This window comes from Amblyomma mixtum, chromosome 5 (assembly GCF_055824585.1).
Source record: "Amblyomma mixtum isolate Tamu chromosome 5, ASM5582458v1, whole genome shotgun sequence".
In the NCBI taxonomy this organism is placed as follows: Eukaryota; Metazoa; Arthropoda; class Arachnida; order Ixodida; family Ixodidae; genus Amblyomma; species Amblyomma mixtum.
This window is the reverse complement of record NC_143016.1, coordinates 141,586,846-141,658,934: the sequence shown is the minus strand read 5'-3', so window position 1 is coordinate 141,658,934 and position 72,089 is coordinate 141,586,846. Positions and strand designations below refer to the sequence as shown.

The window sequence follows — 72,089 nt, the reverse complement described above, 5'->3', positions numbered from 1 at the left end:
ACTAGAACAGGCGACCTTTGGAGGCGAGGCCGCCGAACGCCGTATTGCCGAAAAGCTTCCACCGACGCGCCGACTGACCCTTCCCGAATTGACGACCACGATACCGATGACGACGACGACGACGACGACGAAGACGGCGCCGACGACTGGGTCTGGTAAGACCAAGGTCTCCCTTGACATACCCGTGCTGATTGACTCTAAGGAGGTTAGCGCACTAGTCGATACGGGTGCGGATTACTCGATAATGAGCGGTAGGATGGCTAAGGTGCTGAAGAAAGTTATGATGCCGTGGGCAGGGTCACAGATACGTACGGCTGGTGGCCACGTGGTTACGCCGCTCGGAATGTGTACGGCCAGAATTACGGTGCGCGGATGCACGTTCGTGGCAACGTTCCTCATTCTACCTGAATGCTCACGAGACGTCATTCTCGGTCTCGACTTTCTTCGAGAAAATGGTGCGACTATAGACCTTCGAAATCGATTGGTTACATTTTCAACTGAACTCGCCGCCACCAAACCCGCCCCCGAGAATCGCAGAGCCGCACTGCGTATATCCGACGATGCCTTAACGGTGCCTCCACGGGCGAGTATTCTGGCTAGGGTCACTTGCGACGCGCCACATTGCGGACAACGTGTTGTTGAGCCAAATGTCTCTCTTTTGCTCACCATGGGTGTTTGCGTAGCAAGAGGGCTCGCCTTTCTATCTGACGGTCGCACTGAAGTCCTCGTGACCAATTTCAGTAATGAACACCGCCATTTATTTGGTGGCACAGCCATCGCCCACGTCGACCCTGTCCAAGAGGTGGCTGAGTGTTTCGCATGCCTAGAAGACACGCCTGGTGAAGTTGACGAAGAGGCAGTACGCGCCGTTCACATAAACGAGGTCCTCCCGCCCGCAGAAAGGCAGCAATTACAAGAATTGTTGCTGCAGTTTAAGGACTGCTTTACCTCGTCGTCTAAGGTACGTCAGACGCCCATCACTAAGCATCGGATAGTCACGCACGATGGCGTGCGCCCAATACATCAACAGCCTTATCGCGTATCTCCCCGAGAGCGGGAGGCCATCCAAACGCAAGTGAAGGAGATGCTCAATGACGGCATAATCCAGCCATCGAATAGTCCCTGGTCGTCTCCTGTCGTTCTCGTAAAAAAGAAGGATGGCACGCTGCGCTTCTGTGTGGATTACAGAAAACTTAACAGCGTAACAAAAAAAGATGTCTATCCGCTACCTCGTATAGATGATTCCCTCGACAGACTGCGCCAAGCAAAATACTTTTCTTCGGTAGATCTGCGCAGCGGATATTGGCAAATAGAAGTTGATGAGAGAGACCGGGAGAAAACCGCCTTTGTCACCCCGGACGGCCTCTATGAATTTCGTGTGCTCCCCTTCGGACTCTGCTGTGCTCCAGCAACGTTCCAGCGAATGATGGATACCGTGCTCACCGGCCTTAAATGGCAAACATGTCTAGTATACCTGGATGATGTAATCATTTTTTCAACAACGTTTTCAGAACATTTGCAGCGGCTCAGAGTGGTGTTAGAAGCCGTCCGATCAGCTCATCTTTCGCTAAAGCCGCAAAAATGCCATTTTGGATTTACTGAATTGAAGTTTCTCGGGCATGTCGTCAGCTCCGAGGGCGTCCGGCCAGACCCTGACAAAATTTCTGCCGTCGCGGACTTCCCGGTTCCCACTGATAAAAAAGCCGTCCGACGATTCCTAGGCCTTTGTTCGTACTACCGACGTTTCATAAAAAACTTTGCTAAGCTGGCCAGTCCTCTGACGCGCTTGACACGAGATGAGGAGCCATTTTTGTGGGGTGCCGAGCAGCAAACTGCTTTTGACGATCTACGACGTCGGCTACAATCACCACCAGTACTAGCCCATTTTGACGATGATGCCGCCACTGAAATTCACACGGACGCCAGCAACGTCGGTCTTGGAGCGGTTCTCGTCCAGCGTCCGAACGGTGTCGAAAAAGTGATCGCTTATGCTAGCCGTGCACTTTCCCGTGCAGAGTGTAACTACTCTACAACTGAGAAGGAATGTTTGGCCGTAGTATGGGCCATCACAAAGTTCCGCCCCTATCTGTATGGCAGGCAGTTCCAGGTTATTACTGACCACCACTCATTGTGCTGGTTGACAAACTTGAAGGACCCATGTGGCCGCCTAGCACGTTGGGCATTACGCTTACAGGAATTTGACTTCACCATCATCTACAAGTCTGGTCGCAAGCACACCGACGCTGACAGCTTGTCGCGTTCACCCGTGCAACCTTACGAAGGTAACGCAGAAGACGATGCATTCCTTGGTGCAGTCACGTCGTCCGACATCATCGCACAACAACGTGCGGACGACGAGTTGAAGCTGCTCATAGAGCATCTAGAAGGTCACCATCCCTCGATACCCTCCCACCTGGCTCGCAGGCTGCCATCCCTATGTCTTCGAGGCGGAGTGCTGTATAAGAAAAACTCTGCCTCCAGTGGTAAGAGTTACCTTCTGGTTATACCAGCCGCCCTCCGCCACGAGATCCTCCTCGCCTGCCACGACGAGCCGACCTCTGGGCACCTTGGATTCACGCGCACACTTGCCAGGGTGCGGCAGAACTACTATTGGCCCAACCTTGCCTCATGTGTGAAGCGATACATTCGGACCTGCCGTGAGTGCCAGCGTAGGAAGACGCCGCCTCTGAAACCGCCTGGCATGTTGCAGCCTATCATGCCTCCTAGCACACCCTTTGAACAAGTCGGCATGGATCTCCTCGGACCATTTCCCTTGTCGTCGGGAGGAAACAGATGGATAGCTGTTGCAACCGATTACCTGACGCGTTACGCCGAAACGCAGGCTCTCCCTCAAGGCACAGCGTTCGAAGTTGCGCACTTCTTTATGCGTGCAATAGTGCTTCGACACGGCGCTCCGTCCGTCGTCATCACAGACCGAGGGAAGGCATTCACAGCTCAGCTTGTCCACGACATCTTTGAGCTGAGTCACACCAGCCATCGAACAACGACAGCATACCATCCCCAAACAAATGGGCTCACAGAACGCCTGAACAAAACACTGGCCGACATGATTTCCATGTACGTGGATGTGGAGCACAGAAACTGGGACCAAATACTCCCGTACATCACATTCGCGTACAACACTGCGACTCAAGAAACAACCCGCTTTACACCATTCCGTCTAGTCTACGGCAGAGAAGTGCGGATGATGCTGGACGCCATGCTCCCGTGCGTGGATGATGACTTGACACCAGATGCGGGCTCCTTTGTCGAACAAGCCGAGCAAGCTCGCCAGCTTGCTCGTTTGCACATCACAGCTCAACAAGACACGGACTCCAGACGTTACAACCGGCGCCACAGGGAGGTTACCTACAACATCGGTGACCGTGTGTGGGTGTGGACCCCTGTCCGCCAAAAGGGATTGTCCGAAAAACTGCTGCACCGATATTTCGGACCTTATGAGGTGCTCCGTCGTGTTGGAAACGTGGATTATGAGGTTGTTCCACGTGGAACTGTGGCTACCGGTTGTCGGCAACCACGGACTGACATTGTGCATGTAATGCGACTTAAGCCATACTTCTCGCGTGAGAGCGATGGCGCTCCACTTTAAACTGTGTTCGGGTTCTGCGTTTTAATTTATTTCTTTTTGTTCGTTTTTTTTTAACATTGTCTTCCTGCTTTTCCCGTTCATTTTCTGCTTTGTACATACCCTCGCATCGGGACGATGCTCTTTTTTTTCGGGGGACTAATGCCGCGGACCTGGCTCGAGCTACCTGCGCGCTAAGCCATGACGAGGACGAAGTGGTCGCGTTCGCGTGAGGCGCGCTCGAGCTGGCTCTGTGCTGGGCGATTAAAAACTCTCGGCCGTTCTGCGGTCCCCCTCTACGTCTACGACTGTTCTCCGTCTGGCCTGTGACAATATGTCTAGAATAATAGCGCAGTCTTCAGTTACACGGGTTGGTTCAGATATAATTTGGACGAGGAAACGTCTAGGAATTCATTAGCAAGATTTTTACCTGCAGCGGTTAGGATACGCCAGTCAATACTCGAAAACTTGAAATCTCCGAATGGGAGATTGCAGGTTTTAGGGTGTTTAGCTTCAATTCCATTTAATGCCTTATTAAGATTTACAGAAAAGCCTGGGCTTTTAGGAGGCCTGTAGCAAACGCCGATAAAAACTGATTTTGTGAAGCATCGCATAAAACCCATATTTTTACATCTGACGAAAGGTGAATGGCTAAGCATGATAGATCCCTAGCGGTGGCAATTAGTTCCCCTCCACCGCTTTGATCTGGGCGGTATTTGCGAAAAACACAGAAATTAGGCGAGTCGGCAAGGACTTCAATATCAGAAATATCGCTGTTTAGCCCCGTTTTCGCTATGTCGTGCATGTCGCGAGCAGAACGTGTGACGAGATGGGAAACAATGTCGCGCTTTGAAATGAAAGCGCGCATGTTAGTAAAGATTTCTGACAATGAAAGTGCTTCCTGGTGTACGTGCTTAGACCGACCTGCCGATAGGTGCTGAGATGGTTGCTATTTTACCTCTTTTAAGTTTGTGATGATTTGGGACCAATATGTAATGTTTTAAAGCGCAAATAAAAATTATCGGATCCCTATTTTGCAAAGGCTATTCATGTTTTCGGGCGTTACGAAGAGGAAGGGAGGAGCCTTCGCTAATACTGTAGTTGGTGCCTGTGAGCTTAGTACCTAAAGAAAAGAGTCTTTATTTAGCGATCAGTTGAGTGGTGCCCGAAGCGGTGAACACGCTTGATTAGATTGGGTTCGATGGCAAAATCTATTTTAGTGGAGCAATGGGGAATACGTTTCAAAAGGAGTTACTGTAAGGAATATTGTAAAATGTTAGATTGTTACGGCGGAAGCTATTTTCTGCGTCGTCCATACGTGCTTTGAGTTTGTCGATCTTGCAGGTAAAATTAGTGTTTAAAGTTTTCAGGGCGCCTATTTGAAAATGTAGAGTAGATATAGTGGCGTAGTGCGATTCCAGAGTGTCCATGCGGTTGTTTAAGCCCGTCAAGGTAGTTTCGGTAGTTTGCAGTTGGTCTTTAAAGTCCAGTAGATCGGAAATTAATTTAGGTTTCCCGGTAGTTAGTTTCTGGAGGTCGGAAACTAAGTTGTCGTAACGGTCGGGGCCTGAGTTAGATTCAACACCACCCGGCAATAGTAAAAGAAAACGGAGAACACGCGAACAGTAGGCAACACTGCTACAGCAGCACTGAGGGCTCGGCAGCTGAATTAAAAGTAGTTACTGTTTTTTTTTTGCAAATAGGGAAGACTTATTAAAAACCTGCATTGTGAAAAGTAGAGCATTAGTAGTCTGCCGAAACTCACAGAGCTGATGTGAAACCTTGTCAGACGCTTTGGAAAAATCTAGGAATATACAATCGACAATGGAACCCGAGTCAAGGATGGAATTCACATCATGCGTGAACGATAAGAGTTGTGTTTCACAGGAAAATGACTTACGAAATCCATGCTGATAATCTGTAAAAAAGGCATTTGACTGTAGGAATGATGCCAGGTGAGAGTAAATTACATGCTCAATGATTTTCCATGGAATGTTCGTTAGAGGAATGGGTCTATAATTAAGCGGTGAATGTTTATCTCCAAACTTGTGCAAGGGAATCACCTTCCCGACCTTCCAGTCGCCAGGAATGCAGGCTGTGTCAAGAGATTGCTGCAAAAGATGAGAAAAAATTATAGCACTGTATACTTTAGTTCTGATCAGAAACTTTGAATTGATGTTATCAACCCCACATGATGCAGAATTTTTTTGTTTTTTTATCATTTTTTCCACGCCAGCAATATCAAAGATAATAGGGTCCATTGGCAAAAAGTCAGCATCGGGATATGTATGTGGTACAGAACACACATTTTATGAAAAGGCAGAGACAAATACAGAGTTTAGAACATTCGCGCACTCATCTGGCCGGATGAGTGCGTTGGCTGAGTCCTTAAGGGCAATAGCAGTATCGTCTCTTTTGTTAACGATGTTCCAGAATGGCCTAGGGTTACTAATTAAAAGATATGGTAATGTAGTATTGAAAAATGAATCCTTGGCGAGCTTGAGTGCTTTTTTGTATTCGGTAGCTGCGGCGTGATAAGCATTCCAACGGCCTTGAGAACCGGTTAGTTTTGCCTTTCGAAAGATACGTTTTTTCTTGTTACTGAGCCTTTTCAACGTTTGACTGAACCATGGTGATTGCCGGTTAGATGCGATAACTATGCGCGGAACATATTTATCGATGAGCGATGAAACTTTTTCTGCAAAAAAATTCCAGTTGGCGTTCACGGAGCGGTCATGAAAGCTGGGTAAGTAATCGTCTAAAAAAACAGACAGTTCACGGTTAACAGCATCAAAATCAGCGTTTTTGTAGTCTCGGATATATTTCTTGTAGTTGCTCTGGTGAGGCACGGTGTGGGTTAAAGAAAACTGAAGCAGTAAGTGATCACTTAACCCTTGTAGATACGATATGGGCTGGAAAATATCAGGTGCAGTGGTGAGCACTAAATCTAAGATGCTGGAAGTAGCAGGCGTAATTCGAGTCGCCTGCATTACAAGCTGCGACAAGTTGAAATCACTGCACAAATTCAAAAATTTGTCAGCTTCACTAGAAAAAGGATTACAATAGGAACGCACATTAGACCATACAACATTGGGAAAATTAAAGTCTCCTAGTAAAATGAAAGGATTATTCGGGTACCGCAGTGTAACCATATGAATGGCGTCATGAAGGTCGTCAGAAAAGGTGGGTGAACAGGACGGAGGACGATAGCAAACGCCTACTATTAATTTCCTAGAGCACGTGCGAACTTCAACTAGCACAAGTTCTAAGGCGTTTGTGAAGTGAATAGGAAATGACAGAAAAGTATCAGAGATGGCTATAAGTACGCCTCCGCCGCACCTAGCAGCCCTATCGCGCCGGTAAACGTTGTAGCGTTTTTTGCAGTCGAACAATTCACTGCTATCAACCGTCGCAGACAACCAAGTTTCAGTAAGACATATTATGTCGGCGTCACAAGCATTGATAGCAGAGCAAAGATCGTCGCGTTTTGGAAGTATGCTTCGAATATTTGTGAATAAGAACGGAAGTGGGTTAATGACAGGTAACTTTAATTCACTGCCCCTCGCGTAGAGTTAATCAGTGGTCGATGGGGAAGCATTAGACTGTTCCTGGACGCAATCGGAGCATTCAGCCGGGGGCGTGAAGGTGTTAGGAATTTCATCCACACAATCATCAGAAGGATTATAGGTGTAACACGCTTTACCTATGTACAACTTGTTGAAGCGAAGTTTGAAGGTTAAGGGTTGAGATTTGCCACATTCGACCAGTTTTTTCCTAGCAAGATGTGTAGCGGGAGAATAGTCGTCACTGACCGAAATTTTTTCATCTTTCAACTTAGAACTATTGAGGAGCACTTCCTGTTTGACCTTCGAAGATGAGAATTTGGCAATAATTGGTCTGCACTTATTCGACATACACCTGCCGAGCCGGTGGGCTCTCTCGATCAAAATTTTTGAAGGTGGGATTTTCATACAGGATGAAAGGACATTGACCAATTTTTCTTCCGACTGGGCCCAGGATTCTGATTCGGTGTCGGCTAGGCCGTAGAATAGAAGATTGTCTCGCCGTTGCCTGTCTTCCAGCTCAGCCTGCTTACAGTGTAGTACATTGTTTTCACCTATAAGCTGGTCAATCGACTGGCGAAGACGCTCCACCTCCTTCGCGACACTGTCAAAGACACCAGTTTTGTGCTCAACCTCCGTTAGTCTGTCGTCTATCTCGCATAGATTTTCCTTAAATTCCTCCTGGGTTTTTTTAAATTCACGAACTGACTGAATTAAATCCATCTTATTCTTTTCCATTTTTTCAGTTCGAGTGTTGATAGTTCGTAGCATGGCAAACATATCGTCAATTTGCTGGGACGGCAAAACGGGCAAGGGGTCCTGCACCTGGGCTTTCTTGTTAGGCCCAGGGTTGAGCTCCACATCCCCGGACAACATTAGCAGTTGAGTTGTAACATCAAGACAATCACAAAACAAATAAAGCAAAACTCCCGGGCGTGGGAACAGCAACAGGCACACATTATTCGATTTCTTAGCGTACATAGAGGTAACAGGACAAATCTGGACGAGGAAGCGGAGCGGATTAGTAAGCCTCATCGTTGTGCTGCTCTCACGCCCACTAAGGGCGCTGGGATTCCTCCAGCTATTCATTTCGGCAGCTGAAGATGATGTTTCCGTCGATCCGGATTCTTGGTGTTGTTGAGGCCCAACCGTGAAAATGTGTCCTTCGGGTGGCCAAGCGGATCCTCGTGCGTCGTCGAAATGATACGGTAACTTGCTTGCGTCACTGGCAGATGAGGCCAGCGATACGGCGCTGAGGTGAGCCCATGCCATAACATGGACGAGGAAGCGAGGAAGATTGGTGAAGACTTTTGCGCAAGTATAGTAGGCCCCGACAACTACCCCACAACTCCGAATTAGTACGAAGTGCCTAGTTCTATGCATTCGCGAATGGACCTCTTTTTCGTCATGGAAGAACTAGACGCCGCCTTGGGTGGTTGCAGATGGCCATCATCGCCTGTGGCCGACAGGTTAACATATTCTACACTTGAAAACCTTGGCCAAGGTGCTCGACGTGCTTCTTACCACTTTAACTCATCATCGCGTGCGGGTGCATTTCCAGACACGTGGAAATCAAGTCGTCTGGTTCCAGTTCTTAAACCCAGAAAATCGCCGCTTGACCTCGCATTGTACTGTTCAGTACATTGGCTAGTTGCATGGACAAACTCCTGGAAAGAATGGTACTTGTACGAATTGAGTGGTATCTGGAGCGCTCCCAAATTTAACCATGCGCTGTCCGGCTTTCCATGTGGACGTTTGTCTATTGATAGCATGATTTTTCTAGTGTCATAGTTCAACATCAAAAACATCAGAGGCGCTAGACCACGGCGTTGTTTCTGGATGGGGCATATGACAATGTTACTCATCAATCTATTTTAGACGCTCTGCAATCTGCAGAACTTGGTGGTCGCATGTTGTGCTGGACACGCAGTTATTTATCGAACAGATTACTCTTTATGTAGACTGAGGAATGCATTCACACTTTACTACCCGTGGAGTCCCACAGGGTGCAGCACTTGGTCCAAAGCCTTCTATCTTGCGCTTGCCGCCTTTACTGATGTGTTGCCATAGCCAGCGCCACTCTCAGTCTACACGGAATTTGTTTGTATCATGGCAGGAGGTAAGTGACCACAAGGTAGAGCAGGGCTTCAAAAGGCGGCAAGCCTTCTGCCGGCCTACCTCCGCCTGCAAGACCTTTAGATTTCCACTGAAATTTGTTCTCTTGTTGCCTTTACACGAAAGAGCAAGTTTCATCACCTCATGTGTATAATGGCTCAAGAATACCCTAAGAAATAAGCCATAGCTTCCTTCGAGTAATCACCGATCGTAATCGATCGAGAAGCCCACATGAATCGTGCATCACAAGGCGACTGACATCAATCGGTCATGTTCTCTCCTTTCTCAGCAGGAAGTAGTGGGGATCGTAAGTGCAGTCGATGCTCCAGCTGTACGCCGCATTATTCATAGGAATCATTCGGTACAATCTCCCTGCACTTGTAAAATCGAGGAAGACGAACATACGGTGCATTGAGAGCGCATATTTAACACATATCTCGGATTCCCGATCACCATCTTGCCAGTCTTTCTGCTAAGCGGCCACGTACATGCTTTGCGAAAATTACTGATGCACATCGTGACTTTCTACCCACCTAAGTTACACGAGCCTCTAGACCGTCCTTTCGATTATGGAGCCTGCACCAACCTCGTGTTGTAGCAGGCATACCAGGCATCAAAAAGAAGACATCAAACAGACCAGTTTTGAATATTTCTATGAGAAGAACAGAGATAGACTGCACGTATGCAACCACGGCTCCGTCAAACCCTCCGGTTCCTGGGCCCCGTCATCATCCCCGTAAGAACTATAGTTAAGGAAGTCAGAACATCACACCACATATTATTGACTGGTGCTGAACTTGCCGCTAATCATGTCGCCATTGTGCATATGAGTGAAGAAACAGCTCAGCAATGGTGTGGTTTCATTTATTCGAAAGCATCTCTCCATGCGTTAAATTCTGCTCTTCGTCATAGGTCCCATGAACAACTGGTCGGTGCTACACGACACCGCTATCAACAAAGGGCACAATATTGCCGCGAATCTTTGTAGTGTTTGATTCTTTATTCTTCAAAGCTGCCGGCACGCCGCTTTTTCAGATTGTTTCATTTAATTTCATTTTATTACCTTAAAGACCCACGAGGGGTATTCCATAAGTGGTGGGTACACATTTTGGTGAGCAGGTGTTAACACAACGAAACATGACTGGTAACATTTCTGCAAAGTGTTTGTGATATAAGAAACGACCAGATTTATCTCGATTGATCGCGTCCGGTCGGAGGCAATTATACGGTGTTCCAGACTGTTCTAGTAACTGTGCATGCTCGAAAGTTCACTGTCACCTTTAAATTCAGCACGCCCGAGAGTGGCGGGCATTCGGTGCGACGACCACTGAGCACGCTTGTTCCTACGCCGCCGCCGACTAACTCAGTTCTTTGCGGGGCGCAACTCGGCCCCAATAAAGTTTTGTTTAGAAGACAATTTCGCCGTCTTCCTGCTCTCCGGCGTGCGCACACTACTTCGAGAAAAAATTGTCTACCACTGGCTGTCAGGACACAGCGGCATCGCAGCCAACCACCACGGCGACGAGACCGCGCTAACTGCTCACCACAAGGGCGTTTTAGTGTGCATCATCATCTCCAGAGCGGACGCAGCGGGTAGGCATCGAACACTGGCGCGAGTGATTACGCTTACCTAGTGGAATTCCGGCCAGTTTTCGAACCTATACCTATTATCCCTGGATCCTCAGCTGAAGTTACGACTTCCATTCGGCTTACCACGACGTGAGGCAACTTTGCAGTGCAGCCTCTGGATTGGTGTCGCCTTCAGAAACTGTCACTGTACTGTGACCGGCTTGGTTTATAACGCTGCATCTGACATCTGCGGCCGCGATGAGACCATATGTCATATTTTTTGCGTGTAGCCAGCGTGCACTTTGTAAATACATTCTCTACGCCGTTAGCTGGAATACATCGATTCAAGCCCGCTAAAGGAGTTCAACATTTCTGGACACTGGCCTTCGCGATCATCGGCGGTGAGCGCCAGCCAGGGCCTCCTGCGGTTCTTAAGAGTGTCGGACTTGCAGAGCAGGTTGCGACTTTGCCGATACTTTTTGCCTTCTGCTTGGTTTATCTCCCCCTTTTCTCTCTACTCTTTAGATTCGCTCATTTCTTTCCCCAGTAGAAGGTAGCAAACTGGTTCCATATGCTGGTTAACCTCCCGTCCTTTCCTCCTACTCTTTGTCCTATACAGCCAAGATTTTAACTCAAGGAAAAATTTTTCCGGGGCCACTAAGCTGAACTGGATGCATTTTAATTGCCCAAGTATCTGAGACTGTCCGTAGTTCAACCCTTTTAGAGCATAAACCAATTCTGAGGGCGGACAGGTGGACCAGAATTTGTTTCAATGTGACCGGCGAACGCTAATAACTTTGGCAACTTTCAAGTACAGTCACAAGCAAAATAATCCACACGTTGTGCGTTCGGCAGCACGAAAACAGCTCGATAAAAATAATTGTTAACATAAAGAAGACATTGGCAGTTTGTTACGTGCATGGCGAAAAGCTGCGAGCACTTAGATCCTCGCATCCCTTGCGCGCCGCCAAGCCCACTGAAACGCTGGCGATGACCTGTGACATTATATCCCTGCAAAGCAGGTCAGGTGTTTCACAAGCGATGCTTTATTTCGGTGCAGTCCAGAATATACGAGGCACACGCACGGGTTACAAGGAATGATTTAGCTGCTCGAAAAAAGTGCGCAACAAGAAGCCACTGAAGGACAGGTCGGTGTATTTGGAGGGCCATGACTTAGGGCAGGAAACCGAGGATCCAAAAATCCTTCGGGGGCCGCGGCGGTAGCTCAGTGGTTATGGTGCTCGGCTGCTGACCCGAAAGACGCGGGTTCGATCCCGGTCATGGCGGACGAATTTCTATGGCGGCAAAATTCTAGAGGCCTGTGTACTGTGCGATGCGAGTGCACGTTAAAGAACCCCAGACGGTCTATATTTCCGGAGCCCTTCACTACAACGTCTTTCATAGCCTCATTTCGCTTGCATGCCGCCCACCACTTGCGTGTTTGACGTCCCAAATGATCCAGGGGTGGTATTCTGCCGGTGTCGCCTTTTGCGACATGTCGCATATGGGCGGGGCCTAAAAAAGTGCTTACAAATGCTCGAAGAAACGGAAAAAGCCGCCGGCACTTTCATCTGCGGTGCATTCATTCACTCCAAGAAGCGACAATTTACCACTGCTTATTCACTAGCAGCAGTAGTTTCGTATCTTTTATAGCAAGAATATTTGCCATCACATGATGTCTAATGTTCAAAAAAAATTCGCAAATTTAATATAAACTCGCTTTAATTCATTGAAGTCTATAAAACACTGCGAAAAAGCTCCAAATCTATTTTTCTTTCGTTCCGGACGGTTGTGCGATGTTTCGGCTGCGGTTCGGGCAGTTGCAAACGGTAGCAGTGTAGCTGGAGGTCCCATTAGGCTTGCGAGCTCCAGAATCGAGAGCGTATCTAAAAAACTAGGCTGAATTGCAGCTTAAACTTTATAGTCGAAGCAAGGTAAGTCATAGCGAAAAGTAACAACACCAGTAGTTGCCGGTAAACATGCCGACCGGAATCGCAAGGACAGCTGAATTGGCTGAAGCGGGCGGCTCTCGCTTGAAAGGACGTCGCCATGTTTTCACGCCAAGGGCGCAAAAGCCGCAACTGCCGATTGCGTTCGTACGCTAACGGTAGCCCGTCGCCCGCGCGAATTGCTTCAGCGCATTCCGTTGTTCGACTGAGCGTAGTAAATTGGGGCGACGTCACGATGACGTAGCAGGAAGGCGGGTCCGTGTCGTCACGCCGCCGTCACCGCGGCTCGAGCCAATCAGCGAAGAGCGAATGCGACATGTCGCAAAAGGCGACACCGGGAGAATACCACCCCAGGTGTTAAACACGCCGTAGTGAAGGGCTTCTGATAATTTCAACCATCTTGAGTTCTTTAGCGTGGACTTACGTCGCACAGCACGCGTGACACCGGTACGTTTTTTTTTTTGTTTTTTTTTCTACTGAACGAGGCAGCCGAGTCAAAAGGCTGAAAAGCCTGACGAGGCCTAAGCACCCTCACAGTTTGACAGAGAAGAGTGAAATACTAGAAGCAAAATAAACATCACGGGTTAGTTAATACATACATGCGTAGAAATGTACACATGCAAGAGCTGCCAGAACACAAACTATACAGCTAGAGTCAAATGACCAACATAACCACAATTATATATACAAGGAAGATCAATTGCATGCATGCAATAATAAAGTACAGACATGGGTGTATCGGGCCCTACTGTCACTCACGAACAAAGACATCCGAAGGCATTTTTTGAGGGAACAAAATTCAACGTTGTTGGCAATTAGGTATTTTTAATGTTTCCTTTAAATGTAGCATTGCTGACAGAAAAGTCAACGTCCTGTTTAAGCCTATTGAGGAGAGAGCGAATCTGGAAAATTAGTGTTTGTTTGCCATAGTTTGTTCCAACTTTAGGAATAAACTTTCTGTGTATTCGAAGGTCGTATCCTACTGTGTCGTTATGAGGAATTTTTACATGTAATTTCTGCTGATGGATATACTGTTACAAACGAAAGTGATAAATCCGATTGCCTTTAGGCATACTGTGCTTCTGGAATAGCGGTGCAGTATGCAGATATTGTGGGTTTCCGTAGTATCCTTGAGTTGCTCTTAGCGCCCTTTTTTGTACGACAATGAGCCGGTTTAGGCTTTTATGCATTGTTGTACCCCAAATAAGAATGCAGTATGTGAGTCGCGAAAAAAACAGTGCATAGTATAATAGACGCTTGACAGAGACAGGTACTAAACTAGCGATTTCATACAGGCATCCGGCTACTTTACTGAGATCCTTACCTAGAGTGGCAATATGAGTGTTCTAAGAAAGAGTTTCATTAAAACAAACACCAAGAAATTTTCGGTCAGCCGCATGTTATAGTTGTGTATTTTCTTATCTGACATTTACAACATACTGTTCAAGAGCATTAATTGGTTGGAATATAATGTAATACGTTTTAGAAAGATTTAAAGTGAGTTTCTTAAACTGTAGCTAAATATGCAACTATCGAAGATGAGAATGTACCAATTGTTCTAAAGTGTGCAGCGAATGGTCTGTGAAGAATAAATTGATGTCATCTGCCTACATTGCGAGGTCAGATGATTCTGGTATCAGAGAGATATCATTAAAACATTTAATAAACAAGAGAGGTTCTAATATCGATCCCTGAAGAACACCCTGAATGAGAACTAATTTGTCAGAACAGGTACTATTCACCGAGACATACTGTACTCTATTAGTTAAATAGCTCATCAGCAGATTAGAAGGTATTCCGCTCACACGATAAGCAGATAGCTTTCGCAGAAGAATGTTACGTTGAACGCAGTCAAATGCTTTGCAAAAGTCCAAAAACAGTCCCAATGTGTATCTACGCTAGTCAATATTTTTAATGATTCTGTCTCTGTCGGTTAATAATGCTTTTTCTGTAGATTTGCCTTTCATGATTCGATACTGAGACATAGTTACGGCATTATATTTAAGAAAAAAAAAATAAATGCTTTTAGCCTACAATATATGACACTTTCAAATACTTTAGATAGTACCGGCAAAATAGAGATTGGGCGGTAATTGGAAATTCCATTTCTATCTCCTCCTTTATACTGTTGGTTGGTTGGTTTATGGGCTTTAACGTCCCAAAGCGGCTGAGGCTATGAGAGACGCCGTAGTGAAGGGCTCCGGAAATTTCGGCCGCCTGGGGTTCTTTAACCTGCACAGACATCACACAGTACTCGGGCCTCTAGAATTTCGCCTCCACAGAAATTCAACCGCCGCGGCCGGGATCGAACCCCCGTCTTTCGGGTCATCAGTCGAGCACCATAACCACTGAGCCACCGCGGCGGCTCCTTTATACTGTGCGTACACGTGCTATCTTCAGATCATTTAGGGATACACAAGTTTCTAACATTATATTGATGATATATGCAAAAATTTCACACACTGTGTTTGACACATATTTTAATAAAATGGCTTTACATCGTCATATCCTGGGGATTCATTGTTCTTTATGCCGTTAGTCAAGCTTTCAACTTCGTGTGCGGCTACAGGTGCTAAAACAATAGAGTAGGGAAGCGGCTACCGAGATCACAGTGAAGAGCATTTGACCCCGATACATTGTTGCATGGATTTCTAACATTAATAAAAAAAACTATTCGTGGCATTTACCATTTCAAGGCCAGAAAGTCTACCATCGGCAGTTAAGATTTCGTTGACTTCAGCAACATTTTTCCTTTCCATAATGTGGTTGATCTCTTGCCCAATTTTTGTACCATTGCTGCATATCTGGGAAAATCTCTTCGCATAATACTCCGCATAATACTCAGGCATTTAGGCTTTTTCTCAGCTTTCTGAATTCTTCAAAAAGCAGTGGGTCACGCGTTTGCATAAAGTCGTGATAAATCTTATTTTTCTTTTGGATGTTTTTATGCAGTTTTATTCTTCCAGGGTTTTCTGTACTTTTTCCAGTTAAAGGTTCAAACACGAATGGGGAAAGCTTCATTGTAGCTTTGCAAGAACTTACTGACGAAGGTGGTGTGCGCCACATTAGCTTTCTCGAAGTCATAAATTTCATTCCAGTTAGTAGTTTCAATCAAAGTCCTAAATCTCTTCAGAGGTAGTTTATTAATGTTACGGAATTCATATTTTAATTTATTACGTACGCTTTTCCTACGCACAGTAGGGATGAAAGAGACAACAAGTAAATGGTCACTGATGTCTGCGGGGAGTACAGCAGGCACAAGGGCACTGGATGTCTCGTTTGTAACGCAGATATTCAATAGTGTAGATGCTGTAGGTGTTATCCTAGCGGGAACAGTTATATGAATGAAAGGAGCTTGTGAAGAAATTAAACTGCAGAATTCATGACAGTGTACATCATCTAAGTTTATATTTACGTCACCCATTAGAAGGAACGGTTTTTTGGTGGAACTGACATGTAAAAAGAAACAGTCAAGAAAATCAAAGAAATGCAACTTATTGCCTGCAGGCGGCCTGTATATACTTGCAACGGTGAGATGTGGCCGGGCGACGGTGAGACTTTCCACACTCGGGGAAACGCTAGTCATCAATAACATAACGGGAATAAAAATCGTGCTATCTCGTCTGAGAAGGCGATTGTACTTTTAATCAACCAAATGAAAATTGTCTTCTTGCGATCTAACCCAAGTTTGAGTCATAATAACGGCATCCAAATTTACGTTCAAAGCAGAGAAAAAGTGTTGAAGTTCCTTGCTCTTATTGCTTACACTGCGTACATTTAAATGAATAGTAGAAAATCTTTTCTCCGCTGCTGTGAAACTGGTGTTGAAACCTGCGTTATCGCAGTAAGTGCTGTGGGGTAGATAAGCCATGACGAAAGCTAGCAGATTCTAAAGGAGTCAAGTAACCTATGGAAGCATCTTCTTACTCTGTCATCTTCTGCAGGTCGAACTCATCTTTTAACCAGATGACGTCCAAAACTTCGCTCTTACGAGCAAGAACTTTTCCCCCACAAGTCCAGACAACTTTCAAAGATGCTTCTTGCGCGCGATTGCGGCTCCAATAACTGTTTGTTGGGTGGCGTTAGATGCTCATTCACATAGACCACCCCCTTGCCATCATAGCCAAGCGTCTCATTCGTAATCTTTTCCTTCTTTGCTTTAGCGAGTAAAGTAGGTCGCTTGTTTCGGCGAACGAAACGAACGACAGTGTTGGTCACATTGGAGTTCCGCGTGGGCCCCCTGTCACACATGTCAATATCATCGTCAGAGATTCGCTCATCAATGGTTCCTCCAGTATTTCCTTACAGCATCCAGAGGGCCTGCCGTACCCATTGCACCGTTTATTTCAAGGTTGTTGAATCTGATGTACAGCTCAAGCACTTCAAGAAGTTTAATTTCATTTCTCGGGGCTTCATTACACTTCATTATCTCGCCCAGCTCCTTCCTACGTGACTTAACCTCGTTACTAATTACCTTGGCCTCATCACACGTGTATCTGCAATATTTGACACAATCTTTTATCGAGCGCAGTTACACTCTCAGTTCACGTTTGAAGTCATCCAGTGCCTTCATCTCATCTTTCGTCATGACTTGAGGTAGTACAAAGCAAAACACACAAATCAAAATGTGGGAAAGGCTTAATCTTTAAAGGCTTAAAGATCGCCATAACCACTGATTGACCACGGCGGCCTGAGCGCGAAGGATGTGGCCGAAATGAGTGGCAACACATTTGACCGCTGCTTCGGTCCATTCTCGACAACGTCTTTCGCACTTTTGCAGCAACAATATATCATTAATTCACCCGTTTTGCTGCCATGATGAGCTAGATTTGGGGCAGAAAAAAAAACAAGCACGTGTTCTTCCTGCGAAATTTACAATGTAATTTGAACGTCGGATGTTTCGAAAGCCCGGCCCTAATATTTAAAATCTGTGTTTGTGAAAAAGACTTTTTGATGTACTATCGGGGACAGAAGTGCCCATGACGCGGCCCCGCCATTCGGAGCGCTAAAAACTGCATCGTTGCGCCATCTAGCGGCAGTTCACCTGGTTCGAGATCAAGGAAGAGCGCATGTGCGTGCTAGCTTGCGCGTAAGCATGTACCGACGGTGCCTTCAGCGAGTTGCTCTTCGCCCAGGAGTCATCCGCCTGATGCCGCTATATGGGCATCGCTGTGATATTCTGCTACATGGGTTGTTGCTGCGATAGAATGACAAGGCCCTTGTCATGTCGTTCGCCAATTGAACGCAATATTCTTTTGAACAAGTGTGCATTAAATGGCAGGCTTTTATTATTCTTACTGTTTCCAACAGCGGCTCCCTTCTCCGATCTGGGACGTTAAAGCTTCAAGGCGAGTGTCGGTTCTATATGGCATGAGTAAAAACGCATGCGGATTCTAAATGATTGTCGCTAACTGGGCGCTATCTGGCGGAAGACTCTTGGACGAGGAGCAGCTCACATGAACGCACCATCCGTACATGCTTACGCGCAAGCTAGGACGCGCATGCACTCCTCCTTGATCTCGAACCAGGTGAACTGCCTCTAGATGGCGCAACAATGCAGTTTTTCGTGCTCCGGCTGGCGGAGCCACGTCCTGGGCACTTCTGTCCCCGATAGTACATCCTCCCAGTTTCTTAACATGAACGCTTCAGCGTGAACTGCCCGTGGCAGCGGTGCAGAATCTAAGCCGGCCGGAAATCGGGAGAGGGAACAACCATGCGCGCCGATAATGCGGCTTCATCTAACAGTGACTGTTTAGCTGCTCTGTTTTATGCGAAACACGTTCTATAGCCGAGTTCCGAAACCGTTTCTTTCCAGTTGAATATGCTGCGTGTATGTGGCTCTGGACTGCTCCAACGCACACCGTTCCAAGCACTACTCTAGGCCCCGGTTGCATTTGTCGGTAGTGTTGGTTTGGTTTTGTGGGGTTTAACGTCCCAAAGCGACTAAGGCTATGAGAGACGCCGTAGTGAAGGGCTCCGGAAATTTCGACCACCTGGGGTTCTTTAACGTGCACTGACATCGCACAGCACACGGGCCTCTAGAATTTCTCCTCCAAAGAAATTCTAGCCGCCGCGGCCGGGATCGAACCCGCGTCTTTTGGGCCAGCAGCCGAGCATCATAGCCACTGAGCCACCGCGGCGGCTTGTCGGTAGTGTCTCGAGACCATTTGCTTCAATGAAATGAACGCGGAAACATTGATGGTCCTCTTGAATGAGTATTTCGTAAGTAATGATTTCAAAAGTTTCTTGGGATAACTAGGCTGCTCCCAAAGTTATGCTCCGTTCAGAATCACCTACGCTATATGCAGCGCATAAAAATTTGTTCGCACCTTCCTGGGGCGCCGATGCACAACATGGGATGATGGACAGTGGTTGCTTCGCGCTAATCGGAACAGCCTAGCAGACGAAGCTTACACAAGCAGCATGAATTTTGGGCATTCCCTTGCCTCGCACGCTTTTTTTCTCGCTAAAATTAAAAATTGAAAGGTTGTACAAAAAGAGTTTAAATTGGACAGATATACCAGTGTTGGTAAATACGAGAAAAGAGATATAAGAGGTTAGCCAATATAGTCGCGTATAATTTGGTAGCTAACTTATTACATACTGCCCTGAACCAATTGGCGAGGTTTACTTCTCCGTTAATGATAGGCATGTCATTTTTTCTCATTTCGGAAGCGATGATCCTCGGCGCTTTGGTTGAACAATATTTAACCATCGCTCGAACCTTTAGAAAGGGGGATGTCTTTGACTCTTGCTCAGTGACACCCACAGATACACGGCGCATCCTGCTGAACGTGAGAGAGAGAGAGAGACTCTTTAATAAATATAATAAATGCAGAGAATTTAGCCGGCATTTAAAAATCGCTGGCATGCTACTCCGCGTCTCGTGAGTTATCGTGTGTTCGTACCAATTGTCTCGCGAGTTATGCGCGCGTGGTATCTGTCGGGGAATACGCAGCAAAGGCATTATTTTTACTTTTCCTGTTTTTGTAACCACTCATCTCAATATATCGGTACCTACATGTCATACGAATTCAGATTGTTCGCCATAGTGATGCATGAGGTTGTTTTTGGAGATTTGTTCAGTGCAGCAATGGCGATAAGTAAAAAGAGAAAGCTTAACTACACAATAAATCAGGCAGCTGAAGGCACTTCAACATTTATGATAACGTTCTGTGCCCTCGGCCACGTGGTGTGATTAGTTTCTACGTCCAACTTCGCCATATATTAATACTGCGTAGACTTCTCTTCGTTGTCAGCACGGTGGGGCTAAACACGTCGTGAGAGGTAACGTACTGACTTCTTCTTAACACAGTCCAGGGGTTTTTTGCGAAATTAAAATGGAATCTTGGTGTACAACTTGTGGTTCCAGCATTATGCTCGTTCTATTAAATATAGCTAATGCCATTGCTCTCGTTCTCTTCTGCAATACGCTTTCAGCTCTAGCATTTGCTGGATTTTTAAATGCTACTCGACACCTTCACATCACAGCCACCACCTTTTTATTGTTATGGTATCGGCTCATATATCTGCCACTGCATATTCCAGTGCTCACGTCGGAAGTCTTGGAAGCGTGCATGCACGCTAGTTCTATTCAGAAGAACATACTGGATTGGCAGTAAATGTCCAAAACTATTCCGAGACGCTATACCAACACGCGCCATCACATTACATATATTTCAGCTGGAAATATTATTTGCTAGCGCTTGACCAATATAGATGGCAACCTGTGTGCATGATAAATATTTTCACCGCTTTTCTAACGTAGCGCAATAAAGGCTGCAGTGATGTGTGTACTGTTATCTATTAACACAATTTATAAAGTATTGCGTTTGCTACACGTTTGGTTACAGTGACTGTGAAAGAAAGAAAGACTGCTCAATATGCTGGCTCATAGGCAGGCTTTTGTTTTGTTTTTACTTGCCCTTCACATTATTCTGCCAGGGTGAGTAGAATTTTTCTTTTTTAAAATTTTTGCCAGAGTTTTAAGAGCTCTATTAGTTACAGACAACTCCTTTCAGGCTGGGCTATATGCGAAGGCCAGGACTGCATTGCAACTCAAGGTTATTATTTTCTTTAGGTAATTTCTGTTTCCCTGCAAAACTTCCTAATTACTACATTTAAAGGAAACCGGTTTTCACGAAAGGAAATGATCAAGTAATTGTCTCACAAATATCGGTGCACACCTGATCCGCGCCGTAAGGCATCGGATAAAGCACGGAATGAAAGGAAGGAAGAAGAAAAGGTCACTAGATTTAAGTTATGCTTGTATGTGGGAATGCTTGGGCATGTAATTTTCCAGCTTTCTACCCGGTTAAAAACCTGTACTGAGCTCCTTCGACGAGAATAGCGCAGTCCTATTTTCCGTTAAAACGGCGCAAATCTAAAGACGTGCGGCGGAAGTAGCACTATTGTTATGATGTAATGAACGCCGTTTCCTGTCGTTTTGTTTTCTCGTTTTCTCGCGTTATCGCCCCGTTTATCTGCAGTCTCCCATCTTTTTTTGTCGCGCTACACAGGTTTTAACAGTAAAATGAGTAAGTCGCCCAACACAAAGCATAACTGAACCTTTATCGCGTGTGAAGAGTTAAGCTATCGCTTCAAAAAACTTCTCTCCAGTTCGGAGGCATACCTTACCGTTATTAGGAATATCACGGTGGCATAGGATGCCAACTCAGCTCTGAAAGTGAACATTTATGTAGTTGATCACAGCCTTCAAAGAGTACTTCCCGCTTTGTGATCCCACCACAAATTTGGGAGCTGATTTAACAGGTGCACCTCATGCTGACACCGTACCAGATTCGTTTTGTTTTAGTGAGCGACTACTTCTTCTAGTTCCTGTTGCACAGGATAGAACAGTTGGCTCCGCTGCTCTGCGGATTTGCTAATGTCGAAGCCTGGTAGTTCAGGTGGCATGATTCTGTACTATTACGCCAAAGGAGTGAGCGTAGTTTTTACTTATTCTCGCTGGCAGTTTTGTAGATGACGACGCAGTGGATACGCTGAAGACGTCTTTCGTCTTTCTCTTATCTCATAGAAGACCCCTCGCCTCTTCCTCATAACTTTCCAAATCGATTGCTCCGAGTTAATCGCAATGATGTGGTAGGTTAGCAGAAAAAAATATATACGAGGAAAGACAAGCTACGAGGGGTTTGGAACATAAGAATGTAAGTGGTAATAAATACAGTACAAATGTTAAAGCCTCGACCATCTCCCCCAACTTTTCCTCTCCCTTTTCAGTGCTAAAGCCGGTACGTACTGTCCCACAAAGCCAAGTGATGATTAAAAGAGGAAACAGTACTTTGTGGGAGAGTATGCGCTTTTCATCTATTCTAGACTGCTTTCTGCATGCATACTGCGTCCGACGTAGTACACGAGCTTGTATGTTTACATTTTGCAATGGCGCATAAATTTATTTTTAATTATTTAAGATAAGGAATAAGTAGAGCACTCAAAATTACACTTGTTGGGTATTTAGCGAAAGTTCGCCACTAGCAACAGTTGTCTAAAAATTCATTTTCCATTTTCAACAACGTGATTTTTGGTCGTGCCAAACTCGAACGCAATGCAAATTTGGCCCTGAGACCAGAAGTATTCTGCACGTTTTGGCTACAGATGTCGGCACCGCATTCGCTGTTCCTACATCTGTGATTGCCCTGACCTGCTATAAAGCTTTAGAGCTCAAGATTATTGAGGTCGAAGCGCAATCTTTCAAAATTTTTTAGAGCTTTGTGGTGGCTGCAGTTTACATAACTGCGAATAACACCCTATGGAGATCTACGTTGTCCGCGCCCTCTTCACCGACCTAACCGTGGTGTTAATACCTTCAACGGTGTTGTGGGCCGGACTACGCGCAACAATGTCGTCACCTGAATGCAGTAGAACGCGCAATCAGTCGAAGTCGTCCTTCTCAGCAGCTGAAGCATTGGAAAAGCTTTTGCCAAATGTGTGCGCATAAAATCCCCATTTTACTTGGTCTCTAAGCAGAAGATGCGATATTTGCCGTATTTTTTGGGGGGCCATGTATTACCAGAGGAATAGTGCTGCCAGTGTATGGTGTGAGTGTGGGGTGAAAAGTTGTATTTGGAACATGGAGTTTCTAAATATTACCTAGCAGGAAAACTAGCGCGCTGCACTTCATATACCTGGGAGAGGCGCAGGAACGCCTGGAAGATGAATTTTCAAATTTCCCTCGGCTAATGTTCGGTATGGCGCCCAGATTCAATCATAACAGTACCCGTCTCTTGAGGCAAACCGCGAATAAATGCGGTGAAAGTTTGCATACGTGAATGTCTTGCATTAAATTTTTTCAGATGCAAAACTTAGTAATAAACCAGTCGATTTGCGCGCAGACGACATTTTTGCGAATAAAGTGCACATTATGAGGCTGGAGTTTTGTTTTTTGACCAACACTAGCCAAGCGAAACAGAAACCTTGACTTTCCGGCATTCCCGCGGTGGGGGAAGTGCTCTTTAAGAAATTGTCATAGACGGTGGCGCCAGCTTTCCCTCTAGGTAATCTGGAGAAACTCTATGATCCAAATGGAGTGCATCACTGGTGAAGTTGGACAAAAAATCACTTCAAGAAAATGAGGTAACCACGCATCAAATTCAGGTGAAGTATTTACTTTGATAAAGAAAGGCGTAGTAAACTCAGGGATGGATTTAGTGTAAGGCCTTGATACCGCTATCGCGCCTGCTTAAATTATTTATGGCCTTCTTACCCCAGTAAACTGATTTTTACACTTGGAATTCACCTGCACTCATTATCTCATTATAAGAGATACTTAAATTTTTGTAAACGCTATATTATTTAGTGCAAGGAACACATCTTGTTGGCACTTGCTCCAGAGCTCGCAATAATTTACAATATATTCTTCATTGCAAGTGCTCTTTGTTCAAACCGATGTGCAAGAGAATAGGCATGCTGCGAAAGTACACATTCTTGCGCTTTCGATTTGCACAATATGAAATGAGGTATGAATGCAAGTAACCATTCTTTCGAAGGCGACAAAATAGTTTAAAATGCTCGGCATTTGCGCAAAATATCAAAATGAACTCAACTCATTTTTATCAGAAAATCAAAGCAGGCTTACATCTCTGCATTATGCTCAGCTTTGCGCTTTAGTCAGGTGTACAAAAATCTCATTGACTAGGCCCATGCATATAGTATTAATATTGCACAAGTTACTCATTCTATGGTTCGCTACTACTTGAATATCCACTATAAATGGGAACAGCACTTATGTTTAGAAGTTGTTTGCTTTCTGCCTCAGAAATTTATGTCGAGAAGAAAAATTGTGCAACTGTAGGCAATTTAGTGAGCAACGAGGGTACAGTACTAAGATCTCCTGGTTAAAATATATGACTACAGAAAAATGGACGCATCCTCCTCTAATGGTTTTTGGAACGCCCCAACTTTCGACCTTAAAAGGGGCGTCGAACGGTCCGTCGCCTATCCGTGGTGCGCCAAAACAAAATGACCTGTCAGAGGCAGGCGTCCGGGAAAAAAAGCGAAGGCACCAATGTCAGTTGATCTTTCATCGTAAGACTCCAACAACGGCTTCAGGCCTCCGTCCAAGAGCTATCGCTTTAGAAAGTTTCCGGCAGCTGTGCTGCAATTGTTCTTACTTAAACGAAGCTATCTGGTACGCACATGCACCGGAAGATTTACTCTATGGAGTTTTACGTCCCAAAGCGGCTCAGGCCTTGAGGGATGCCGTAGTGGAGGGCTTCTCATGATTTCGCCACCTACGGTTCTTTAAGCAGAGATGGCGTAGAGATAGAGCGCCTGCCTCACGTGCTAGAGGACCGGGGTTCGAATCCCGGTACGCGCAATTCTCCACCAGGTTTAAAAAAAAACTCCGCGTGTCGGTTCATTTGCATAACCAGGCCTGGGGAGCGGCCCGATCTTGGCGACGAGGACCAACGACCACTCCCTCACCAGAACAGGATTTCGCCACCCTGTTGTGCTACTTGGCCGCAACCTTCTGCGAACAAGCCATTTAACCCTCAGCCCTCTGTATCAGCAGCTAAGAATCACCAGCAGCGGAAGGTGCTAAGAATCTCTGGCTCTAGACATGCCGCCATTGGGAACTGAACCTCTCAACGTGTAATGCTAGAACTTTATCCAATGAGGCTAGCTGGGCAGCTGAACAACTTAAAGCCATAAGGGGAATCAGCCACGCCCTCTACGCGGGTGACATAACCATATGGGCAACAAAAAGAAATTTGGGGCAGATGGACGAGGCCCTCCAAGAGGCTGCCACTATGGTTCAAAAGTATGCAGAAGAATGCGGACTGCGCTGTTCCCCGGAGAAGTCGGAGCTCCTCGTCCTGCGTGGGAAAGGGATACTGCAGCGCTGGAAATATCGGTGCTCAATACACCTATCCCCGATGTGGAAAGAATACGGATATTCGGGCTGCTCATTAACAACAAGGGTGTGAACGCAGCAGCGATCACCAAGCTGCGAACGGTGTGCGAGCAATTCATCCGTATGATATCTCGGATCACAAGCAAGAAAAACGGCACGCAGGAACAGGACACCATTAGACTAATACAGGTCTTTATCATCTGCAGGATAGTGTACGTGGCCCCGTATCTTCGTATGAGGAAAACCGATCTAAACCATCGCGACGTTATCATTCGAACGGCTTATAAGAAGGCGCTCGGCCTACCCATGAAAGCATCTATGGAGCGCCTGCTAAAACTAAGGGGTACACAATACGGCGGATGAACTGATTAGCGCCCATCTTACAAGCCAGATGATGCTACTGGCCACAACCACGACACGCCGCAGGGTCTTAGAAGATTTAAACATTAGCTTTCCGCAGGAAGTGGTTGGGAAACAAGATATACCTAAAGAGTGGAAGAGCAGGTTCCTTACGCTTCCGCTTCCCAAAAACATGCACCCGGAGCATCATCATGCTATACGAATGGCGAGGAGCAAGATGATGAACGAGTGCAATTTAAGAGAAGAAGGAACCTTCTTCGTGGACGCTGCGGGTCCTGTAGAAGGGATATCAACAAGCTCAGTGGTACACCAAATGCAGGTCGTGGATGGGCTTTCAGTTCGTAACGGGGATACACAGGCTATGGACAATGTAGTGATAGCCCTAGCCGCAACGCGCTCCGCATCGAAATACATAGCTACAGATTCCCAGGCGGCTTATAGAAACTATATGCATGGCAGAATCACGCCGCCAGCCTGGAAGATTCTCAGTCAATGTAGGACTTCAACTGAACGGAAGGAATTAATATGGGTACCAGGTCACCAGGGAGTTGAAGGAAACGAGCGCGCACACGCTTCGGCCTGAGCTTTTCTTCCCCTGAATCCTTCTATGTCTCCCTTTAGTGATTCAGGCTCCCCTTTTCCGTTAAAAAACATATTCAGAGATATTACAGCATTTGCGCCTTGAAAGGCAGACACTCCCGAGGCCCGCTGAGGGTCTTAGTAAATCATAAGAATTTCACCTTCGAAGGCTACAAACTATGTCGTTTAATAGTCCAGTTACGCTTCACGCCATTCAGCCCAAGTCCTTTTCGGCACAGTGCAACTTTTGTGGCCAGGAGGCAAACTGATACCATATGGTATGGCTTGGGCAAGAAAATAGCAGTATTGACATAATAAATCAGCCAACGTGGGGGGGGGGGGGGGGGTGGGGGGGCTGGGAGGCAGCCCTGTCCAGCTCGCAGCTCGAAGAACAACGAGCCCTCGTTGCCAGACCACGGGCAGCGGCTTTTAGCAACGGCGTCCCGGACTAGGGACCCGATCAGAGTTCCCTTAATCTAAGTCATTGCGGATTTAAATAAACGTTTCATCGGACAGTTTTCGAACCCGCGTCTATTGTAGCGTGAGCTACACTGGCCGAGGTTGAGGAGTTTCGCGTGGCTCCTGGAGAGCCATGCTGCGCGTGCGCGAGGAGCAATGTGACGTCACTGCGCACAGCTGGCGTGCCTGAGCGCACGCACTCGTATTCCTTTTCTTATAATGATCGGAGTGTAAAACGTTGAGAACGCCAACGCCAATGAACACAATTAACGCCGACGGCCTATGGCTTCAGCGCCGCGTTTCTGGCGCAACCTTGTCAATGCCTGCAGCCCACATCTCTCTCTCTCTCATCACACCACGTACCTAAAAGCACGATTCAGGCGTCCACTTACCCAGGGGGCCATTATGCGCACTTCCTTTCCTTAAAACATTGTCAGCGCCAACGCCAATGAACACAACGAACGCCGACAGCCTATGGCTTCAGCGCCCCGTTTCTGGCACAACGTTGTCAATGCCGACACATGCAGCGCAAACTTGTCACTATCGTCACTTAGCTTAAAGCACGGCTGAGCTGTCTCCTGTTCCAAGAGGACAGTTTTGCGTCTTCCCTCTGGTTCAGGTGTCCTCTGAGATGTGGACACCTCGCCGTCACCTCACGCTACTTGTATCCTGGGATAGCAGAGCTAAGCCACTGCCAGTTTTATTGCGAAAGCAATACTGCTTGCACTTTTCTGCCATCGATGGAGGTCCATCCTTCGCTCCGGCGCAGCTGCGGCGCGCTACCACGTGACCGCGTGACGTCACAAGAGGAGACCTGGGGGCCCAACTCGCCTCTTCGATGGAGGCTCATTAATTTAATTGAAGTAATTAATCAATTATTTTAAGTAAGTAATTAATAAATCAAATAAGTTAATTTAAATTAATTGATTAATTTAAGCAATTGTTTAGTAAATAAATTAATTAATTTCATTAACTTAACTTAATGCCGAAGAAGAACCTATGAGTAGTGCGGAGCGATATAATCACAAGAGAAAAATACGCCGTGCGGAAGAAACGCCGGTAGAGGAAGAAGAGGGGCTTGCTAAAAGAAGATTGCACTATACAGCCAAGAAGAAAGAGCAGAGCATTGTGGTGATTCGAGACGGTGACATCGTGGCTCAGCGACGTGAAGAACAAGAGATAAGAGTTGGCGAGTTAGAGTCTGCTACGTGTGAATTCGAGAAACGAAACTACCAGCAAAACCAAGCGCAGCCACGTGGTATTGCTTTCGCAATCAGCCAGGCTTAACCAAGCTAAGCCTTCAGCCAATTTTTGTTTATCCCTGGATCCCGACCTGAAGCTACGGCTTCCTTCCGGCCTACCCCGACGTGCGGCAATGTTGCTGACTCACCTGTGGCTTAATGTCGCATTGGCAAGCCACTTCTCTACAGTGATTGGCATGGCTGATTACGCTCCATTTGACATCTGTGGCCGCGGTGACACCATATCTCATATCCTTTGTGGATGTCCAGCGTCCACTTCCAAAAGGCATTCTCTACGCCGTGCGCTGAAACACATCGACTCGCGCCCGGTAACAGAGTGCAAGATTCTTGGACACTGGCCGCGGGGATCATCGGCGGCGAGGGCCTTCCAGGCCTTCCTGCGGTTCTTAAGAGTGTCGTGCCTTCATGACAGGTTATGTATTTGCCGATACCCCTTGCCTTCTGCTTTTTCTTATCTCCCCCTTTTTTCTCTACTCTTTATAACCCTTGATCACTTTTCCTTAGTGAAGGGCAGCAAACTCGTTTCACCTACCTGCTAACATCCCGGCCTTTCCTCCTCCTCTTTCTCCTAAGCAGCCAAACTTTTTTCAATTAAATATCCTTCCTGGTCCACTCAGGTGGACTGGATAGATTTTAACTACCAAAGTATCTCAGAACATCGGTGTTTGAACCTTTTTAGAGCATAAACCAGTTCTTAGAGTAGAGAGGTTGACCAGAATTTGTTTCAATGTCACCGGCAAACGCTATGTTTGGCAATATACAATCGCAGTCACAAGCAATGCATCCATCTTGTTCTCGACAGCACGAAAACAGCTCGATGAAAGGAATTTTTTTTTGGCATAAAGACATTGCCAATTGGTTACGTACGTGGAAAAAAGATGCAAGCAGTTAGAACCTCACATTGCGTGCGTACCGCCAAGCCCACTGAAACGCTCGCGATGTCGGTGGGGCAATATATCCCTGCGAAGCGCGTCAGATCTTTCAAAAGCGGTGCTTGATTTCAGAACAGTCGAAGATATACGAGGCACACACACTGGTTACGATGGGTCAGATCACTGTGTTCGGCTTAGGGCAGGAAAGGGAGGATCCGATAATCCGTCGCACATGTCCAGAGATTGATGAAATATCAGGCTGAATTGCTGCATGTTGAAAAGATGCGAGCAGTTAGTTTCTGCTGTTGCTTGAGCGCCGCCCACCGCTTGCGTATTTAACGTCCCAAGTCACCTCAGGTTATAAGGACGCCCTGGTGAAGGGCTGCTGATAATTTCTAGCATCTTGAGTTCTTTAACGTGGACTGACATCGCCCAGTACGCAAGGCAGCAGTATTTCGTTTCCCTCGAAGTGCGACCGCCGCGGCTACGATCGAACACGCGTCTTTTAGGTCATCAGGCGAGCGCTATAACCTTTGAGTTTCCGCGGCTGCCGGAGAGCGAAAGATGTGGCAAAAATGGGTGGCAACAGGATTTCGCGCTGCTTCTATGTTTTTTCAACAACGTCTTTCCAAAATCTGTTTTTGAAATAGTCTTTTCGATGTACAGGGTCGTCCACTCTAAGTACGAACACGGCGCAGCGTGGCCACGCTCCGCGCGGCGCGAGCAAATCCGGCGCGGTCGCGCATCGAAGCTCTGCGGCGCAGGCGGACACGGGCCTGGAGGCGATGTTTCGTGTCGTCTGCTACAGCGCGGGTGCGCTCAGCAGGGTGTCGAACCGGTATTTTTTCGGGTTCGGTTCGGGTTCGGGTTCACGCCTTTCGGGTTCAGTTCTGGGTTCGGCTCCAGAGGGCCATTCCGTTCCGGTTCGAACCGGTTCGGACCGTCTCGAACCGGTTCAAACGGGTTCACACGGGTTCAGTACAAAAAAAAAATTAGAACGCAGATGGGTTTCAGTGATATGCGTTTTCTTTTTTCTTGCACATCGCTATACAAAATAAAAAATGCAAAGATTTGTTTACGAGAACATAAAAGTGGGCTCGTTGGTAACGGTTGCTTAAGCATCGCAGGAAACAGGACAAACGGAAGTCTGGAGAGCCGCCGCGGTGGCTGAGTGGCTATGGTGCTCGGCTGCTGGCCCGAAAGACGCGGGTTCGATCCCGGCCGCGGCGGCTGAATTTCTTTGGAGGAGAAATTCGAGGCCCGTGTACTGTGCGATGTCAGTGCACGTTAAAGAACCCCAGGTGGTCGAAATTTCCGGAGCCCTCCACTACGGCGTCTCTCATAGCCTTAGTCGCTTTGGGACGTTAAACCCCATAAACCAAACCACCAAGTCTGGAGACGACACAGACGCCGACTAACAACTGGTTATTACATTCTCGGAAAAGTATATGAAGGCGCAGGACACAGTGAACAATCCAGAAAACAGAAGAGCAAAAATTAAAACTAAAAGCATACTGGGCATGCACATCGTAGTCCAGTCATGATATCTTTTTCAATGAAATTCGGAGACTATATTCAAATAGTAGATGGCACTCCCCTATCTCCTTGACCCTATACAATTGCCACGAAAGCCTGGCTCCTTATCTACGAAATTGATGTATGGTGAAGCAACACGCTCATCTGCATCAGTATAGTCAGAGTAGAAGCTTGGGCGAGTTGATGATGGTTCACATGCCACATAGCGCTAAAAAGACACAGACACAAGAGAGACACAGGACGGGCGCTAGCGCCCGTGCTGTGTGTCTCTCTGTGTGTCCGTGACTTTTTAGCGCTATGTGGCAAGTGAATCATCTGCATCCTTCCTGATCACAAAGGCCTCCACCATCTCCCTAAAAATACGATCAGAGTGATTAAACAGGAGACTTGTCTTTCTAGGTGGAGAAGCAGATGAGCGTGTTGCTACACCATCTATCAGTTTGGTAGTTAAGGAGTCAGGCTTTCTTGGCATTGCGTGAGGCCCAGGAGATAGGGGAGTGCCGTCTACTATCGAAGATACTCTTCGAATTTCGTTGAAAAAGACGTCACGACTCGACTGTGATGTGCATGCGCAGTATGGTTTTTAAGTTTTAACCTTTGTTTTGATTTTTTTTTTTGGGGGGGGGGGTTGTTTCCTGCGCCCTGCGCCTTTATATCCTTTTTCCAGAATAAAATAACCTGTTGTTAGTCAGCGCTCGTGTCATCTCCTTTCTTCCTTTTGTCGTGTTTACAGCGTTACTTGAGCATGAAAAAATTGTTTAATGCGAGATGTTCTCACTTTACCCATTTTATTTATTGTCCGCAGGAAAAAGACGAATTTACGGTAAGAGCCGCAAAATAAAATGAACTCGAAATAAATGAAAATCGGCTGTGTATATACGCTATTATCCACCTTATGAGGTGCAGGACGAAAAGCCGATACATTTTGCATTTACAAGACCCTCCTGCTTGAGCTGTTTGGGCGACCCCGTAGCGCGAGTAATAGGTCTCGTACGCAGTGTACTTACGGCCCCGTAAGTACGCAGTGTACTTACGGGGCCCCAAAATTGCCGCCGCACGCGCCCGCTACGTTCCCGCGCACTATTGAGAAATGAAACTGTCATGTATCGGCACGTATACATACAGACAGATACCTTTCCGTCACACCGAAACCGACTTGCCAGTCCCCATCTCCTTTACTACATGGTAAGAAAATGTTCGATAATCCCTGCATCGCCCATCCCCCACCCAACGAGAGCCTCGCGGGAGCACTGGCTCTCCCTAACATAAATAACTTACCAACCATATTTTATTTAAATCACCTATTCGACATCGCCTTTGTGACTCACGTTATATATCCTGAGCCCCTATAGCTCAGTATCTTCAAAACCTCAGCTAATCGTGGCTTCTCACTATCGTAAAGTAAGAAATTTGTTCGTGATAGACTGTTTGGGACTCTTCCTGGGGCGCTATCAAAGGCTACCTTTGCGTCCACAGAATTTTTTGCGTCCTTGATAGAGTGATACAGAGGGGTTAATCTGGCGTGCACCATTTGTCCACCAACTTGCTTCAGGCATTTATTTCCAAAGCTACAAACAACCCCTTTCTAGCAGCTATGCTTATTTGGTTAGTAAGTGCTTGCCTGTCTTTTCTGGACATGCTCGCGAGTGCAGATTCATTCTGTTTTCTCACTCTTGGCTTTTACTTACCTGTACGGCCTCTCCACAAGGAAATTTTGCGATCGGTCATTACTTCCTCTACCCATACACCTTCAGCCTTACCTTAACTTTCTTGATACTAGTGTATTAAAGCGAAGTCAGCGGATGTACAGTGGAGCCCACTTTAATGGCCGCATATATAATGAACGCTCGCTTATTTCGAGCGGGTGTGGTGCTACCGTGAAAATATGCATAAGGGCAACGGAAATTCGTCGCAGATACAGCGAACAACTCTGGCCACACCACTCGGTTATAGCGAACGAGGTGGCGTGGTGAACTACCCCGAGGTTGTAGAGGTCGTCCTTCCGCTAAGCACGCAGATGAAATAGCGCCTCTCAACCTTCATTACACCGCCCCGGAAAGAACATGTCAACCCAGAAATTGAATTAAAAGGCGGCACTGCTGTGCGCAGCGCTAACCGGAAAGTCCGGCGTCCGGTAACACTGTAAATGCTAATGTAAACATGGTAACGATATGCTATAATTCTCTATTGAAATAGTAAGTAACCGCCGGCCAAACCCGCGTCGATGGCCAATTAACGAGGGCAATCATTGCCTACGCGTTCGCCGGCTCGGCAAAGCATCCTGAGTAGAAGAAGCGTGGTGCGCGTGAGACAGGGGCATCGTCAAAAGCGAAGCTACAGACCAACCTCGCGGATCAACTAAAATCAGCCATTAGATAATTTTGAAATCCTTGCTGGTCATGCCAGCCACGCGGTATGCATAGCCTGCCCAGTCGTCTCAATCCTTGGCGCCGCTGCAATGTGCAGGCATTGTCATATAGCTGACAGGGCAACGGATGCATTCTGCGCCACAAGCGCTGCACTACTTCGTTGCTGCATCAGCCCAGTAACGACAGAAGAAGCTCGAAAACACGCGTGACCAGATGATTGAAGATTTCTGGCAACGCTTCGTTGATCCATAGCCGACCGGATGTTTCCTCGGATAACTACATTCCTGCGGACCACAAAATCGCAGAAGCGCCTGCTCTGACGGCGACGTTGAACACCAAGTGCGAGCTCTTCCTACTGCCAGGAATCTGATTTACGTGGCAGACCTGCCACCAGTTGCCATGCACAATTCATCCATGATTACTTATACCCCGTCCCTACATTTGATAGTTGGCAGCAAGGTCTCGACGAGGATTAAATGACCGCCCTAGATAGCCTGTAAAGAGCAGCGGCAGGCTCTGCTTTGCATAAGTAGGCAGGCATAACGCAGCTTTGTAAGAAATAATTGCCACTTTTAGCGGCCTTAGTATTTTTGGCTGTTGTAAGAAGAATCCACTTGCGACAAACATCAGATATAACGAATGGAACCTGCGGGACCGTCAGGTTCGCTATAAGTGGGCTCGGCTTAGTTTTAATCGGCCACAAAAACCTTTTTCACCCTTCAGGCATGGACCTTACAAGTTTGGACGTACAACCTTCGCGCCAAAGGGGCGTTCATGCCGTAGTCAGTGCATTTCAACCTGCGCGAGCAACGAGAAACAATTTCAGCAATAAAATGATATTTTTTGTCATGATGCTGTATTCGTTTAGAACATACTTAAGCAGTCTCTTAAAAAAACGATTGACATCATACATTTCATTATAACGTTTATGTCTGCGATGAATAACTTTTGAATTCCGTGCGAACTCTTCGTGTTCATAGGACGCAGAACCGCCGCGTTCCACGAGGTCACTGTTCAGACACAGTGCACTTCAACGCAGGAGGAATATGCTGCGCAAGTTCAACCTCCTGAATTTTTCCCCTTTCATGGCGTGTGCACCGTCTGGAATTTTCACGTGCGGGCGGACGCAGGGAGTTATGGTGACGTGAGGCCTTATGACGAGATCCTGAATTTGACGCTGCCAAGTAAGGCATGAGGAGGGTCAGAGAGGTTCCAAATATTCCATGCAACAACCATAAAAAGAAGCCTACAAGATAGCCGAATAGCCTAAAGCATCTGTAAACAGAGTTTTCTGTTGCGCCGCCATTATTACGAATCCCACTCGGAATCAGAGGTAAGACTATGCATACAGTTTTAGTTGTTCTTTTTACTGCGTTAGCAGTATAGCCTGCTTTCCCAAAAATAACCCCGCTGCGTGCGTGCAGCCTCCATTCTTGATGCACACTTCGGTGGACGACACATCAGGGCATTCACTGGTAAAAATGCACCTTCAAAAACTTTCACCCATCTCACCAACCCCCAATACCCACCTGTTACCGATATAGCCGAGGTAGATTGTTGTGAAGGCTCAACGTATTCAATCGCCCAAGCGTTCTAAGAAAAACAAAAACACTAACAATCATAAGCCTGTCACGTCAGACACTAAGAACGGGAAATATGACTGCGAAAAGTAGATATAAGTCTCCAGACAGAGAATTCTAGATCGAGCAGTGCGAGAACTGCGAATGGAGCCGCGCACTGGCGACTGGAAGAAATTTTTTCTTAGAAGCAGAACAATTTCAGCGAATCGGCATAACGAAATCACTTCATCGTAGTTACATTGCATCGCAGTAGCATCTTTTTGGGCGTAATCATATCGCATGCCAGCGAGCACATGTATTTCCACATTGCCCTTTTGAGTAATCGGTATTGAATTTTTTTCCTTTTTAGAACATCTCCACCGTTGCCAAAAACCCTCCTTTCGTGCTTTTTCCGTCGCGCGCAAACGAGAATATCCGGATTCTAAAAAAAAAGAATCTGCACCAATTTATACATCCTTCTTTTGGTAATACTAGTAGTAATATCTCAGGTTTAACGTGTCGAGTAGACATTGGGGCTATATGAAAGACGGTGTAGTGGAGGGCTCCAGATTAACGGAGACCAGCTGGGGATTTTCGACGCGCGAGAGAGCACGCTGTTTTTGAATTTTTGGAATCAGCAGCCGAGCTCCACAGCCACTGAGCAATTTTTTTTCTTTATTGCCCTACAGGCTCATCGTGAGGGGTTTTATTTAGAACTTGGTGTTTAAGGCAATGAGCGCCTACAAAAGTAAATGTTGCACTACCCACTGCGGTTGCTCAGTGGTTAGGGCGCTCGGTTTCTTATTCGATGTACCCTGGTTCGAGCTCGTTCCCGGCGGCCACGTTTTGATGGAGGCGAAACGCAAAAGGCACCGTATGCTGCGCAATGTCAGTGCAAGTTAAAGGGCAATTGCGCCACCTTACGAGATTTCGCGATACTCAAGGATTCAAATCTATACAGGCTGTAGGTAAAGTATACTAAGTTTTTTGCACTACCATTTAAAATAGTGACGTAATCGACGATTAAATTTTGCACTTCTCCTCAAAGCAACTAAGGAGTGCGGGGAAGTTCAGTGTGATGTCATGGAAGGTATGATTTTAAATAACTGCTGCCGTCAACCACGCCCTGCCCCGCCTCGTTGGACGCTTCCAAACAACGTTCGGCGGGCTTTGACTTCGGTTCCGTTGGTTTGTTTTTTTTTCCTTCAAAGCAGGCGTTTACGCGTTGAAAATGTACGGATACGTTCGATGACGTCATCATGCGTCCCCCCACTTAGCGTTGTGCGCTGCGGAGAAGTTTGAAGGCCGTCGCAATTTTAATTGGTGATTACGTCACTGTTTCAAATGCTAGGCCAAAAGGACTTCGCATACTTTACCTGGAAGTCTCCTTTCAAATGACTCCATAGATATTAGAATACATGGTTCACCGTGTGGTATTCGCCTACTGCCGCTAAATAATTTAGAAAATAATTTTTTTCCCTTGCTGTGTCGATTTCATGAACCGAATGATGGCTTTGACGTGAGTTAGATATTAGGTCACGTGAGGCAAGGGAAAACTAATACAAACGCTGATACGTTGTTTTGACTCACTGTAGCACTTATATCAGCCGACTTCAAGACCTATAATTACAACGAACTACGTATCAGCAGTTATATTGCCGTTTATAACACCTCACGCGACTTAATTTCCACTACACGTCAAAGCCATTGTTATGTTGGTGAAACCGAAACAGGATCAAGAAGAAATTCAAGCACAAATTATTTATTAGGTGTTGGTGAATACCACGCGGTGCTCCATGTACACCAACGTCGAACGCATCGTTTGAAAGAAGAAAGCACGCAAGAAAAAGTTTCGTGTCTATAGTACTTTACTGAGTTAGAGCAGTCCTAACACTTTGATTAAACATTTACGCAAATATGTAAAACGGAGGAGTAATAACTCAAGCTTTCACATAAACATGACGTACAAGTGTTTAGAATTGGCGGCAGTACATTAGGGAAGCGACAATTAGGCTTCTTCCCAGGCACCAGACCTCCTGTAAGTTTGCTGTCGCATATACTGGGTACCATTTTGGCACTTCCCAGCGCAGACAGCTACGGGTGGGTAAGTCTATGCGATACATCATATCATTTTGTGGGAAAACAAGAGGTATGCCGGGATGCAAAAAAAGTGGGGCTGAACCGGGACCCGAACCGGTTCGGAACGGTTCCTTTGAATCGTTCCGGTTCGGGTTCAGTTCCAAGATGGCGAAAAAAATATGGGTTCGGTTCGGTTCCGGTTCCAGGCGGAAATTCGGGTTCAGTTCCGGTTTCGGGTTCGGGTTCAGTTCCGGGTCGACACCCTGGCGCTCAGTGTTTGTTCTGCGGTGAAACGCACCTCACTTTGGGCATGATTACAGCGCTCGTGTGCACCGAGACAGCAATGCGTGAAAGCGCAATAACTACAGCGTGTTGTCAGGCAAAAACGACAGGCTCTGTCCGAAACGTCGATTTGCAATAAATGTTTCCCTGAATTAAGCGTTTCTCAATTTCGCATATATATTCGGCAATAACCTGGAGTCCTCTATGTTGCTTTCGGACGTTAAACCCCATAAACCAAATCAATTCAAACCCGACATGACAAGTTTGCAGCAATACATGCATATCACCGAGCTCGTGGCACTGAGACGAGAGGCCGCTGAGTTGTACGCGCAACCAGCGACAACGTGCTGTAGTTAGTGCGGTTTCCCGCAGTGCTGTCTCGGTACACACCAGCGCCGTAATCATGGAGGAAGTTAGGTGCGCTTCACCGCAGGACAAGAGCACCCGCGCTGTAGCAGACGACACGAAGCACCGCCTCCAGGCCCGTGTGCTCCTGCGCCGCAGTGCTGCAGAGCTGCACCGCAGAGCGCAGAGCGCCGGATGCGCTCGCTCCGCGCGGAACGCGGCCACGCTCTGCCGTGTTCGTACTTAGAGCGGACGACCCTGCACATGCTGCCAATTTTTATGCGAAGCATATTACTCGCACAACCGAGCTCTTCCTTGCTGCGCCGCGCCCGGCCGCGTAGCTACCACTTGACCTTCATCGGCGCACCACGTGATATGACGTCACAGCAGCTGTGAAAGCTGGGGCCTCGTGCGCTCGCTTGCGGACGCGGAGCCTCCGCCGGCGGCCTAATTCCCGCTCCTACCGCTGGGAGATACTGGCGTCACGCAAAAGGCGACGCACTCGTTGAGTCAGTTGAGCAGCGAGATGTCGGCCAGGGAGAGGGCGGCTCGCCAGACCCCAAAACTATGCTTCGCATCCTAGGCTGATTTAACATGAACACACGAGCGCCGACTGCCCGTTGTAGTGGTGCCGAATCGAAGCAGGCCGGATATCGGGGGACGGAACGTGCATGCGTGGCGATAATGAGGCTGCATTAATAGCGTCTGTTAAGCTGCTATGTTTTATGTGAAGAGAGAGAGAGCAACTTTATTGTAAGAGGAATTCGGGGCACACGCCATGGTCCCCGCACGACCCCACTGCACTCAAGCGTTTATACTCCTAAGGTCCATAACACTGGTAGCCAGGCCGGTGGCGATGGCCTGCACGGCCGGGTCCTCGGAGCGCAGCAGGGTCTCCCAGTCCTCCCAGGTCTTGAGGTTCTCTAGGTGCCGCTGGGGAGGGTCCGCCACGCAGAGGGAAAGGATGTGGAGGGAAGAGGCGAATGGCTGTGGGCATAGGGCGCATGCCAGAGCGGGGAAGGAGGGATGATAGTCAGCTAGGCTAAGGGGTGAGAGGAGAGTGTGTGTCTGTAGTTTGCGCCAGAGTGTTGCTTGTTTGTTATCTATGGAGGGGTGGGGCGGGGGGTAGAGCTGGCGTGAGGCTCTGTATCAGCTCGCTGAATGAGTGCATGCGCTCCTTCGTGAATCCCCGATCCGCGCCCACCTGAGCCCGGTTTAAAGAACCTCGGGCTAAAAGGTTCGCGGCCCCGTTTCCGGGATTCCTGGAGTGCGCAGGCACCCATATCAGCTCCACTTGCAACCCCTGCGAAGCAAGTTCTATGGCATAGTTCCGAGGGCGTTTCTTCCGAGTTCTGTCTGCTGCGTGTATGTCGATTTGAGCTGCTGCAAAGGGCGCAGCGTTTCAAGCACTACTCTCGGCCCCTGTTGCATTTGCCGGTACCGTCTCAAGACCATTTGCTTCGACTAAATAAACGCGGAAATATTGAGGGTCCTCTTAAATCAGTTTTTAGTAAGTAAGGATTGCAAAGGTTTCTTGGGCCTGCTAGGCTGCTCCCAAACGTATGCTCCTTTCGCAATCACCCACGCTATATGGACCGCATGAAATACTGCTCGCAGCTTCTTGGGGCTCCGATGCACAACAGCCGATGAGGGGCAGTGGTTGCTTCTCACTAATCAGAACAGCATAGCAGGCGAAGCTAGCACAAGCAGCACGAATTTTGGGCATGCCTTTGCCTCGCCCGTTTTTCCTTCACCTTAAAAAGAATTTTAAAAATTGAAAGGTTGTACAAAAATAATTTAAAGGTGGCAGATATCCCAGTTTTGGCGAACACCAGAAAACAGATATAAGCTGTCAGCCAGTATAGTGTATAATTAGGTAGTTAACTTATTACATCCGCAACTTAGCCAATTGGCGAGGTTTACTTCTCCCTTAATGATAGGAATGTCATTTCTTTCTCATTTTGGATGCGATTATCCGCGGCGCTTTGGGTCAAAAATACTTCACCATCACTCGAACCTTTAGAAAAGAGGAGGCCTTTGGCGCTTGCTCAATGAGGCCAACAGATACACGGCGCTTCCTACTGAACATGCGGCTTGACCTACTCCATCCAGCTTGGGCTACAGTGCCCGCAACTGGCCACTGTTTGAACCCACACCGGAAAAAGAAGGTAGCTTCACATATGCGCTTTTGAGTGACGCGTACTTAGACTGCTCAGCACGTGCTAAATATCTGCTTTATATTTCTGAAAACATATGCGTCTCCTACTAACGGGCAGCTACCAATCTCATATTTTACCAAACTCCCAACTGCAAAAGTCGAAAGACTCTCTTACGCAATGGAACAAGCAGATTCTGTAGCAACAAGATAAAAACCTGCAAAGAAGGTGCGCACAATGTGCCGCGGCATTTCATACCGCACGTCTGCACATCCAGGGAACATCGTACTATATACCATTATAAAACTCAGGTTCTAGCTAGCATGCATATCACTGATGCGATTCAATATAAAGAAAGTTGCCCGCAATACACAACTGAGCAGGACGTCTTTCTTATAATCGCTACGTTGCTGATTCGATCCCTGTCTGAAATAGTAGCGCTTATCATTTCCTCCTTTCTTCATAATGTGATGAAGACGGCCAGATTTGGTACTCGTACACTTTGCAATCTCCTCAAAAGGCGGGAACTATGGAAGCATATTCTAATTACAACCCTCTTTACAGAAGGCGTAATGTCTTTTAGTCTAGTTTCGGAGGATTGCAAAGGTAAACCAGAAAGGCGAAACAGCATCACTGACACCGACCTAGTTAGCGCCGCTTGCCAGCATTGAGCGCCCTACAGCGGAATGAATTAGCTAAAGACCAATGGCCAAAGACGCGGCGGCTAAAACGACGTGAGATGCCGGCTCTTGTTCTCCTACTCACGATGGTAATGCGAATGTAATACCAAAAAGTATTTGTGCAAACACGCTGCTCACAGAAGCAAGCGTGGAGTTTTCACAAATATCACGCCTAGATTGCCACCGACTTCGCTCTGCAGCGTCGTCTTGCAAGCACTAACGTTCATTATCAGTCACGGCAAAGAACCTTAGCTTCTTAGCTATGCTACAGAATATCAACACGCATTTCGTGCACGAGCTACATATAAAATGCCGGCTCGAATGAAGTATTTTCGCTTTATTATATTTTAGCAACATTTTAGCCTTGCGCGTGGTCATAACACAGCCTGCTGCTGAAAGAGGGACGCCATAGGGAAGTGCTAGGGAAATTTCGACCACCCGCGTTTCTTTAACGTGCAATGACAACGCACATTACATGGGCGTCTAGAATATCACCTCCATCGAAATTCAACCGCCGCGGCCAGGTTTAAAACCGCATCTTACTGGTATTGGGATCGAGGTGAGCGTGGTCGGGCCGGAGAAGGGACGAGGAAGGCGGGAGACGGGGTTAAAATAGAAAAACAAGGAAAGGAGAACTTTATACACGAATATTTACATTATTTACAAAAGGGGTAACTTAGAGGGTCTCTCAGTGTAAGGGAGAACTTCTTCAGGAGTCAACAGGAGTGCCCTGGAGTCCTCAAAACAACAGCCGTTAAATAACGCACGGATTCCCCAGATCCTTGTCTGGGGAAATAGTTCGAAGAATGACGCGTCCAATCAGACGGACCGTTGTGGATGCTGTTGATACCGCCCACGGCAGGGCGGCGCTGGGCCGTGGGGCTCTCCCGCAGCTCGGTTGATGGGAGAGGGTAGAGGCTCAGTGTCTTTCACTCAGCACACCACCACTCTGTTCGTTGACCCGAGGGTCGACTCGGCCACGGAACGCCGCCATCGTCGCCGCATCTTCGGCCTTCGGCGGTCTTTGACCTTCGCCGCTGGAAGTTCGCTGCCTTAATCCACTTAGGCAGGAGGGGAGGCATCACAGGCGCTACAGCACCCCTATTTGACCTTCGCCGCTGCCACGTCGCCACCACGTCGCCGCTGCTTCTGCCGCTGCTGCCGTCTTTGCCAGCCCCCGCCGCATCTTCGGCCTTCGCCGGTCAGGGTCCGCTGCCTTAATCCACTTAGACAAGAGGGGGGCATCCCAAACCCAACACTTGTCGGCAGCCGAGCTCCATAACCACTGACCCCCCGCGGCCTGTCACGCGCTCTTCTGAACGCAACTCGTAGCAGGAGTCTCCCCGCTCGCACTGCGGTTCTGCAATGTTAAGACGTGTCAGATAGGCGTCGGTTCGTACCAACTGTCTCGTTCTCGTGAGTTGCGCGAGCGCCGTACCCGTCGAGAAATACGTAGCGCAGCCAGCGTTACAGGCTACATTTTATTTTTGCTTTTCATGTTTCAGTAATCGCTCATTGCAATATATCGGTGCCCACATGCCATAAAAAGTCACATTGTTCGCCATGGTGATGCATGGGGTTGTTTTCGCAAATGTGTTCAATGCATGATGTAAAAATAGCGCACAGGGAACACAAGGGACGGAAAGTAAACGACGCAGACAAGCGCTACTTTCGTTTTTCGTCGTTTACTTTCCGTCCCTTGTGTTCCCTGTGCGCTATTTTTACATCATGAACGTTATCCAACTTGCCCAACTTTCCGCTTTGCTTAATGTTCCATGCAGCAACGGCGATAAGCAAAAACAAGCTTAACTACACAATAAATCAGACAGCTGAAGGCACTTCAGCATTTATGCTAGCGTGCTGTGCCCTCGGGCACGTGGTGTTATTAGTTTCTCCATCCCACTTCGCCATATATTAATACTGTGTAGATGACTCTTTGGTGTCAGCACGGTGGAGCTAAAAACGTTGTGAGAGGTAAGTATTGACTTTTTCTTAACACAGCCCAAGAGTTTCTTTCAGGTCGCAGGTGATAATAACATGTAATCTTCAATTCCTGTACAAACTGTGGTTCCAGCATTATACTCGTTTTATGAATTATAGCTGATGCCATTTTTCTCGGATCTCTTTTGCCATACGCTTTCAGCTATGGCATTTGCTGGATTTTTAAACGTGACTTGACAGCTTCAAATCATAGCCGCCATCTTTTCAGTTTTATGACCTCGGTTTATATGTCTGCCGTTGCATATTCGAGCGCTTATGTCGGCAGTCTTGGAAGCGTCCGTGCACGCTCGTCCTAGTCAGAAGACCATGCCGGATCAACATCATCTCTCCAAAATATTGTCACGTTGGTAATAAGCGGCCGAGGGCCAACAGCTACGTAGCCCAGGACGTGCGCTTCCAGAACACATCCACAAACACACTTCCTCCTCTCCTTGAAAGGCGCTTTCGTCTGCACGAGCGCTGGCGTCATTAGCGCCCCCCCCCCCCCCCCCCCCCCCCGTTCTCCGAAGGCATCGACCCGATGCCGCCACGAACGCAGGGGTGGTCTCGAGAAGAGTTAGTGCGCCCTTTCGTAGAAGGGCTTCAGGCAAACGACGTGGAACACTTCCGGGCGGGGGTGGCCTCGAGATTGTTGAATCTTATGAGGAAGTACTTCATTATTCAGGGCTCCAAAGCGCCGCACAATTCGGTAAGGACCTAAATAGCGGCGCAAGAGCTTTTCACTTAGGCTGCGTCGTCGGATTGGGGACCAAACGCAGGCAAGATTACTCGGGAGGTATTCCACAAGCCGCCTCCGTAGGTTGTAGCGTTGCGCGTCCTGGCCCTGTTGGTCCTGAATGCGAAGCCGTTCGAGTTGGCGGGCAGCTTCGGCGCGTTGTAAGAAGGATGCAACGTCATCAATCGGGTGATCGTCGTCATGGGGCAGCATGGCATCGAGTGTTGTCGTCACCTGACGGCCATAAACGAGGCTAAACGGCGCCATGCTGGTGGTTTCTTGTACGGCTGTATATACGCGATAGAGCAGGACGTCGTCCCAGGTCTTATGTTCCACGTCCACGTAAATGGAAAACATATCTGCAAGCGTCGTGTTTAGACGTTCCGTCAGTCCATTAGTTTGGGGATGATAAGAAGTCGTCCTACGGTGACTGGTGCGACTGAAAAATAGAATACGGTGCAGGAGCTCAGAGCAGAAGGGAGCCCCTCTGTCCGTAATCACAGTTTGTGGAGCACCATGACGTAGGATGATTTGGTGCACAAAGAACTGGGCTACCTCGAGGGCAGCGCTACTCGGAGGGGATGGTGTCTCTGCATAACGCGTTTGGTAATCAGTGGCTACGCTTATCCACCTTTTCCCGGAGCCTGATGTAGGGAAGGGTACCAGCAAGCCCATGCCGACTTGTTGAAGCGCTTGCGAAGGCGGCTGAATGGGCTTGAGGAATCCGGCTGGCTTCACGGGCGGAACCTTACGGCGCTGGCAATCCCGGCAAGCGCTGACATAATGTGCAAAGTCATGATCCACGCGAGGCCAGTAGTACTTCTCTTGAATTCTGGCTCGTGTTCTAGCAACAGGAAGGTGACCGGAAGCTGGTTCATCATGGCAGGCGTGAAGAATTTCATTGCGTAGGGTTGCGGGGACGTCCAGCAATTATAGTCTAGTGTTGGCAGCGAAGTTCTTTTTAAAGGGAACACCGTTACGTATGCAGAGAGCCGACAAAGTGCGCCTGAAGGCTTTAGGAACTTAGCTGCTTGCACCTTCAAGATAACGAATGACGTCGCGAAGGTCGGGGTCGGCGCGTTGATGCTCGGCGAAATCGTTTGTATGTATTTCACTCAGGAATTCTTCATCGTCATCAGCAGCGTCATCCGGAGGTGGTTGCACAGTAGCACGAGATAAGCAGTCTGCGTCTGCGTGTGTGTGACCGGATTTTTAAATGACGGTGATATCGAACTCTTGAAGTCGAAGGCTTCATCCAGCTAGGCGGCCGGAAGGATCCTTGAGATTGTTCAACCAGCATAGTGCGTGATGATCGGTCACTACTTTGAAGGAGCGGCCATAAAGGTATGTTCTGAACTTGGAAACTGCCCACACGATGGCGAGACATTCTTTTTCAGAGGCAGAGTACTTGGCTTCTGCCTTGGAGAGTGCGCGGCTGGCGTAGGCGATGACACGTTGTTGGCCCCGCTGAACTTGAACGAGGACAGCGCCGAAACCAACGTTGCTCGCATTGGCGTGGACCCTTGTGTCAGCAAGCTCATCAAAGTGCGCCAGCACGGGGGGGGGGGGGGGGGGGGGGGTGACTGCAGGCGGCGTTGAAGCTCTTGAAACGCCTTCTGCTGCGGTGGTTCCCACTTGAACGGTACATGCGCTTTTGTCAGATCAGTAAGAGGTGAAAAAACTTTAGAGAAATTCTCCACGTAGCGGCGGTAATACGCGCATAGCTCGAGGAAGCGACGAACCTCGTTTTGGTCAAGCGGCGGTGGACATTGGGCAATTGTGGATGTTTTTTCGGGATCCGGAAAGACCCCTTCTTGGTTCACCACATAGCCTAACCACTTACTATTAATATGCAAAATGACATTTTTCGGCTTTTCGAGTAAGGCCTGATGACGTTATGGCCTGCAAAACCTCCTCGAAGCGAAGAAGGTGCTTCTCGAAAGACGGGGCAAAAACGATGACGTCGTCCAGGTAGACCAGACAAATTTGCCACTTCAAATCCGCAAGTACGGTGTCCATGGGCCTTTGGAAAGTCTCAGGTGTCGAACAAAGGCCAAATGGCATGGCTTGAAACTCGTACAACCCGTCTGGAGTGATGAATGCCGTCTTTTCGCTGGCTTTTTCGTCTACCTCAATTTGTCTATATGCAGACAATATCCAGTGGATGTGCCGTTTTTTAGTGCCGCGGCGAATTGTCCTCTCAGTACAGAATAATCGGCACCAGTATCCACCAGCGCGGTTACATCGGCGCCCTCAACCGAAATCTCTAAGTCGGCAGTTGGTGGTGTTTGTGGATGTCGAGGCATTCGGTCTGGGCTGCGGTGCGTCGAAGGAGGTCGGCATCGAGAAAAGGCGTCGTGGCCACGGAGGATTGCGTCAGGACATCGGCTAGTTTTGAGGTACGTGGGCTCATGAATCGTCGGTACGGCTACCGAATTCGGCGTTGGTTGAGGACTGCCTTGTGGACATGGAGGATCTCTTACACTTTGCCGTTGAGCAGCCGAACCTCCAGAGGCTGCTGCATCTAGTTTCCCCTATGGGGACTCTGAGACTGGCCTCGTCCTGGGGAGCTGTAGCGACGCGGTGATGGAGATCGAGAGAAATGGCGCTGTACGGAGACCGCTGGCGAGATGTAATCCGCTATCTCCTGCGGTTGTTCTCCATACATCGGACGAGGACAATCGACGGGGAATACTCAAAGGCCCATATCCTTGTATGGGCAGCGGCGCCAGACATGTCGAACTTCACAGCAATGGTAGCACAGCGGCTGATTGTCTGGCGCTCTCCAGACATCCGTTGTGCGGCATCCTAGCCGCTGAAGAGAATTCGGGTGGGGAGGGGGAGTTCGTGTAGCGGCGGAGGCAGTGTGTCGTAACGTGGGTTCGGGTGGGATGGAATAAAACGGCGTGTGACGGTGGCGTAGCTGAGATTCGGTGGCTGAGGCTCTACAGGGCCGGAAACGGGTAGTGGTGTACAAGTACCCAGAGCTTGCTGCACCTCCTTACCGACAACGTCAGCAAATGTGCTAACTTGAAGCTGTTCATTAACCGGAAAGAGCTTCGCCAGCTCTTCCCTCACGATCCATCGAATAATCTCACGTAGAGTGTCCGACGAATTCACCGTGGCGCCCTCCACAGTGGGCGTGAGCGTCGATGCTGTTGAACGGTCGTACTTACGGGCCCTCATGTCAAGAGACTTTTTGATGGTGCTCGCCTCCTTTACGAAGTCAGCTACAGTCACTGGAGGACTTCGAACCAGGCCAGCGAACAGCTGCTGCTTGACCCTTTTGCTTGGGTCCGCACGTCGGAAGAGTCTCTTCATTTCCTCACCATACACCATCACACACTCGTTGGGGAATTCATTTTGGGCCCTTAAAAGCAGGTTAGCCTTCTCCTTGCGCAACGTGCCGCCCTTGAAGACTTGGAGGAACTCTGTTTTGAACGTATCCCACGTTCGAAGTCCAAATTCATTGTTTAGAAATCAGGTCCTCGCGTAGTCTTCAAGGGCGAAATAAACATGCCGCATCTTGCAGTCAGCACCCAAACCATTGTAGATTCCACTCGGTCATACAGGTCCAGCCAATCTTCGGGGTCCTCGTGTGGGTGACCGTGGAAACGGGGTGGCTCTCGCTGGTGATGGAGCAGGACCGGCGGGACTGTAGATGGAGGATTCATTGTTGTAGCACTTGCCCTCCGTGAACAATGGGAAACAGGAAGCACTCCAAATTCGGGAGGTAAGCCCTGCAACCGGCGACTGCCCTGGTGGACTGGCGTGTCTACCTTCGGTATCTGTCGGGGGCTTGAAATGCGGCTTGAAGGGGGCGCATGGTGCATTAACGACGTACCCAGCACTTGCATCAGATGTCACGTTGGTAATGAGCGGCCGAGGGTTGTTACGCTTCGCCTTCGTCCTGAAGAAAAATCGGCGCAGTTGCAGCGCAATGCCGACTAGTCACGAAAGGCACCCTGGGTCAACGCCTGGATTACCCACGGAAGCAGCGTCCGTCGCAGGAAGAAGTTTTCAGCGAGCGTCTCCCCTACACCGCGTGGAAATTGCACGTAGCCGGGACCCTGCACGTGCGAACGAATTCAATGCGCGGGAACGCCGCTCGTGGGCATTCCAGCGTCTGCGCAACATTGATGGCATGTTTCTCCTTCTCCTAACACATGATGGGGGCGTGTCTCCTAAGGATAGGGAGGTGTGATGGGTGCCACAGTGAACTTTCCAGGACACTCCTTCCTCGGCAGGCCGCCCCCCATCTAGGGACCCTAGGGAAAGGAAATGCTTGAAAAACTCGGCGAGTAGCGTCTCACCATCGGGCGTCTCACCATCGATCGTCTCACCATCGAGCCTCTCGTCATCAAGCTCCTTGTCGAGACTCTTTGTTTGTACATCATGTAATTTAATTGTATAAAGTTTTTCTCCTTGTCTTTCTCGCATCCTCGTCTCCGACCTCCCTCATTCCCTCTCCGGCCCGATCATGCTACCTGATCCACAACAGGGTCAACTGCGGCGTGGCCCAGGACCTGCGCTTCCAGAACACTTCCTCACACACACGTTCTCCTCATCTTTATAGGAGCTTTCGTCTGCACGAGCGAAAATATTAGAGGACATTGGACCAGCACGCGCCATCACATTACATAAATTGCAGCTAGAAATATTATCGATTCACGCCCGACTAATATAGATGGAAAGCAGCGTGCATGATAATTATTTTTACTGCCTTTCTAATGTAGCACGATAAAGGCTGTAGTGATTCGTGTACTGTTATCGATTTAGTCAATTTATGAGATATTCGTTTTGCTCCACGATTTGTTACAGTCACTGGGAAAGAAAGACGGCTCATAATTCAATATGCTGACCAATAGGCAGGCTTTTGTTTTGCTTGTACTTGCCCTTCACATTATTCTTGCAGGGTGAGTAGCCTTTTTCTTTTTTAAAAAATTTGGCACAGTTTTTAAGCTCTATTAGTTGCAGACTACTCCTTTGAGGCTGGGTTATATGCAAAGACGAGTACTTTTTTGCACATCAAGTTTATTATTTTCTTTCAGTAATATCTGTTTCCCTGGTTAACTTTCTCAAATACTACATCGACTGAAAATTGGTTTTCAAGGAAGGAAATGACGCAGTAATTGTCTCACATATATCGGTGGACACCCGAACTGCGCCGTAAGAGATGGGATAAAGCAGGGTATGGAAGAAGGGAAGAAAAAAACTTACTATACTTAATTACGTTTTTATGTGGGAATGCTTGGGCATGTAATTTTCCAGCTTTATACACTGTTAGAATCCTGTACTGAGCTTCTTCTACGAGATCAACGCGGTTCTATTTTCCGTTAAAACGGCGCAAATCTCAAACCGGAGCGCATGACATGCGCCCGGAGTAGCACTCCCGTTGTGACCTGATAACTCATGTTTCCTGTCGTTTTGTCTTTTGTACATGAGTTCCAACAGCAAAATGAGTAAGTCGTCTTGCAGAAAGTGTAACTGATCTTTTGTCGCCTGTGAACAATGAAGCAATCGCTTCAAAAAACTTTTCTCCAGTTAGGAGGCACACATTACACTTATTAGCAATACGAGGGTGGCATAGGGTACCAACTCAGCTCAAAAAAGCGTGTGTTGTGTTGTGGTTAATGGCACATATGCAGCTAAGGCCATCATGAGCCAAGCACAAGCTCAGAAAAGCAACATTTATGTAGTTCATCACTGCCTTGAATAAATACTTCCCGCTTTTTAATCACACCACAAAGTTGGGAGTTGCTTTAAGAGCTGCACCTCATGCTGAATTACTGTACTAGCCATTGTTGTGTTTTAGTGAACGACTACTTCTTGTACTTCTTGTACGTCGATACACCACCTAGGAGCCAAAGTATGGAGCAGTTGGCTCCACTGCAGTGCGGATGTGCTAATTTCCAAGCTGAGTAGTTCAGGGGGCATGATTATTTATTATTACGCCAAAGGAATGAGTAGTTTTTACTTTTTCTAACTGGAAGTTTCACAGATCACGGTGCACTGGATACGCTGAAGACGCCTTCCGTCTTTCTCTTATGCCAAAGGAGGCCCCTCGCCTCTTTCTCTTAAGCTTTCACATTAAAACCTCGCTTCTTCACTCGGAGGAATTGATTTGCAGTGTTACCCGCAATGATGTGGCTGGTTAGCAGAAAGAAAATATGCCAGGAAAGCAAAGCTACCAGGGGTTTAGACCATATGCCCGTAAGTGGTAATAAATACACTATAAATGTAAAGCCTCCACGTTCTCCCCAACTGTTCCTCTGCCTTTTCAGAGTTACAGCCAGTACATACTGTCCTAAGGAGCCAAGTCATGAGGAAAAGAAGAAATACCGCTGTGTTGGACAAGTATGCGTTTTTATTCTATTCTGCACTGCTCTCTTCATGCATACTGCGTCCTACATAGTACACGTGCTCGTACGTTTACATTTTGCAATGGCACACGAATTTATTTTTTGATTATTCAAGACAAGGAATCCGTAGACGTCTCAAAATTACACCTATCGGATATTTAGCGAAAGTTCTCCACGAGCAAGAGCAGTATAAATATTCATTTTTCAATTTGTAAAAACGTGATTTCTGGTCCTGAAAAATTCGAATGCAGTGCAAATTTTCCCCTGCGGCCTGAAGTATTCTTCTGGCTACAGATGTCAGCCCCGCATTCGCTGTACCCTGCATCTCTGATCGCGCCGAGCTGCTAGAAAGTATTAGAGCCCAGGAATATTGAGGTCGAAGCGCAATCTTTCAACACCGTAGAGAACTTTGTGGTTACTGCAGTTTACATAACTACGGATAACATCCTCTGGAGATCTACGCTGCCCGCGTGCTCTTTATCGGCCTAACCATTGTGTTTACACCTTCAACGTTGTTGAGCGCCCAACTACGCGAAACAATATCGTCACTTGAATGCACTGGAACGCGCAATCAGCCGAAGTCGTGATTCTACGTAGCAGTAGCATTGCAAAAGCTTTTGTCAAATGTATGTGCATAAAACCCCCATTTTATTTTGTCTCTAAGCAGGAGATGCGACCCTTGCAGTATTTTTTGGCCATGTATTAGCAGAGGAATGATGCTGCCAGAGCATGGTGTGAGTGTGGGCAGGAAAGTGTTATTTGGAACATGGAGTTTCTTAATATTACCTAGCAGGAAAACTCGCGCGCTGCACTTCATATACCTGGCAGAGGCACAGGAACACCTGCAAGATGAGTTTTCGGATTTTTCTCGTCCAGTGTTCGGTATGATACGCAGATTCAATCATAACAGTACCCGTATTCTCGAGGCAAACCGCTAATAAATGCTAGTGTATGGCTTGCATTCAATTTTTTTGAGGTGGAAATTTCAGCAATAAAATCAGTCGATCTGCGCACCGACGACAGTCTTGCGAAGAAAGTGCACATTATGAGGCAGAATTTACGTTTTCAGGCCAACACTAGCCAAGCGAAACAGAAACCTTACCTTCCCGGCATTCCTGCGGCGGAGGAAGTGCTATTTAATAAATTCGCATAGATGGTGGCGCGACCTTTACCTCTAGGTAATCTGGAGAAACTCTATGATCCAAATGGAGTGCATCACTGTTAAGTTGGACAAAAAACCTCTTCTAAGAAATGATCTAACCACGCAGAAAATTTAGGTGAAATATTTACTTCGAGAAAAAAGACGCAGTAAAACCAAGGAAGAATATAGAATAAGGCTTTGATACCCCTATTGGGGTTACTTAAATTCTTGATAACCATCTTGAAATTCAACTTGAAATTCACCTGCACACATAATAAGACATACATACTGAATTTTTTCTAGCCAGTATAATGTTTAGTGCAAGGAACAGACTTTACTGGCCCTTACGCCAGGGCTCACAGTAATGTAAAATATATTCTTCAGTGAAAGTGCTCTCTCTTCAAAACGATGCTCAAGAGAATAGGCACGCCGCGGAAGTGGACATTGCAGCGCTGCCGACTGGCAAACTATAAAGTAAGGTATGAATGCTAGCAGCCACACTATCGAAGGCTAGGAAGTGGTTTCGAATGCTCTGTGTTTCTGTAAAATATAATAATGAAATCTCCTTATTTAACCCTGAACTTAATTTTATTAGAACATTAAAGTAGTTTTACTAGTCGAGTTAAAGCCGAACTTTCCGCTTTAGACAGGTATACAAAAATCTCATTGCCTCGAGCCACACATACTTTATTAGTATTACACAAGTTACTCATCCTATGCGTCGCTACTACTTGAATTTCCACTAGAAATGCGAGCATGACTTATGGTTAGAATTCCTTCGTTTGCTGCATCAGAAATTTTTTGTCCAGAAAATGAAAACGTAGAACTGTAGGCAATGAAATGATCTATGAAAATGCAGTACCAGGAATTCCTGGTTGTAATATATGACTAAAGGAAAACGGGCGCCTCCTCCTTTAATGGTTCTAAGGACACCCCGCTTTTGGCTTTTAGTGCCACCCTAAAAGGGGCGCGGAACGGTCTCTGTTCCCTATCCCTGGTGCGCCAGAACGAACTAACCTGTCAGAATCAGGCGCGCGGGAAAAGAAGCGGAGCCACGAATGTCATTTGATCTCTGACCGTGAGATTCCACCAAAGGCTTCGGGTATCTGTCCAGGAGCTGTCGCTTTAAAGAAAGTTCCCGGCCACAGAGTTGCAAATGGTCGTCACTTAAATGAAGCTGTCTGGTAGGCACATGCACCGGAAGATTGTGTGCAGTATTACGTTCCAAAGCGACTCAGGCCATGAGGGACGCCGTAGTGGAGGGCTTCGGGTAACTTAGGCCGCCGAAGGTTTTTAACCAGCGACGGCGTAGAGGTAGAGCATCCGCCTCACGTGCTAGAGGACAGGGGTTCGAATCCTGGTGCCGCGCAATTCTTCACCAAGTTTAATAAAAACACTCCGCATGTCGATGTACTTGCATAACCAGGCCTGGGGTGCGGCCTGATCTCGGTGACGAGTACCAAGAACGCACTCTTTCACCAGAACAGGATTTCGCCACCCTGATGTGCTACTTGGCCGCAACCTTCTATGAACAAACCAATTGACACTCGACCCTGAGTATCAGCAGCTGAGAATCACCAGCAGCGGAGGGTGCTAAGAATCTCTGGCATTGGACAGGCCGCAATTGGAAATTGAACCAGCCAACGTGTAATGCTAGGACCTTATCCAGTGAGGCTAGCTTAGCAGTGCTGTTCAAGGAATTAGCGGGTATTAAACGGAATGTCATAGGGCTTAGTGTGGCTAGGAGGACAGATGAGGCGTATACTGTTCTTAAGGGCGGGCACATACTGTGCTGTCGTGGATTAGCAGACAGACGAGAGCTAGGTGCGTGATTTTTCATCAATCAGGATATAGCTGGCAACCTAGAGGAGTTTTATAGTATTAACGATAGTGTGGCACCTATCGTAATTAGGCTTAATAACAGTTACAAGCGGACGGCTGTTCAGACCTATGCGCCTACATCCAGCCATGATGACCACACTGTTGAAAGCTTATATGAAGTCGTGGAATCAGCAATGAACAAAGCAAAAGCACAGTACGCTGTACGAATGGGCGACTTCAATGCGAAGTTAGGCAGTAAGCAGGCTGGAGACCCGGCGGTAGGTAACTATGGCATAGATTCTATGAATAGCAGGGAAGAATTATTAGTAGAGTTCACAGATAGAAATAATTGACGGATCATGAATGACTTCTTCTGCAAACGAGAATACAGAAAGTGGACGTGGAACAGCGCCAATGGTGAGACAAAAATGAAATAAGCTTTGCACTATGCGCACACCCTGGCATCGTAGACCTGGATGCTGCAGGTCCTCGGAAAGGTCTGATATAGTGACACGGAGTGGTCAGGTCTCGTGTTACCTTACATTTGAAGAGGGAATGAAGGAAATTAGTGAAGTGGAAGTCCTTTAAGGAGTTGGCAGCAAGAGAGGAATTGAGGATTTTCCTGCAGAACAGATAATCCGATTACACTAAGACGTCCGTAATGTTGAAGAATGAGCGATAATCTCCCAGCTAGCGTTATAGCGTGCGCCGTAGGAGTAGGCGATAGATTGGTTCTACAGGGTGCGTGCAAGCTACCTATGAAGATGAAAGATCTAATTAACAAACGCCAAAGCATGAGGGCGTCTACATCTACACAACAAATCAAACTATCAAAAAGCTATCAAAGTTAATAAAAGGCCGCAAAGTAGCCGACATAAGGAAGGTTAATGCATAGATAATCGAGCATGGTCTAAACAACTAAGGGAGCGTAAAAGCGATGAAGAGGAGACTAGGCATAAGCAAAAAGCAGCTCTATCCGTTAAGAGACAAAGAGGGCAAAGCCATTATCAACAAGAAGAATAAGATAGGTGAAATAACCGAATAGTTCTACTCTAATCTATACGGTAACCAATGCAATCATAACTTTAATGACAGATACAGTAGCGCAGAGCATTGGGACATCCCGCCAGTAACAAAAAAGGAAGTAAAGAAAGCCTTAGGAGCAGTGCAAATTGGGAAAGAAGCAGGTGAGGAGTAGGTAACAGCAGATTTCTTGAATGACGGAGGGTAGATTGTGCTAGAAAACGCAGTCACCCTGTAGACGCAATGCCTTGTGACCTTGAGAATACTTAAAGCTTGAAAGAACGCTACCATTTTTTTTAAATTTATAAGAAAGAGGACGTCAAGGATATGAAAAATTACAGACCGATCAGCTTGCTGTCTACTGCCTGCAAGGTATTTGCTAAGGTAATTGCTTATCGAATCACGACAACCTTAGACTTCAATCAACCAAGTGATCAGGTAGGCTTTCGCAAAGGATACTAGAAAATACATCATATTCGCACTGTCACCTAGTTGATAGAGAAATGGACAGAGTACAGCAAACATCTGTATATAGCCTTTATTGATTACGTGAAAGCTTTCACTGAATGAAAACCTCAGCAGTCATGCAGGCATTGCAGAATCAGGATGTAGAAGAATCTTATGTGAAAATAATGGAAGATATGTGTAACTACACAAATACTATAGCGCTCAATGAAGTTAGCAATAAAATTCTAATAAGGAGGGAACCGCTAAGCAACCGTCAATAAGGAACCGCCTGTTTACAGGAGTTATTCCTAGGCCTGAATTGGGAGCAGTTGGGGATAAGAGTTCATGGAGAATCACTAAGAAATCTGCGATTCGCTGATGACATCGCCTTCTCAAGTCACTCAAGGCGTGAAATGCAAAGCATGATCAATGAGTTAGGCAGGCAGAGCGGAATGGTAGGTTTAGAAATGAATATGCAAAAAACCAAAGCCATGTCGAACAGTCTAGCAAGAAAACACCAGTTCTAAATGGTAGCGAGGTGCTGGAATAAGTAAGGCAATATCTCTACATATGGCAGGTGATGACAGCAGATCGGGATAATCAGAGAAAAATAACTACAGATATTAGAATGGGGTGTAGTGCATATGGCAGGTTATCTCAGATCATGAATGGCACTTTACTCAAATCCCTCAAGAGAAAAGTATAAAACAGCTGCATCTTACCCGTACTCACCTATTGGGCAGAACAGTGGAGGCTAATGAAGAGGTTTCTGGTTAAGTTAAGGACAACGCAGCGAGATACGGAAACAAAAATGAGAGGAGTAACGTAAAGAGATCGGAAGCGGCCGGAGTGGGTGAGGGAACAAACGTGGGTTAATGGCATCCTAGTCGAAATCAGGAGGTAGAAATGGGCTTGGGCGGGGCAAGTAATGCGATGGCAAAATAATCGCTGTTTCTTAGGGCTAACAGAGTGGATTCTAAGAGAAGGCAACCGTAACGGGCGCGAGAGAAGGTTAGGCGGCGCATGAGATTAGGCTGTTTGTAGGAATACGGTGGACGCAACTGGCAAAGGAATGAGTTCATTGGAGACATACGGGAGAGTATTTTGCCCTCCATTGGGAGTAGTCAGACTGAAGATGATGATGAGAAGAAAGAGGAGGTTCTTTATCCTATTGTGCAGTACGGGAACGCGTATCCCACTTGCTTCAAGTGCAGGAAAACGCAAAACAAACTACCTAGTACCATATTTTTGCTTATAGAATACTACTGAACAATCAAGCAAGCCATAGAGCGCGTTTTCATATTTCGCTATTAGGCCTCCTTAGTGTTCTCCGTGTTTTTATATGCGGTGGTGCACACTTGTACGACACCGTCCTTGTTGGGGAAAAATTGAAACATTGTTGAGGCTTAGCGCTCATTTCATGAGTCAACTGCTTCGAAAAACTTCTGTAAGTAATTTTAATTAAGACAATTTGTACAATACACCGAGAAGGCTGAAGTAAGGTTACGTATCACATTAGGAATGATTGTACACATCATTGTTTCGACAAAACCATTAGTCGAACGGCTTGAAAATGATGTATTTCAATTCCTAGGGCAATTCTGAGTGCCACTGTATCATATTTTCATGCATGGGAGACATAAACGCAGGTTGTGCCTTGTCAAATGTTAACGCGAACTGGCATCGCACTGTACAGCCTTTAGCATTTTCCTTCTTTTGGAATGCGGACGCCATCATCATTGGTCATCGTTGGTATAAAGAGTTTTTCTATTGCGGCTCTGATTTAGATTTTTAGTCTCAGTTGTCTCTAGGAAGCATCCGACTCACCAACGTATCACTCCGCTATGCGTTGTGCAACCCTTACCCAGAGCTCTGTTTCATTCGTGTACTGATATTTATTAGTGAAAATTAGTTTACGTGATAAAGTTTCAACATTACGTGCAGATACTCTCCTCGCCTTCTTTTACTTTATACTTCGTAAGGCCGCATGTTACCATAATCGCTGCGCGGAAACACACAAATTTGCCCCGCAGTGCGCTAAGCTTTCAGGTTATCAGAAAAGTGGTGCAAATGAGCCCCGCATATCTGCTACCAAAGTTGGAGAGAACTGTGTTGACGTTCCACTCGAATATTAACTTCTATGTCTTCTTACTATGAATAGTGGTCCTTGCATGTACAATAATTCATTTCTTTGCGCAAGTGCTTTCACCAAGAGCGAGTTTGCTTCTGGCACTAGAGGATTCCATGCAGGGGTGATTTAGGAGGTTGGAACGAAAAAAAATTTATCGACGTTACTATAAAATATAGTGCCAACCGCAAAAACTTTCCGCCTGTACAAGTGAACGCATGAATTGCTCCGTACGTACCTGGCTTTAAAAAGTGCGAGGCCCAAATGGCGGTATTTTATTTATTACTCTAAAAACATTCTAATGTGCCGGAGGGAAGAAGGTTTCTTAGGTGCGCATCGTAAGTGTGCGTGAAATTATATTTACTGAACAAAACAAAAATCAGCCCCTAGTGCGCTAAACTAAACTGCTAGCTAGATAAAATATTACTTTGTTCCTTCAATTTATAGAAAATATCTTTTGTCTGTGAAAGAAGTTGAGATGAGCAGGCGTGGACAAGTTAGTCCAGAACTTAGTGTGTCTGACAGGGGGAGCATAATGACTGCATGCTTCGCAATGGTCACATAGCTTCTCAGTTACTCTCCCTTGGGCGGAGACTGTAAAATTGCGTCCTGTTCAATGGCGCTGAAGAGCACACTAGTGAAATACATATAGACTTTTTATATGTATGTGCTTATAATTGAGAAAGATCCGTTGTAGTTTTGTGTTTTGCTGCTGATCCAAAGTACGCAGTGCTAATTAGCCCTTGTTTGCCGCATCATAATGACCTTGAAATACATAACTCACAGCAGTGCTTAGGCTTCGCGATGCTGTAAAGGACCAAATGTGGGAGAAATGATCCTTAGTCTTCTTCGATGTCGTGTCTGTATAGTACACGGTTGCTGTCGGGCTGAAAAATACGTACCATCAATGTTTTCAAACGGAAAGCGAGTGAATTACCACTTCATAAAGTACCTTTCTACCCCACCACGGTTGCTCAGTGTTTAAGGCGCTCGGCTGCTGACCCGAAAAACGCGGGTTCCATCCCGGCCGCAGCGGCCTAATTTCGATGACGGCAAAATTCTAGAGGCCCGTCTGCTGTGCGATGTCAGTGCACGTTAAAGAACCCCAGGTGGTCGAAATTTCCGGAGCCCTTCACTACGCCGTCCCTCATAGCCTGAGCTGCTTCGGGACGTTAAACCCCAATAAGCCAAAACAAACCAGGTACCTTTTTATTTATGTTCTTAGTTTTCTTGTACAACAAACTAAAGGGTCCCAGATAACTTCACTTGATTCTCATTTCATAGCCAATCTTCGTGTCACGACGAACGGCTTAGAGCACATGATAACTTGAAATTATGTTTTTTGGATACTTATCTGAAGGACTGCAATTCACGTAAGTGCATTGATTTGCGGCTCCTTTCATCGTTGTTTCTCAGTTTACCCGTTTTGGTGTACCCACCTCGGTATTATATCATGCGAGCTGAGGGCTCAGTTCTCATGCCTGGTAAGTTTTTTTTCTCATGCAAAAACTTCATTGCAGTCGCGTACTCCGGGTTTAAAAGACTACTCCTAAAGCATATTTACCCTGATAACAATCCTCTTTCAGCTTTGCGGCCTTCGCCCCTGCGATGAACCGTGTTACTGCGACAGTGGTGCTCATTACTGCTATGGATACTGCCGCCTCCGTGCTCCAGTGAGTAAAAAATGACCAAGATTAAAGCTAGTGGCATCGTCGAGTGCCTTCTGCTATGGCTGAAAGAGATGTGTGTGCAAGTCAGGCTGCGTTAACAACAAAGCTCTTCACTTCACTTTCCTGCAATGAATAAACGTTACAAGACGCGTTATCAGAGACTGCTTCGTGACATAGCCACCTTAAAAAAAATAAAACACACATGCCTCATGCAGGCCGAGACCATGCCATTGTCACCAAACAGTGTAGAGGACAGGCCCTAAACGCACTTTGTGCTGTATACAAAACTGTAGTCTTGCACTTAGACGGAGTTGTCGGGCTGCATATCGCGCAAAAATCACAGCCGGCGTGTGCTTTCACGTTGACTAATTGCATTGGACAAAAGGAGCTAAGAGCGCCCGTCTGCAGGTTCATAATGAGATAGCGGGCTCGCTGCAACTGGCTTTGTTTAATGCATCAGAGGCTGTGAGCGCATTTATTTCCAGTGCCCGTTGTCTATGAATAATTTACGTCATACAGATCTGATATGCAGCTAAATTGACATCAACGGCACACGTGCTTCCGCGAGCAAAACTTTTAACCAGCTGAAGTATTTTGAAGTTTCTGCATGCATTCCCTGCTGACAGCTACAGGCGGCACGCAGCAGACTGCGTTTGGGGGAAACATACCGTGATTCATTTCCGCTTCAAGCCGACAGGAAAGAATTCACAGACATATAGATCACCAACGACCGCAGCTGGGGCTATCGCAAGTATCGTCTCGGATCATACGGCGTAGTTAGTCTACAAACAAGAGATAACCGACCGCGAACAGCACCGTTTCATGAGCAATGCTCGTGCAGTTTTTCGCTCAGACCGGATGCATTAGAAAATATAGCTGCGCGCATGCCTTCGAAGATGCCTCGCATCTTAGTTCACACTTCCCGACAGCCCACAGCGCATCGAAGAAACGCACTGGCCTCGCCGTAGCCCCTCTATACGTGCGTGACCGCGATCAGCAGTTTGTTCTGCAGTCTGCGTCCGCCCTTGATATCTTCACGCATTTGCTTTCGCACACACGGAGCCTATTTACCGCATGCGTGCGTTGCAACAAGACGCAGCCAAGCGCGATGCAAGCAAGAGCATTTGCGTTTTTGTATTGAGTGGAAATGTGAAGGCGAGAGAAAACTCGCAACTTTAACAAAAAAAAAAAAATTTTTATCACCAGTGAAAAAGCGCAAGAGGAGTCGAAAATTTCAGAATTGAAGTTTGAAGTTTTATGAGTTCTTGCCTACAGTTTTGCCCTATTTTTGTTTGCAAAACAACCACGCACATATAGATGGACGATTGGAGAGCAATCGTCATCGCCTGTGTCCGATAACGTTTCAGTTCCATATGTGCGCAAAAGTTTTCGAATGTACTACACGGGTTCGCTATATTAAAACCCCAACATTTTTTTTTTCAAACCTCTCATGGATTTGCCAGGCTGAACGTTACAACACAAATTTATCTTCTGAACTCAAGGCTTATGTAGATTGGTTTGTTTATAAGGTTTAACGTTCCAAAGTGAATAAGGCTATGAGAGACGCCGTAGTGAAGGGCTCCGGAAATTTCGACCACCTTGGGTTCTTTAACGTGCACTGACATCGCACAGTACATGGGCCTCTAAAACTTCGCCTCCATCGAAATTTCCACCGCCGCGGCGGGGATCGAACCGGCATCTTTTGGGTCAGCAGCCGAGCACCATAACCACTGAGCCACCGCGGCGGCTCAGTGTAGAGGAGTTAAGTTGTGCTATCCTGGTTAAAGGGGTCTACTCGGCCATTTCGCTTATTTCTGTGACTGAGAAAGGACATGGGAAAGAAGCTTTCAGATGATTTGCCCACCTAATTCTCGGTCTTCTCGACGCCTACAGAGCCGACCTTTTCTCGAGTAGGAGTACATCGGAGGCGAGCATCAGGTTGTGGAGTCCTGGACAAATGCTTTGTGCGTGACACTTTTGAGATACCAATATTTTTGCCGAGGCAGTCATAAATTTCGTCGTGGCTACGCGGAAACTACTCTTCTGCTCATCAGTGGAAACGGGCAAGAATCACCACGCTCAAATGTATGATGCTAGCGAGATGTGCAAAGCGATTGAATGGCTAGAAAGCGATAAAATAATTGATCCAGTAACGGACAGCGCCAGCAAAATGGAAGCAGCCTTTAGTATTGTTAGTAGGAAATCTGAGCATATCACACGCATTGAATGTGGGGCCCATGACCTAAACATGCTTCTGAATGCAGTATTAGAAACGTGCCCGCAAAGTGGCTACAACATTCCTGGAAAAAACAGCAAGCAAAGACGGAAAAGAGAAGGTCAGAGACATCAAAAGCTTCCGAAGAAACCCCGAAGGGAAGTCTACAACATGCAGGCGATGCTGAGTTCCGACCACACGGTTTGCCGAGCTTCCGCGGGAGCATTCTCGCAGGGGCACGTTGGCGAGCAGTGTGCCATAACGAACCCGAGTACCGACGTTTAACCCTACGTGGCATAGCCGTGTCCGAGGAAAAGGGGATTCTTGTGGTTTAACTGATGCCAGAGTATTTGTACCTTTAAGGCCCCATGATGAAGACAACACACTTCTTTAGCCCTGCATCCTGTAGACGGTACCTCCGAGCGGTACCTCCACATCTTTCCTCTCGTGGAAGACTGAAAAAGAAATAATAACATCAAAACAAAGAAAACAGCTCACATGCATCAGAATATGAAACAACTTTCCTATCAACGTGCACACAATCTTCGCCGATGTTGTGTGACGCATCCTGCCGTAACACCATCCTATGGCTCCTGTTAAGACAACACGCTGTGAGGCTGTGGTAGGGCCATCCTCGCTGATGTTGGAAGTAGCTAACAGTACTCCGCCATCTTCGAAGCAGGTCATGCTGCCTCTCCAGGCTGCGAGCCTCAACACGTCTGCCCACGAATCAAATCAGAGACAGAGAACCACTGGCAACAGCGTGAATAAGGGCGGCGACGAACGTATGCGCTGAAAATCTGGCTATGGGCTGGTCGGTGGCTCATGTTAAGTTAAAAGTACACGGAGCGCAAAAACGAGGGACAAAGGGGAAGACACAAATTTTATTGAAAAGGACAGAGCTTTAAATGCAGAGAGGCATTCACATGGCCAAGTACATAATGAATCGGCATAACATTGTCTAACCAGCATCAAAACCACTCAAAGAGTTATCACGGAGAGAGTGAACAACTTACAGCCCGAATATCACGGGAAGGCATGTGCAGCTACTCAAAAAAAAAACGGTTGACTCACGAAAAACAACAGAACAAGAAGTCATATCGTATCAAAGACTCAGACACGGAAGTCGTTAAGCGTTGCAAACTGAAGAGCCAAACGAAAAAAAGCAAAGCAACGAAATAACACCCCAGGAGACCCCCAGAAACAACAGAAGAAGTAAAAACCTAAAAAAAACGTAGCAAATGTGGTGACAATGAAGTAAGAGAAAGCAGTACGAGAAAACAAGGCACCCAGAGAAGGGACACCTAAAAGCACAAAGGTGGGGCTAAGCACTGCTACCATCCAGAAACCCAATTTCTTTTTTGAATAAGGCAATGATGTTTTGCTTACGCACCAGTCACCTCCCCTGGATATGAGCCAGACATCGATCACCTCCCTCTGGCGTTGGTCCCTCGCTCTGGCCCTAATTTCGAACTCCCCAATAGAGGCTCGCACTTGAAGTCGCAGTCCGATCCGCAGTAATACTTGCAAGAGCACTTCCTGCATTTCTTGAAGTGTTCCGCCAGATGACCGCCCACATTACCATTCACAAACCGTCCATGTTCCGCTAAACTTTCATTTATGCATCCGACAGTCTGCCGTACGCAAGAACTAGCACAAAGAACCGGAATTTCGTACACTACTCCCGCGTCATCAAAGAGAGACACACACCATGCGACCTTCAGCCTCCTCCATCAATGTAGTAAATCAGTTCTACTCAGTGCCACATGCGGGTCTCTCCGGGGCAATCAGACAGGATAGAGGAGGAAGGAGCGGTTAGGTTTCAAAATGCTACCGGTCTTAGCGGCGACAACGTCCTTGCAATCATGGAATTCTACCTCAAGTCAACTGTTATTGAGTTCGACGGCAGGTACTATGTCTAGAAAGATGGTATAGGCATTGCGTCATTCCTGGCCCATGTCCTGTGCAACTTCTATCTCGAAGCGCTGGACGAACAAAAAGCACAAGACCTTCTTGGCGCAAACATGGCCAAGGTGATCCGGTATGTGGATGATTTCCTCATCATTGATGAAGGCGCACTGGATATGCTAGCAATTATAAGCCTTTCGAAGATAAATCTAGCGGACTTACTCTTACTTCCGAGCCAATGGAGAACCACCACATCCAGTTCCTAGATTTATGCATATATTTTTCAGAAGGGCGCATCTATTGGATGTAGAGCCCTCGCTCAAGAAAAGCCCCTGTCCTTAAAATAGCGCCCACTCTAAGCTTGCTAAACGGGAGATTGTTAGTAATAGCCTGCAGTCAGCCTTCCCAAAAAGCTGTGAGCAATGTGCAAAGAAAATCTTGGAGGGCCAGGTGATGCGTTTCAGCGGTGCAGGGTGTACAACAAATGTCATTTTCGGGATATCAGAAGGCAGTCTATAAAAGCCCGAGCCCAAGAAACAGCGAGTTAGGCAGCAAGATAGGAGTGCTGTGCACTGTGCAGAATCTGTAGAAAATAGCCAGTAGGTACAAGGTTAATCTACTGTTTTCTGCGCCGTGCAAGCTGTCTGCCATCGGCAGCATGACGACCAAGACAAAAAAGGGTGAAGATTGGGGAATCAAAGATGCGATGCAATCCATGAAATGTACTACGCATTTGTGTACGAGATTCCGCTTCTTTGTGCTAGTTCTTACATAGGGCAGACTGGCAGATGAGTAAATGACCGTTTAGCGGAACATGGCAGGTGTGTGAATAGCAATGCGGGCGTAAATCTGGCAGACCACTGCAGGAAATGCAGGAAGTGCTATTAAGGCAATGACGGCGGATCGGACTGTGGCTTCAAGTGCGAGCCTCTGTCTGGGGAGTCTGAAAAAGGACCAACGCCAAAGGACGAGCGCCAGACAAAGGTGTACGAGGCCTGCCTCATATCCATGGGAGGTGATTGATGCGTAAGCAAACCATATATTACCTTATTCAAGAAAGAAATTGGATTTCCGGACGGTAGCATTGGTGAGCCCCGCCTTTCTGCTTTTAGGTGTTTCCCTTCGCTGGGCGCCTTGTTTTCTCGTTCTGTTTTCACTCACTTCATGGTCACAGCTTTTGGTACTCTTTTCGCTTTTTTTCTTCTACTGTTGCTGGTCTCCTAGGGTCTTTACTTAGTTGTTTCGCTTTTACTCGTTTGACTGAGTTTTCTACACTTAATGACTTCCGTATCTCAGCCTTTGATAGGATATGACTTCTTGTCCTGTTGTTCTTCATGAGTCATCCGTTTTTTGAGCAGCAGAACATGCCTTCTGTCCGTTCTCTTCTGTCCCTGTTTGTTGCGATGCGTATACATTTACTTAACACGAAAGTAAAGACGACACAATGAGTTCCTTTTGTTTGCTTATTCGCGCTGTTGTTTCATAATGGACCGGTACCAACTCTTCATCCACATGCAGTCTCGGTGGTCGCCCGACACCGCTGAAGTGGTGACAGGCACAATTCAGGGCAGCTCCATGCCGTCGATGTTGCAGAGACGGTGGAGCTCCCTGGATAGAAAAAAAAAGAGAGACAGGTCCCGGAATCACACGGCCAAGCCAAACCTAATTTCCTATCACCACATACATAACACAAGGCGGCATTCATATTAAGGCGGAACTGCAGGGAACTCCTTAATAAGTTCAGTGGCATAAAGGACATGAAAGAAAAGCGGCAGATTGGCCGAGTTGGTAGCAATTCAGGATGAGCCAAAGGCGCGAACGAACAGGAAAGAGTAATAGAAAAGAGAAGGTGTAGCTTCCCTTACTCTGTCCTGTGCCTAAAGCTGTTCTGTTCGCGCCGCAGGTTTGAAACCCATTCGGGGCAAAATTTATTTTACCACTCGACGGACTGGAGAGGCCTCTGACAAATATTAGAGTTTTTAAGGAGTTATACTGAGGTACTGCTTTCGCAACCAAACCAAAGAAAGTAAATCATTAGTGAAGAGTTTGAGTGCAGCGTCCTTGCGTACGTGGCATCCAAACGTGACGCGAGTGCGCATGAATTCGCGACGTCTGCCATGGCTCAGACCGCATCACCGTGGAGGTTGCTTGTAAAGAATGCCTTATACCCATTCCACACCTGCATGCACCAAGGAGTGCACGACACTGATTTAGAACGACGCCTGGATTTCTCCAATTCGCCCGTTTCACAAGATGTGGCGCGGTGGTGAATTTTGAACGACTCAGCGCCTCTGTTGATCACATTCTTCGTCCTGCATATGCAGTGTTACTTTCTGTCATGTCTTTTTTTTGTGTTCCATCATAACCGATCAACGAAAAGATTGATGAACGAAAAACCGAATAAGAAGGCAGGAGACAGAAAACGGCTGAAGAAGTGAATCTTAAATACCGACTGAAAATCTGCGGTGTAACGAATATGGCCAGGATTCTAATTCATGCGCCCCTGGTTCACAAATCCGCCACCACGCGCCGCATGAAGTTGAGCTCCTCCTTCTCCTCTTACATTCCTCCTTCCTGGTTTGGGAGAGAGATGCCTCACCTTCCCCCATTGTCCACTTAGTGTGTACTAGTACTCCCCTCGAGTGAACCCAGCTTTTCGGGGCCCCGGCTGAGATTCTCTTTATTCTTTTGTCACCCAGAGTGTTCAAGGCGCGCTGATTGTGTGGCTCCCCTACTCGCTCCCTTCTTTGCTGGGGTGAAAGAAAAGAAGCCGGACCGTGGCTAGTGCCTTGTACGCACGCCGTCTTCGTCGAAAAATTGGGGGCGGTTTAGCCCTGCTAACTACGAAATATTTTTCGAAAGCGAGTTTTTGCATGTGGACACCAACGCCGCGTACCTGTTTCTTTTCCTTTCTTGACTTGGGCACAGATGGGAGTTTGTGAAGACGACGAGGCGCAAAGCACAGCGTGAGAGTCTGTTGCAGTTTAGCACGAGGCGATGATCGGCTTCGGCCCCAGCTTCGGCGAGAGCATAGTACTCTCGTGTACAGGCCAGCGAGACTGATCTGTTTGCACCGCCGCGGGTTGCAAACTCCGTCGCGGCAATATTTCTTTTGTTTGCTTGTTAATTTGTTTACATAACCACGTTACAGCGCTGCTATGTCGCTGCGGATGCTATGTTCCAGTTGCTATGTTCTTGGCACAAACTTACATTTATAGCAAGATCTTGCTCGGGATTTACACACCGGAACAGTGATTTCGTACCAATAATGCAAGTCTGCATACGAGACAAGAAATACCCAAAAGTTCCAAAAGCCGTTCAGAACTTCGAGACAAGGAGAGTGCCAAAGCGACTGATAAAGACAAGCTTGTTGCTGCGATAACCAGACAGTGGCGCCTTAAAAGTCCGGCAGTTGCTCTCATTAACACAGTCGACAACTTCTCTAAAGTATGAAGAACAAGGTAAATGCGCACACACATTCTGAGAGAAAGTGTATCACTAAAAATTAAGAGCCTGGACAGCTGTGAGGTGAACAGTGCATCAAACGAAAAATGGAACCTAAGAAACTTAAGAACCACGCAAACATATTGCTTTGAGACGTGGGAAATTGAGATGGTCTAAACGCCCAGTTTTGTCATGATTGCGTTCAGCACATGTTCTACGTAGTACCAATTATTTTTGTATTTACGAAATTATTTCCATATCAGTTATTTGGGTATTTCTGTAGATTACTGTCATATCGACTAATCAGAAACACATGTCGTCAGCTTAAATCCCAGTAACAGCGTGAACACCTCAATGTACATGTAGTGCGGACAGCAGGCACGTAGGCAGGGATTCTTTTCGAGAGTAGCCCGGGGTAAATGTCGAGCTAACGGGGGGGGGGGGGGGGGGGGGGGGGGCTTCGATAGGTGCCTTGTGGGCAGTTAAAAATATAATACTGCCCTGCCGCAGACGAAGGACTGTTTACCTATAGCAGGACAGATGTTACCACATGCTATACCCGCCACGCAAAACTGTTATTGAACAAACTAGCGGCCGCAGAAGCATTAGTGAAAACACGGTATTGCGGATTTATTTTCACTTTTTTTTTCTTTTTGCTCGAAGAGGCTGCAGTCATATGGGTCCGTCAGTGTAGGCTGATCTCGTATGGTGACCGGATACATTCAGCAGGGCATGCGGCTAATTTACGGTATTTCACATCTACGCATAACCACAGTCACCATGTTCTTTTCATTTTTCCGAAACGCAGCAACACAATACGCATCGCGCCCGTTTCCTGCATCCGTGCAGTATTATGGAGATAGCTCTACTGCAACGTATATCCATTTTCATGATATTTGCTGTCGCGTATATGATATAGTTTGATGCGCTTACATAGGAATAGCGCTTGTATTCACGCAACGTTTTGTTGACACTTTTCGCTTCCTTTTGTATGTGTGCGTGCACACACACACACACCTAACAACTGATATAGGCCTAAGAGCTAGACCACCGATAGGCCTCCACCAGCGCTGGTGGAGCCTTACCAGCGGTTAGAAGGGGTTGGATCGGCACAGGACGTGATGCTTTGCAAGTGTAGGCGTCTGTCTTGTGATAGTGCAAATAAGATATTCGAGAACGCAACACGCAACCAGATCCTCCGGCTGTGTCGCTTTTGTCACCTACAAATGATCTGTAGAGAAATGGATACCTTGCTCCATACGACTGGTTTCTTGACACACAGGCTGAGGACACGGGGCTTTCGAAGCTTTCACCAAGTACGTCGCCGCACAAAGGTCTCGCCTGTTCATGATGGTTGTGTAATGAATTTTTTGCGAAGTAAAGGCTCTAAGGTAGAGCCTTTTCTTGTACCGTCTTCTTCATTAAGCCAGCAGACGAGAACCACGGCCGCACGATGATGCATTTCCATCGGGCGGCCGGAGAACACCTTGCCGTTGCCTCCGCACGGCGGTGGAACAACAGCGACCTGATGAGATCGATTTTTTTTTTATCCGGCGGTGAGGATTTCAGTCTTAGTGTTTTCCTACGTCCGTCTGTATGTCTGGAGTTTTCTTGACCTTAAATAAAATTAACTAAAAGAAAATACCTTACGGCCCGAGTGGATTTCGAATTCTGACGGCGCGATTAGATTAGTTTTGCTGGCCACTGCATCAGACCACTAAATCATCGCCTTTTGTTCTATGTACATGAACAATGTACAAACCATAAGGAAAACAGTGGCAGATCGACATAACACGTAATACGACACACCTCAGCAGCACAGCACTCGCCCTTACATGGCCGCAGCCGAACATCCCGTGTCCTAAACTACCTGTCTCTCGCGCTGGACTTTGGGTATCTTCTGCATCAACTTCCAGCCGTGCGGAGTGGATCCGATTACGAATATCGAAACCGCTGTGGTAACACACCTAATTCGCATTTGCCGTAGCCACGGCAAATCGACGAAAATTTGTTTTTATGCCACTCTTTGTGCCTTGCACTGCGCTCTTCACAAAGCTCGTGGCAGTCCTGCGTAACCAGCACGTCAAAGAATGCAACTGATTCTCTCCAAAAACTCCGATGGGATTTTTCAGAAATGTTTCACCGCTTCAGGACTGACCCTTCGCCAGGAGTGACACAATAGCCGCTGTGAGGTTTTCTTTTTTTTTTTACGTGAGCGGGCAAGGCTCCGTTTATGCATGACACCTTTCAGGACCGGTTTGGCAGACGCGCCAGCTTTGTCGTTCTTCAGTGTAGGAAGTAAAAAAACAGCGCAGGCCCCAACTCCAACGACACTTCCTGCGCGTACGCGCCCAGCGTCGGCGCTCTTGGCGTACGCCGGAACGGGCGTCGAAAAGAGGCACGCATCTCCATGTCCCTAGTGATGGCTGGCTCCCCCTCTCGAGTCGAGGCAAGGAATTTCAAGCCGTGAAGAAAAGGGGTTGGGGGCGCTGAAAGGACGAATTAAACCGCGAAGAAAAGTTCGGGGAACACGAAGCTATCCCCGCGGTCCTCCGAATGTTGTCAACCGGACTCCGCTTCCGGCGCGTGCGCCAGTGCGCTGGCGCCGATATCTAGCACGGACAGATATGGGCGCCTCGCGCTTAACACTATCGCCCCTCCCTATTCGTCATCGATTTAATTCTGCGAATCTTGTGTCACGTTGTCATAGCCTTTTTGAGAGGAACTTTGTCAAAGTGTGGTGTCGGAAGGGTATGGTGAAATTCAAGCAAGTTTAGGTTGAAAGCGATTCCCAATTCTCCCTTATTTATTTTAAAATCAGCGACAGCAGTGCTTTGTGCAAGCGGTTCGCGGGCGGTTTGGTTGTTCGATTCCCAGTGCCGCCGGGTAGCTATCGGTTTCCAATGCATACAAATTTTCTCGTGGTTTCTCTTAGGTGAATTGATTCGAAAAAAGTCTTTGACCTAACCTTATGTAGAAGAAAGCACTGTTCCATGGCGCTCTTTGGTGCAAGGCTGCGCTTGCACCATTAAAACTCGTCAAAAAAAGAAAACATGCTTATAGAAAAACACGGAACGAAAACAATTCTACGCGTAGGCCAAGTACACGCCAGGAGCAAAAACGCGTATGCAATCCGTACGTGAAAGGCGTCAGCAAAACCTTGGCCAGCATTCTCGGAAAGGAAGCGGTGGAAACTTGGTACCAGCCGGACACCATTATCAGGCGCCTCCTCCACTGCCTCAAAGACTCGTCGTCCTACACAAAAGATGCAAGGCGTGGTACCAAAAAACCCTGCATTGGATTGAAAACGGGTTAAGGCCGATGTACGAACGCTTTTGAGCGGATCCGCCAGGCAGGTGGACTGGCGGACCGAACGACCAGACAATAGGCAACCGCCCCGTTCGGCGGGCGGGAGGAAAGTTGGTGAACTTCAACTTTCGGGCGGACGAGCGAACCGCCTGGCGACCGATTTGCAGTGATTGGCTGCTTTTTACGCGACGCAGGCATCCGCTCCTGCCGGGGCAAGATGGCCGTCCTTCGACTGAACTGGGGAGCGAGGCATAGGTCGTGGCTGCAGTGGTGGCAGCTATGCCGCGAGGCATACTATATTGGCCACATGCTGATATTACGAGTGTTCAGAGCGACTGCGAACTTCTCCGCGTGCAGCAGCGGCGAGCAGCGACAGTTTCCCGAGTTGAAATCGACGCTGATGTAGTTGACAGAGCGCCTCTTCAAACCGACGCAAGACCTACGCGTTGGCGGTGTCACGAAGTGTTTATATGGAGCTGTTTGTGGTTGCTGCAAGCGCTCCTAATTCCTGCGAGGATCATCACGCACAGCGGCGAGCAACAGCTGCTCAAGGTGAACTTCTGTGCGTGCATGAGGTGCCTAGCACAGTGACTAGTGCCCGCGTAGTGAAAGTGATTGCGATCGAAGCGAGTGCTTTTACGTCAAACCAGTGAAATGTGCACCTTCGAGAGCTCACTACGCACGCCGTGCTTTCCTAATGCTGCAATGAACGTGGCGTTGTGCAGCTAGTCGCATTCGTTGCGATAGTTGCAGTGATCGCGACCGAAGCGTGCACATGTCGTTGTTGCTGGCTACGCATTCATTACCATTTTGTACGCGATTCGTGTTGGCACTGTACTTGAGAATTGCCGTGTGTGCGACGTGACGCGACGCGAGCTTGGCTGCACGGCCGTAGGACTGTTTTGCGGCGATAACAGCGATGTCGCCATCCTTCTGCGCTTTGGTGCTCCATTCAGTACGTTTTGTGATGATGGGTGCTCGGGTTACGACTCGCCGGAGAAACTGTGTAACCTGTGTGGAAACATCGGTGCAGTGCAAATGTATCTTCGGGAGCGTCATTTCTTTTTATTTCCTGCTGGCTGTGCGCACATTTGCCTGCAATAAACATATCGGGGTGATGAATGGGTGAATGAAACATTCACTAGCCATTTCGGTTTAGGTTGTAACAACATGGTATTACGCGATTACAAACAAGAATCATTGCCGCTTTTAAATCACGACTGATTGACAGTGTACAAATCTCTAATATGTGCCAACTCATAAGTCTGTTTTTCATGAGCATTTCAATTGATGTAGCGCAGAAAAAAAAAGTGTGGCAGCAGCTTATGCAACCAAAACTGTCCACAGAGCAAGTTGAGCATAACGAGTCTTGATGAAAAAGAAGAAAAAAAATATTGAGGAAACCTTTGCCATTACTTTTTTTTTTCTCTTTTTTCCTTAGCAGTGGTACGTCAATATTGACAAATGCTTGGCAGTATTCAGTTTAAGTGGGGTGTTGGTTTACACTGCAATCAGAAAAATACAGTGCTCTTGAAGCACCTCAAAGGCAATGACAGTGTCTGTTGTTGATTTTGCTCATGGTCCTTTTCGATCCGGTGATCAGTGGCACGAAACTGGATGTGTTCGCAATGCTATTGTTGCAGAGCTGCTCGCGAAATCAGCTTTATTGGTGTTAAGCGGTTGTTCAGCGGCGCTTCCTGGGTCAGCCGCAGCAGTTTGTTTAAAAAGACTTTCTCGAAGCTTTGAGAAGATCTCGTCGATACACTTGCATATGTCTTTCTGCTAACACCTTCATTTGCCTGTGACTGCTTGCTACAGACATGGCTACTTGCAGACTGCAAAATAAGCCCTGTGGAGCTGGTAAAGCTACGCTAGGAACGAAGACGATGGTAACAACATCACTGCACAGGGTAGCAATTCTTGATCTGTCGTCGTCCCTTAGCACAGTTTCGCCATGCCAACTTGCCACCGGTGCACCCCACAGTACGCTATGATCAAGGTCTGAGAAATTTACAGAAAGCAACAACGGGAAAAGAAGCAGGTTGTATAGGCATATCTAGTGCATGCTTTACAGATAGCTTCCTGCCTTATTATAACCAGGCCCCTCTGTTTTTAACCCTTCATCACCCAGCACCTATGGCCCTATTTGTGTTATTGGCACGTGCTGCAAATCACCAAACACATTTCATATTCTTGACCCTGCTAGATTGTTTTGGCCCATTAAGTTGTTTGATTCAAATCGGCAAGCTTTTAGAAAACATTTCTGCAATAGCCAACTTTTTCTTGTTCTTCACGACATGCACCTTGACTGCAACATCCCCCTATGATGCTTTTGTTCTTTGCTTTGAAAAAGCATGCGATTCCACTATTTATTTGAGGCTGGTTTTCTCGTGCTTTAAATTGCATCCAATAGCTCTAAACTGGATCCAAGCTTAAACAGCCAGCCTTCGGCAGATTTCCCTTGCCAATTCTTATGTATCTTGCCTTCTCCTGCAATCTCGGACGTCCGTCAAGGCACTCCTTTGGGCCTCAGCTTTTTTTACTTGCATTATTACCGTCCCTTCAGTGTTTTGTCACATGTCTTCACTGACAGCCATATGGGGTCTGCCATATTGCAATCAATACCAGCATTTCAGTTCTCCAAAACAACAATTAGCATGCCCTGCGTTGGCCTGTTTGCTAATGTTACTAAGAATGCACTAATATTGTTTTTTTATTGTCAGCATTACATTTTGCCAACTTATAAGGCCTTCCGATAAAGCTATATTCACTGTATACTGGTTCAAATACCTAATAATTCTCATACACCCACCCACAACCCATGATATTTACACTCGACGTGTCCTTAGTTCACCGTCTTCCAAGTTGCTTGCGTTCAAATTCCCTGTGTGGCATCAGCTCGTGTATTTAAATGGCACATGCCACAAAATCTAACTTAACTAGAATCCTGGAATGAGTTCAGACCTGAGGCACTTGTTTTATTCTCTCAGACTATTTTTGAAGCTCCAGTGTAACAGCACTAAAAGTGAATCTTCAAATTTCTGCATGTCGTGCAGAAACTGCAGATTTTTTAAACTGTATATTGTCACATAACCAACTAATCTGTTCTGAGTCATGGTTCCTTCTGCACTAGTCGCACATGCAGTGTTGTGCCTCAGTTAGCGCATGCCACTGCATTTCAAGATTCATTTTTGTTTTTGCCACAAAAGGTTGGAATGACCTTCCAACTCACCACGCTTACTAACCTCTTGTCCTTTGAGCTAGTCACTGCAGAAATTCATGCAGTAAATGATGATGTTCATCCACTGAATTAGGTAAATCCCCCAAGGTGAAGATTTGTGATAACGGAGTAATTACTCATTAGCATCCACTCAAGTGAAGCCATAAGGCTACAAAGAAAACCTACAAAGTTTTCCTTTGTAGCGGTATGGCTGTACTTGGATGCTAATGGTTAATTACATCTTATTAGTATAAATTAGTACTGGTCAGGTACAATAATGTTAAAATAAGTTATTGTAATAAAGTGCTTAGCCACTTGCTCAGCTCAGGAAACCAATACAATGCTATCTTATGTGTAAGAACTATCCTCACTATCTATTTCAAGTAATATTGGGGCAGATTTACACAACAGTTTTGTCGGACGGTATACAGTTGCATTTAGGCTAACTTGCAGACTGCACAAGCTAGGTCTAGCCAGCTAAACTCGTGCTCTGAAAAGCTAAGCATGCATTACTGTGCCTATCTGTGTGAGTCATTCCTTGGCCCTTCTCTCTTATCGTATCTTCAGCTAAGCAAGACATCGACTTCATAACTTGGCTCAGTGAGAATGCTGCAAATGCATACATATGCATGTGACTTTTATATATTCAGGATAGTGTTTACAGGACTGCTGGTTCATCTTAAACACAAAAGCCGTCAACTTCAAGTTGCAGTATAGAGATGCAAGAAACGACAAAAGCCATCACTGCTTTTCTGTTTTTCTTCGGCCTAACTTCATATTGCTATTTTCCAAATTTCTGTTGCCTGTCAATGCCTCAGTTAATTTCTTTTTTGAACGCAGACTGGCAGTGATATAGGTATATTTTGCTGAACATGTTGATAGTCAACAACTAATAGCACTCTAAAATTCAGCATATGTTAAGTGGTATGAACATCACTTAACAGTTAGCAATGTTCACTTTTGCTTGCTACCTTGGGAATTGGTCACCGTTA

The 72,089-nt window shown here is 47.0% G+C and overlaps 1 protein-coding gene and 1 long non-coding RNA gene across 2 annotated transcripts; one reads left to right on the top strand and one right to left on the bottom strand.

Annotated features, from left to right (window-relative positions):
• Positions 1–7,158: 7,158 nt before the first annotated feature.
• Positions 7,159–8,025, bottom strand: LOC149343925 (uncharacterized). The gene has a single exon (XM_089547101.1). The coding sequence runs from the start codon at positions 8,023–8,025 to the stop codon at positions 7,159–7,161; it is 867 nt and encodes a 288-aa protein (XP_089403227.1).
• Positions 8,026–19,930: 11,905 nt separating this feature from the next.
• LOC149343924 (uncharacterized) lies at positions 19,931–57,153 on the top strand. The gene is made up of 5 exons (XR_016282739.1): positions 19,931–20,069; positions 20,636–20,727; positions 47,231–47,325; positions 48,694–48,766; positions 56,918–57,153. It is a non-coding gene; the product is annotated as an uncharacterized LOC149343924 (long non-coding RNA).
• The last annotated feature ends 14,936 nt before the right edge of the window (positions 57,154–72,089 follow it).

What these genes read in the sequence shown, in the direction of transcription:
- LOC149343925 (XM_089547101.1), bottom strand. Translation starts at nt 8,025, where the DNA reads ATGTTGTCCGGGGATGTGGAGCTCAACCCTGGGCCTAACAAGAAAGCC.